Source organism: Grampus griseus (assembly GCF_964374135.1).
Source record: "Grampus griseus genome assembly, chromosome: 3".
In the NCBI taxonomy this organism is placed as follows: Eukaryota; Metazoa; Chordata; class Mammalia; order Artiodactyla; family Delphinidae; genus Grampus; species Grampus griseus.
This window is the reverse complement of record NC_139019.1, coordinates 164,798,372-164,859,319: the sequence shown is the minus strand read 5'-3', so window position 1 is coordinate 164,859,319 and position 60,948 is coordinate 164,798,372. Positions and strand designations below refer to the sequence as shown.

Here is a 60,948-nt window from a genome sequence, read left to right as displayed (position 1 = left end):
GTCGCGCGGCGGGGGCGGGGGTGGAGCTGGGGTGGGTCTAGAATTGGCCAGCCCCGCCCCCGGGATACGCCCGGGCTGCCAGTGGAAATCCGAGGGCTCGGAAGAGGCAGGGCCCCTGGGGCCCCTGGGGCGGGGCTTAGATGGGCGGGGCAGGGGCGTGGTTAGTAAGGGCGTGGCCGGGCGTGGCCGGGCGCTCGGGAGCTGACCAGCTCTGTGGCTGCTGAAAGCCCCGAGCGCGGGGCGAGTGGTGCGGGCGGGCGGGCGCGCTCAAGGTCATCCCGCGGCCCAGAGCTCTGGCGGGGTGGGACGCCTGAACCTGGCCTAAGGGGCCTGTCTGAGCCCCTTACCCCATCCCCCGGAGGCGGGGGCCCAGGAGCGGCGGAGCACCCCCTACGAGCCCTCCTCTCCCCTCCCCCTCCCCGCAGCCTGAGGCGCCCGCGCGAGGCTACGGCCCGCGAAGAAGCGCCGAGAAACAAAGGGACGCGGCGGCGGTGGCGGCGGGCCCGCGGGGCCGCCGGGCGCGCCCCCTCCTCTCCCCTCCCCGCTTGCCGCAAGGTCGACGGGCTTGAGGACGAGACGCCCGGCTCCAGGGCGCGGTCGAGGCCCAGGGCGCGCGATCCGACGCCACCCCTTCCCTGGGGCTCTCGGGGACTCCTTGCCGCCTTGTCCTGGCCCAGCACCAGTGACTGGGGCCCTGCGTTTGCCTGGGAGGCCTGCTGGGTCCGGGCCTGGATGGAGGAGGCATCCTACGCCGCGGCGTCCCCTCCCCCATCAGGCCTGCTGAAGGGGGGGCAATCCCGCCCCCAGGGCGCCGTAGGATGCCCCCCGAATCGCAGCTCGATTCCCTAAGGCCTCTCAAGCCAGACTCTAAGAGCCCCCAGCACTCTGGGCGCGGCTCTGTCCACTCTCAGGCCCCGAGGCTCGGTCCTACCCCCCCCCCCCACCCGGGCCTAGCTAGGCCTGGTCCTACCCCCCCTCCCATCTCTTCGGAGCCTGTGCCTAACCCCTCTCCGACTAGGTTCCCTCTCAGCGACAGGGGAATACCTACAGTGACCATTCTTGTGTGCCCGGCGGGCGCGGTCCGTGTTGAGGGTGGCTCCGGGGGTCGTGCACTCCTTGGGGGGCGCTCGATGCTCACGCCGGGGTCCTGCCCGGGCGGCCTCTGGTGCGGCCGCTGCAGAGGTCTCGGTGAGGGCAGCGACTCCCTCGAGGGCCGGGGACGGGCCCGAGCCCGGGTACGCGCGCGCGGATAACCGGGCCCCGGGGTGGCCTGCGGGCGGCAGGGGATGGAAAGAGGGAGCGGGCGCGGGATTGAGAACGCCCCCTGCGCGGCCCCGCGGGGCCCGAGGAGGTTGCGCTTCCCGACAGAGATCGCTGCGCTCTGCCTTTCGCCGCCGCCCCTCGGCCCGGCCCGTCTGGTCCCCGGTGTTCAGTCCTCTCCCCTCGCCCGCCCTCCCTCCCTCCCTCCGGCCCGCGCTGCGCGCTCCGCGCTCTGGGCCGCGCCGCCGCCGCCCCCAGCCCTTTATAGCAGCAGCTGCCAGCGCCGGCGTCGCTTATTGGCTACGGCAACCGAGCCCCGCCTCCTCGCGGCGCCCGACGGCGCGGCAGGTGGAAGAGAGGGCGCGCTGGCCAGGACTTCGCACGCCCAGAAGGCACATCCTGGGGCCTCGGGTTGCCAGATTCGGGCCCTTTTGCCCTCACGGATCCTACTTCCTGCGTTGGCGCCCTTTCTTGGGCGGGCTTTCTGCCCGGAAGACAGGAAGGGTTCCCCTCTGTCCAGCACCCAGAGCTGGAGGAGCAAAGAGGGCGAGGAGATATTGATGGCTCGATTGTACTACCTTCAGGAGGTGCTGTCCACCAAGAGCACTGCAGAGGAACGAGGAACCTAGACTTCAATGAGCAGAGGCCTGGGTCCCCACGTTTGGGAGGACCATATGTAGTCCCAAGACCAAGGGAGGAAGGTGGGGGTGGCTGGGGACCTAGTCAGCCTGAAGAAGGAATTGGGACCCTGTGGATTTTGAGCAGGCTAGGCGTCTCTAAGGTTTAAAGGGGGTGGGGAATGGGCATCCCACAGTGCAGGGGCACTGCTCCAAAGGGAGTGAAGAAGTTTGGGGCTCAGGGTTCCAGGCAAACCCCTTCGGTGCCCTGAAGACCCAGTAAACCATCGGGCCGTCTCGGACCCCATAAACTTCGGGTGGACGGTTTTGCCATGTAAATGTCCTGGCTTCCCGGGCTCGTGATTGGTCCGCCTGTGAGTCCCACTCCCTCTCTGCTAAGCGGGACCTGGCCTTTCTGTCAGGCGATAGGGGGTGGCGCAGTCTCTTGTGGTGTGCGGGCGCGAGTGCACGTTTTTGTCAGGGCGGCCACCAGGCGCGAGGAGGTGTTCTCACTAGAACACTAGGGGAGCCTTTGAGTGAGGCTTCAGCACCACAGACAGCGGTCCGACGGCCCTGTCCAGGGCGCTGCGGGCTGCGTAGCCCGGGTCCCCGCACCCGAGAGTCGCTATCCAAACTCTATCCTCGTCCGTGCACGCCCTTTTAAGCTCCAGACTGTCCGAGAGTGCCATCAAACCCAGCGAGGAGAGCCTAATTTGACCAATCAGGGATGGCCCCCGAGACGACCAATTGAGGGAAGATGCCTTCGAGATTGAGCCAATGGGAGCGCGAGCAGCAGACAGCGCTGCCACGACGATGGAAAGGGAAGGCCAATCATAATGGCCCGCGCAATCTGGGCGGTGGCGATGCGGATCCCCGGTTGGCCCTTCTTGGATTTGCCAGGGCGACCTGGCTGCCGACCCCGGGGACCCCGAGCGATGGCTTGTTCCCCATCCCGTGTTCATCCTCGCTCCTGTCGGATCGGAAACTGTGCTTGTGCCGGGAAGGAAGCTACTCCTGGGCGCGCAGACCAGGCTGCAGTTCCCATGGAAACTGCTGGCTCCCGGTTGTGCGGGGATAGCGAAAGGGGACTGAGCCTTGCGGGGAGGCTCGCGGGGGCGGCCCCAGTAGCCGGACTCGCTCATCCTCTCCAACTCATCCGTCCCCAGCTGGGGTAGCTCCCAGTCCGAAAAATAAAATGAGGCCTAGCTGCTGCCCCGCCCCCACAAGCTGGTGAGGGGCCGGCGGGGCCATTCTGCGCGTGGCGCCATAGAGCTTCCCCGGGCACGTGCCCTGGCTCGCGGCTGCGGTCCCCGGAGTCACGTGGCTGCGGCCACCAGGGCCCACGAGGTTTGCGCGCCATCTGGCGGCCGCGTGGCCTGGAATCGCTCCCCGTCCCTCTCCCAGAAGGCCCGCATAAGGAGGAGGAGGAGGCGGCCTCAGCATCATCCTCCGGGAAATGGGGCCAGTGCAGTCGCCCCGCCGCTGCCAAATCCCCTCCTCCGGCTTTCTTCTTGTTCCAGGAACACGCCGAGCCCGTTCCACCTCGGGGCTTTGGCACTGGCTGTTCCTTCGACCTGGGATTTGCCTCCCCCGTCTTTCTTCAGGGATGGAACCTCTTTGTCATTCTGGTCTATGCTCAAAGGCCTCCCCAGAGAGGCCCTCCCTGACCACCAACCTGAACAGCACTCCCAGGAACTAGCGTATCACTCTATTTTCTGCACGGCGCTTGTCACAGCTGTAGATGTTTTACTGAGGGGTTTACTGGACATCTCCCCAACTGCTCCCTGAGCTCTCTGAGAACCAGGAATGAGTGTTCTATGAGGGATTAGGAGAGGGAGTCAGGATCCTGAGACCTGGGACATGTTCAGTAGCCTCCAGGGCCCCCAACCTTCCACACCTGACCCTGTCAAAGGAGGGGGTGTTTAGGGTTGCCAGGCCCAGGTAGCCGAGGCAGAGCGGAGGTTGACAGGAAAGGGCAGGAGCGCTGTCTGGTCTGTAGGGGCATCTGCCCCTGCCCCCGTCTTGCTCGGGAAGGAACCAGGTTGGAGACAGAGAGGGGCCCACCTTCCCCCAATCATCCAGGCCTAGGGGAAGAGCAGCTCCTTTCTCGCTCTTTAATCTCGTTCTGCTCTCTTGACACAGTCCCAGCAGTGCAGCCCCAGGTGCCAGCTCCAAAACTCGGGCGGGGTCGGGGGGACCTGCCCTGAGGGCCCAGCCCTGGAGCGGGGCAGAGGCGCCTCCTTCTGGCCCGAGGTCCTGGCGGCTGGCCGCGGCTGTCCCGGCCCCGGCAGACTCGGGCATGGTGTCCGATGGGATGAATAAATAGGGGCGTTTAGTGGTTGGGTGGATCAGGCGGGCTTGTGGTCCGGGTGGCTTTTGAGCGTGTGGAACTTGACGCTGTCCAGCTTCTCGAAGCGCTTCCCGCAGCGCTCGCACGTGAAGTTGTACTGCACCTCGGCCGTGTGTTTCTTCATGTGCCAGTTGAGCGACGCACGCTGTCGGCACTGGTAGCCACAGATCTCGCACCTGCAGGGGAGCACGCGGGAGGCACGGGGGGGGCGGGGTCAGAGAGGGCGGGGCAAAAGGGAGCAGCACCGGGGAGGGGCCGCCTCGGGGGCGGGACACAACCACTAAGGCTGGGCAGACCACTGGAAGGGGCGGGGCACCATCTGGGGTAGGAGCACTCTGAAAACCCCACAGATGCAACACTGGGGACGTCGCCCGCCCTTGGGAGCTGCCCTGTGAGAGTCCAGGCCCGGATGCCCTCCCAGCCCCTCGCGGGAAGCCCGTCACTCACTGCAGAGGCGTCTCGCCTGTGTGCGTGCGCCGGTGCACCTCCAGGTGGTTTTTCCTCTTAAAGGACTTGCCGCAGGTTTCACAGGTGAATTCACGGACACCTGGGGGAGACGCGGGGCTGAGCAGGCCGCCGTCGAGAGAGGGGTTTGTGGGGTCACTGCGGCATTGCCGAGACCCAGTAGTGCGCAAGGCCTCTGGGCGCAGGCAGACGAAAGCCCACATCCTCTGGGCGCGAATACCGACTATAATAGCTAAGGCAGCTAGAACAAAGGACAGCTACGGCCCCGCATGAGGCTCGCAGGCTGCCCAGGAACGCGACTGGGCAGAGCAGGAATGCGTACTCGGATTCCTGAGGTACACAGGGTGCAAACTGCCAAGTTAAAGTGGGGCTCAATTTGACTCTAATGTTTCACATATTGGGGCGATCTCACATAAAAATCCAAAGTTCCAGCCTCTTGAAAAACCTGAAGCCGTGCCCTCCTGCTGGGTATAGGCACCAGTGCTCCCCGTGAGGCCCGCACCCCAGTGTCCTGGGTTAAGGAGGCGCCTGGAGCAGACGGAACAGAAATCCTGGCCCAAGTTCACTTCCCCACCCTGCCCACCTGGGGTGGTTCACTGTCCCCCCTCAGTCCTGGAACTGAGTCCCACGTGAGAATTGCTCATGGAAGTGGGGAGGCCAAGGGCCAAGTTGGGGAAGAGATAGCCAACCCCTGCCCAGCTCCACATGCCTTAGAATAGCAGATGTCCCTGTGACCCGTGTAGTGACAGCTTACTGACTACTTGGGAGGTGCCCAGCGGGCCCTAAGTCAAGCACTTTACTTCCACCGTCTCACACCAGCCCTTGTGGTGGACACAGAGGAGGCTTAGAGAGGGGCAGTCCGTGTCTGGGTTTCAGCCTGCCTGCCCCAGCCCCGGCCCCAGCTCCCAGGCCCAGGCCCCCGTGCCTTTGGCTCAAGCTGCCAGCCCCTCCCCGGCCTGACCTGAGTGGATGATCATGTGCCGCCGAAGGTGGTTGGATAAATAGAACTTCTTGCCGCAGCCGGGGTGAGGGCACACCTTGGTCTTCCCTTTCCGATGCACAAGGTTGACGTGGTTCTGGGGGCAAGAGGGGCAGGAGTGGGGCTGCGGGTGCCATGGGCCCGCCTCTGGAGCTCTCCAGGGTGGGGACAGATGAGGGCCAGCTAGGGCTGGCCTCCCTGGAAGGGGAAGAGGAAGAGGGGTGCCCTTGCCCTTGAGCAGGGACTCCCAGATCCGAGCCGGGGGCCAGGGGCACAACTGGGATCAAAGAGCAGCTTACTGAGCACCTACTCCAGCCAGACTCTGGGCTGGGGCATCAGTCAGCCTTGTCAGAACCATGGGAAGGGGATCAGCCATGAGCCCAGTTTGTGGATGGGGAAACTAAGGCTCTGGAGGCTTAGTGGTTTGGCCCGTGTCTCACAGGTGGGCAGTGGCAGGGCTAGGACCGGAGTCCAGGGCTGTCAGCCCCACAGCGGCACTTTGCATAGTGCTAAGCTGCCCCTAGCGCCTGGAGCAGGCAGCCCCCGAGTCATTCATTCTTTTGTTCTTTCATTCTTTAACTCACTAGCACAACTGCTCCAGCGCCCAGCACCAGGCCTGGCACCCGGTAGGTGCTCAACACGTGCTTAATGAAAACATGACTTGGCAAATCCAAAGTTCTCCTGGTGCCACATCCTGCGCCAGGAGTGGGCATGTGACGGGATCCTGTCTCTGCTCTCAGGGCACCCTGTCCAGACCTCAGAGGGCAAACAGCAGGTATGTCCTGGTAGTGCAGTGACCCGGGGCTGGGGGGACTAGGGTGGGCTTCCTGGCGGAGGGCCGTCCTCAGTTGAGCTTGGAGAGGAAGCATCGTGAGCTGACAGGGTGGCCTGGGCAAAGGCAGGAAGAGTTCAGGCGGCTGGAAGAGGGGTAGTCTGTGGGGAGCCACCAGGACCAGGCAGGCCCCTGGGGTGTGCAGAGAGAGGCTGTGGCTGGTTGAGGAGGCAGGATGGCTGGGGCTGGAGAGCAGGAGGGGAGGGCACAGAGGTGACGGCTGCCTCTCTGTGGCTGAGGCTGAGATCAGCTGGGGCTGGGTGGGTGCACGGCAGGCAGGCCAGTGGCACCTGGAGGGGCCGGGTGGGGCCCTCCACGAGCTGCACTGCCCAGACCCAGCGCGCAGGCAGCCCGACACAGAAGCAGTCCCACCCAGCCCACTTGGATGGCGGCCTCACCTGGAAGCTGCTGAGGGCCACGTAGACCTGGCTGCAGCCCTCGTAAGGGCAGTGGAACATCTCAAGCAGGCCATCGGCGTCCATCACCCGCGATCGCTTGCTTCGCCGCCTCCTGGAGGGGAAGGGCCCATGGCGTCGGGGCTCTGACACCAGGAGGGCTGAGGGCCCGAGGGCCGCTCCTCGTCCCTCCTCTCCCCCGCCTGCCCCAGCACCCACTTCTCGGGCTCCTTGGGGATCTCATAGATGATGGCTGACATGTCGCTGCCGTCCAGCTCCTCCCCGTCCGCCTCTGCCTCGGGCTCTGCGCTCTCAGGCACCGTCGCAGCCAGCTCTGCCAGTTCTGGGGCCACCGGCTCCTCCTTTTCCTTCTTGAGCACGTGCAGGTCCTCCTTCTCTACGGGGGTGGACACAGGGTGAGTGTCCGTGGGGCCTAAGGCTGCTGAGGAGCTTCCTCTGGGGCCATTACTCGCCCTCCCCTTCCCAGGTCCCATCATGGCCCCCCCAACCTCCCAGACTGGCACGGCCCCCCAGACCTTTCTTGGTCTCAATGCCTGTCATGGCGTCAGGTTCCACGGTGCTGGGCTGGCTGCCCTCTGGCTCTGTCTGGGTGTAGGCGGCCACACCCTCCATCATTGCGCAGGGCACCTCATCACCCAGGCCCCCTCCGGGGGCACCGTTGCCTGCTGCCACGTTGAGGTGGATGCCCTCGGCTGTGAGGGCATCGTAGCCAGGGCCGGCAATGATGATCACCTGTGAACCGGGCACCATGCCTGGCATGGGACAGCTGGCCACCACCTCACCCAGTGCCTCCTGGGGCATGTTCTCAAAGAGGGTGCTAGGGCCCGGGCCCACTTGCACGGGCACCGGCACGCACACCACTGTCTCCAGGGCTTCGGGCCCGCTGCTGGCCGGGTTGGGGCACAGTGGGGTGCCCTGCTCAGCCAGGCTCTCCACGTGGTGGACATCGAAGGGGATGTGCATGCCCTCCTGTGTGATGAGCCCGCTGCTGCCCGCTGGGCTGGTGGGGGTAACTGCCGCCATCGCCACTGTCGCCTTGGCCTGCTGGCCCTCAGGGGGCTCCTCGGAGCCGGAGCTGGAGCTGGACGAGTCAGAGCTGCCGGCCACCAGGCCATTGCCCACTGTGGTGACAGAGGAGAGGGGACAGTTACGACAGTGGCGGCAGCAGCTGGTATTGCTTGAAGGCTCCCCGGGGGCTGAGCACTGTGACTCCCCTAGCCCCATAAGAGCGGTCAGCTCGGTCCACATCCTCCACAGCCGGCCCTACTCCTTGAGATGCTCTCCTGACTCAGCCTCCAGACCCACACTCAGGTTCCTGGCTCCTCCCTGGTGGCCCCTGCTCAGCCTCTTCTGTTCTTATGGGCCTGGGAGGCTCTCACTGGGGCCTCTCCTCAGCGCTCCACTCATCCCAGGGTATCCACCAGGCTCATACCACCCTCATCCTTGACACCAGCTGGGTGTCCAACAATTCGATTCAGTTCTGACACTATCTGTCTGGAGACAGCGTCAGACCCTGAGGGTTAAAGAGCTCAGTCCCACAAGGCTGCCCCCACTTCAGATCTCAGTCACAAGTCCCGGGTCGCCCATACTTCCGGCTATAAAGCAGAGGTTCCCACAGCGCCCTCCTCAGCTTTGGTAATTTGCTAGAACAACGCACAGAACTCAAGAAAGTGCTCTACTTCTGATCACAGTTTTATTATAAAGGATACAACTCAGCAATGGCCTGATGAACAGATATACAAGGGAAGGTAATCGGTAGGGGGGCGGGGGGAGGTTGGGGGTTGCCACGGAGCTGCCATGCTCTCTACAGACACGTAAATCTCCCAGCGCCTCAACGTGTCCACCGACCTGGAAGCTCTCGGATCACTGTTTAAGAGTTTTTATAGGGACTTCCCTGGCGGTCCAGTGGTTAAGACTCCATGCTCCCAAAACAGGGGGCACGGGTTCGATCCCTGGTCGGGGAACTAAGATCCTGCATGCCACACGGCGTGGCCAAAAAAATAAAAATAAAAAATAAATAAAAGAGTTTTTATAACCCAGTTTCTAGCCCCCATCTGCTCCTGGGGGTTGGGGGTGGGGCTGAGAGCTGCCACCCTCTAACCCTGGGTTTGGCCTTTCTGGGGACCAGCCCCCATCGTAAAGCTATCTAGGGGCCCCTCCCTGAGTCATTTCATTAGACTCAGGTGTGTTCCCAAGGGGCCTCTTGCGAAAGGGGCTCATTACAAACACTGTTTACAAACTGAAGGTCTGTGGCAACCCTGCCTCGGGCAAGTCTATTGGCGCCATTCTTCCAACAGCATTTGATCACTCTGGGTCACGTTTTGGTAACCGTTGAAACTTTTTCATTATTATTATATTTGTTATGGTGACCTGTGATCAATGATCTTTGATGTTACTATTGCAAAAGGATTGCCACTCACTGAAGGCTCAGATGATGGTGGAATTTTTTTAGCAATAAAGTATTTTTAAAAATTTTATTATCTATCATCTATCTATCTATCTATCTATCTATCTATCTATCATTGGCCGAGCAGCATACTCAGCAGGCAGGATCTTAGTTCCCTGACCAGGGATTGAACCCGTGCCCCCTGCAGTGGGAATGCAGAGTCCTAACCACTGGACAGCCAGGGAAGTCCCCAGCAACAAAGTATTTTTAAATTAAGGAATGTACCTTTTTTTTCCCCACAATGCTATTGCACACTTAATAGACCACAGTATAGTGTAAACATAACTTTTATATGCACTGGGAAACCAAAAAGTTCGTGAGACTCCTTTTATTTCGATATTCACTTTATTGTGGTGGTGTGGAATCAAACCTGCAATATCGCCTAGGTCTGCCTGCATCTATTTTTATTATACCGTCACCACCCATACCCCAGTGTCTCCAGTGGACAGTTCTCGCCTGGACCTCCCGCGGAGCTGCAGCCCATCACGCCCCACTGCTCCCTCTGAGGGGTCTTACAGGCATCTCAGACTCTAGGCTCCGAATCTTCCCTCAGAGAAAGGCTGCATGGCTCACAGACACCCCCGTCTCAGCGGGCGGCAGCTCTGCCCTTCCAGTTGCTCAGGCCAAAGTCCTGGGGCTCTCCTTGACTTCTCCCTTTCTCTCACACCCACTTCCAATCTGTCAGCAAAACCTGTTGGCGCTGCTTCCAAAATACATCCCCAGGCTGACGGCTTCTCCTACCTCCCCCGCACACCCTGGTCACGGCCCCGCCAGCCCTCTGCCAGGACCATGCAGTTCCTTCTTCTGGGTGCCCCCGCTCCCATCCTTGCCCACCCCCAAGTCTGTCCTCCCCTCACTGGCCAGGGGGAGCCTGTGAACACCTGCTCAGGTCACGTCCCTCTTTGACTGAGAATCTGCTCATCACTTCCTGTGGAAGAGATAGGCCAGCTGCTCACCAAACCCGTCTCTTCCTCCTGACACCTGGTGGACTACATGTCCCAGCATCCTTTGCCATTAGGTGTGCAATACAGCTGAGTCTCACCGGAATGCAGGGGGAAGTGAGCTGTGTTGGGTCACAGGAGCTGGGGTGCGTCTATCTCGGCAGCTGGTCTTACCTCAGTTAACGCCCTTCCCAACTCACTTGGCATAGCAGCCAAAGCCCTCACCATGGCCACACAGCCTGAACATGTGCCCCTGTCACCTCCTCTCCAGCCCCACTGACCTCCCTTCTGTGCCCAGGGACACTAGGCAGGTTTCTGCCTCAGGGCCTCTGCACTCGCCACTCTCTCTGCCTGAACCCTCTTTTCTCAGACACCTGCGTGGGCTCCCTCCTTCACCTCCATCAGACCCTTCCTCAAATGGTATTTTTTCAGGGAGGCCTCTGACCACTTGGTCTCAAATAGCACCCTTTTCTCTCCTTTATTTTCCCCCCAATACTTACCGCCTTCCACTGCACTCTAGATTTTACTTGTTTATCTTGTTTACTGTCTGCTTCCCCTTTATACCGTAAACTCCACAAGGATGGGGGTCCCTGTGCACAGGCCCCAGTGCCCAGGTACACAGTGCTGCTTGGTACACATTGAGTGCACGTTTATAAAAATGAATGAACCCATGACCAAGGCTGTGATGAAGGCCAAGAGGGCTGGCATCTTACCCAGGTGTTTGGTGCTAATGTCTGCAAGCAGGGAGAAACTGGGGACAGGAAAAATGAATGCCTGCACCTTAAGTTACACACACTCGTGACACAGTTTGGGTGTGCTGTCTGGGTACTACGTGTTCTACACTCCCAGAAGGTCACATGGAGAGTGCAGGCTGACTGCCGGAGCGGGATCCTGGTGCCCACTCCTCCAGCTGTGTGAAGGGGGGGTGCCTTATAACCTCTCTGGGCCTGGGGATAACTTGGTACCTACTCAGGGGCTGTTTGGGGTATTTAATGAGTAAATAGGACAGCAGAACTTACAGTAAGCACCCTATCAGTGTTTCCCATTATCGTTATTATCCTAACACCCCATCCCTGACTCAGCCCTGGGGCAGCAGCAGGGGCAGGGTAGGGGGATCGCCCCTCCTTCTAACACCCTGTAATCTGCAGGGTGGATTGAGCCCCGTGGCTCCGCTATGAAGGAGGGGCAGTTGCCTAGTGAGTTGGGGGCACGGCCAGGGCCTGTGCCTGGATCCCCAATTACAATGTCCGGCTGTTAAGCCGACGCTGGACTTCTTGCCAGTTGATAACGACATTAATGACAGAATTGGCAGGGCACCCACCGGCCTCCCACAGTCCTGGTGCGAGGTCTTCTTACTGAGTGCGAGGTGGCAGGGCCGCCCTCGGCAGAGAACTGATAAGGGTGCTGCGGAGGGACCAGGCTGGGACAGGGACACAGCCACTCCCTCACAGAAGATCTGGCTAATCGATTCCAGCATTCATTCCTGAGAGCCCAGATCCAGAGGGCACTGGTATCAGAGTTGGGTTGGGCTGTCAGGGGACTCCTCTGGGTGCCACCCCCATCCCAGCCAGACCCAGTGCCAGATGGGCCAGTCACATTACTCCCAGGGCCTCGGTTTCCTCGACTGCTAATGACAGGGCTGTCATTAGGCTGCGGAGGATTCAGGGTGGTTTGGGGCAGGGCCTGGAGTCGGGAGGACAAGACGGCTGAGGGGCTGGCTGCACACTGGGAGCCTGGCTGACACACAACGGGACAGCCGTTGGCTGGGGTGCCCACCTGGAACACCTCTCGCCCACGGCTTCCCCTCGGCCAGCTGGGATGCCACCTGCTCAGAGATGCCTGCCAGCGCGGGCTCAGCCCTGGTAACTGACCCCACCCTCAGCTCCGGCAGGGTGCCTGGCAGAGGGCCCCATGCTCCCCCTGATGCCAAGCCCCCGAGGCAGGCGGGCAGCCCCTCACCACCCATGGCATCTCCTCTGCTCCCCTACCAGGGCCAATTGGACCTTCATAAATGAGTCCCTCCCAGTCCTGAGAAGGACTCCAGCTCACATGTGTGTGTGACCAATGTGGGATGGCAGGGGAGGGGCTGGGCAGTGAGAGATGGGGAGGGTGGGGCCGTGGTGTGGAGGAGAGAGAAAGGGATGAAAATGGGAGTGAGAGAGTGAGATGGAGGAGAGACAGTGGGAAGAAGAGAGAAAACGAAAGGAGATGCGAGAGAGAGAGAGAGAGAGAGAGAGAGAGAGAGAGAGGATGAAACACAGAAAGGTGAAAGGGGAGGATCAGGAACAAGAGAAAGCTCAAGAGCAGAGAACGGGGTGTAGGGAGGAGAACAGGCTGGAGGGCGGGAAATAGGGTGAGGCTGCGAGAGACAGTGCAGAGCCTGAGAGAGAGCCGGAGGATGTAAAGGAGAACAAAGAGGCCAGGAGAGGCCCAGCACCTGCCTGTCCCTCCAGCCGCTGAGCCAGGTTCCTGGACCTCAGCCCTGCCTGCGACTGACCTCAGGCCCAGATGAGCAAACTGCGCCGCACCTTGGCTGTCCCTCCGCAAAATGGGGACCAGCTCTTGGGCTCTGCAAGGACTCAAAGACTGCAAGGCCATCCAGAGCCAGGGCCATGTCAGCTGCTGTGAGGTCCGCGACGCTGGCCTGAGGCTGGCAGGGCCCATGAGGGGCTGTAGAGCCCCAAACACTGGAGGCCACCGTGAGCCCTCCCCTCGCAGACCCACCTTTGTCACTCTCAGGGTCTGAGTCGCTGAGCGGCTTCAGGGGCGAGTGCAGGTCTTGGAAGTAGCGGTGCCCAGCCTCGCACTGCCACACAGCCGTGGTGTACAGGCCAAAGGTGGGGTCCAGCTCGGCGAGGTGTGGCTCGTAGGGGCAGCGGTGCTTGTGGTCCTCGTACCAGATCACCACGTTCTTCAGGCAGTTTACGTTGCGTCGCCGCCCTGCGCACGTGGGGCACGGGCCGGCATGAGGGGCACGGCTCACCCCTACCACCCTCTCTGGGCAGCACGGCCCCCAGAACCACATGGGTCTTATAGCTCTAGGGGTTGAGACACCCTCCTGAGTATTATCCAGGCCTGTCCCCAGTTTACAGATGAGGAAACTGAGGCTCAGAGATGTGAGACCTGCCCCGGAGACAACAGAGACTGGCAGGGAATGTCCTCATTGTTTGAGTCAAGTCATATACATAATAAAGCCTGGTGTATGGCAGGTGCTCACGCAACGACTGTCAGCTGTTAGTTACAGTTATAATCGTCCTCATCAACTCAGCGTCTCCCGCCTGCACCAGCTCAGTCCCTTGGCCCTAGTCTCCCAGCTCTCACCCTTGCCCCCGGCAGCTGACAGAGGGCGTCTCTGAACACTAGAGTCAGGGCCACATCCCTTCTCTACTCAAAATCCACCAGGGCAGACTTCCCTGGTGGTGCAGTGGTTAAGACTCTGCCTGCCAATGCGGGGGACACGGGTTCGAGCCCTGGTCCGGGAAGATCCCACGTGCCGTGGAACACGAGCCACAAATACTGAGCCTGTGCACCACAACTACTGAAGCCGTGCGCCTAGAGCCCGTTGCTCTGCAACAAGAGAAGACACTGCAATGAGAAGCCCGTGCACCGCAAGGAAGAGTAGCCCCCGCTCGCCGCAACTAGAGAAAGCCCGCACGCAGCAATGAAGACCCAATGCAGCCAAAAGAAAAAATCCACCAGGGCTCCCACCTCAATGGGGGTAAGAGCCAAAGTCCTCCCTGAGGTTCACCAGGCCCTGTGTGTTCTGCCCTGTCACCTCCTGCTGCTGCTGTCCTGGATCACTCCACTCGAGCCTCAGGGTCTCCTCCCTGTTCCTAAACTAGGCAAGTATGGCCCTGCCTCAGGACCTCTGCAAGGGCTGTGCCCTCTTCCTCTAGACACCTGCCTTGCCCCTCGCCCTTCACTCAGCTCTGAAGGTGTGCCCCTGACCTTCCGGGCTGGGAGATGACGGGGCCGGGGGGACCAAGGACACACCTCTCGGCCTGGGGGTCTCAGTCTTAGCTCGGCTTCTGCCTCTGAGCACCGTGATAAGTAGAGGGGCTCACTGCCATCAGACGGCCGTCCCTGGACCACCGGCCCTCACCCTGCTGGACATGGCCTGGGACCCACAGCCCAGGGCTCAGGGGCCGTGCTCAGGGGGTGGGAGTACGCACTCCAGCCTCTGCTCCGACTGCCCTCGCCCGGCTCCCCTTGAGCCTGGCACAGCACACGCCCTTTAGGCCTGGGCACAAGCTGCTCCCTCTGCTCTGCCTGGCTCTTCCCCGGCTGACTCCCACGCACCGGGCAGGAGAGCAGAGGAGCAAAGGGGACCCCTCGGGAGACATGTGGTCCTGGGTTTGCAGTTTGGCCCGGCCACTTTCTGGCTGTGCAGCCTGGGGCAGTGACTCAGCCTTTCTGTGTCAGATGGGGATGATGAGAGCACCCCCGGTGGGCACAGCACAGGTTCGGGGCCCCTCCAACCCTTCCTATCCCATCCCCACCCCCGACCCAGGCTGGGTCAGACCCCTCCTCTGGGCCCCCCCGTGCCTCTACTTCCCCACCACAGCCCTGCTCAGCCTGTCCCCTGTCTTTCCTATGAGACTGCGGGCTCTGGGAGGGCAGGGCTGGGTCTGTCCCGGACTGCACGGCTCCTGGCACACGCGGACCCTCCACAAGCGGTCCCTGAGGGAGGGAGGGAACCAACCACAAAGCAACTTACTCCCAACGCCACCTCCACCCTGGTTGCAGCGCCACTTACTTTTCTTCCGCTTTGGCTTTTTGGGGACTTGCTCCCAAGGCTTCCTGTAACAGAGAGAGGGGGCAGCGGGGAGTGAGCTTGGGGCCTGATGGATGATGACATGCCAATCCTGCTGGGGTAGAATGTGGGCTTCCGCTTCCCGGGCCAGGTCTACTTCCCCTGCCCCTTCACTTGGGCTCTCCTGCACCAACAGCAGACCTGGCAGGGGTCTACTGTCATCAACCACCTCACGGAGTGGGAAACTGAGGCCCTGAGGGTAAAGCCGCCTGCCCAGGATCCTGTGGCTGGGGAGTGGATTATCAAGGGAGAGCTTATTCGGGGAGCCTGACCTAATCAGGGGAGCCTTTAAAAGGGCCCTGCTGAAGTCAGAGACTGGGGGCTGAGAGCATGAGGGGGCCTGTGAGGGACCAGGACCTGAGAACGACCTTGTGGAGCTGAGAGCAGTCCCAGCTGATGGTCAACAAGACCGCAGGGACCCCAGCCGTATAGCCCGGAGGAAATGGATTCTGCCAATGCTCTGAACAAGTCTAGAAGCAGATCTTTCCCTGGGCGAGCTGCTAGGGTGACATTGTGGCGTGCTGATAACTTGATTTCAGCCTCCTGAGACCCTGACTTGAGGAGCCAGCTAAAATGTGCCAGATTCCTGACCTGCAGAAATGTGAGATGATAAATCTGTGGGGTTTTAAAGCCACTAAGTCTGTGGTCATTTGTTACCCAGTAGAACAGTCATGGAGTTGACTTTGGACTACCCCCTCCAAGGACCTGCAGATCCTGGTCCTGAGGCTGGCCCAGAGCCCTGGGGAGATGGTTGGGCCCTAACTGCCTGCTCTATGAGGGTCCTGACCCTGCAGCCAGCTCAGGCCCAAAGGCCACGCCATCATGTCCGCCTACCTCTAGGGCCTTCCCCGCTCTGCCTGGGTCCCAATACCCTGACTGTGTGTCCCAGTGAGCCATGGCCTTGGGGAGCCCAGGGCAGGGCCAGACCCTAAGGCCAGGGGCCCCCATGGCCTCCCACACCAGGATGGCCACCAGATCTGCCAAGCAGGTTCCTGACCCTACATGGCACATTCAGCTGTGACCCAGCACAGGCTCCAGGCAGGTGCTTTGGAGCCATCTCTCCTGGACCTGCTAGGGCCTCCCTTTGCCTTCCTGCCACCATGCTTCAGGACCTGCCCACCTGACTCAGACTGCTTCCCTGCTCTTCCTCTTCTAAACCACAGCAGCAGGCTCTGTGACCCTGGGTGAGTAACCCTGCCTCCCTGTGCCTCCGTTTCCCCCTGTGTAGTGTGGGCTCAAAACAGTACCTTCCTCATGGGGTTGGCGTGGGGTCACGCATTGTAAAGAGCCTGGTAATTAAGAATCACTCAGCAAATGGTAACGATGACCATTATGATTCTCAGTATTATCACAGAGCCAGGCACTGGAACACGGGTCTCCTCGCTGTGGTTGGGGCCACGCTCTTGCCACCAACGTCCTGACAACCAGTCCAGGGTCTCTCCTCAGCTCCACCGCCCACCCTAAGTGACTCTTGTCCAGCCTGATAGCAATCCTCAGCCCCAACACCCCATGTCTAGCCCAGGACAGCTCCTTGGGGCTCCTGCCCAGGCTCTGCCCTCTGCCCAGGAATCCATGTCCCCTTGTACCATCCCGGGAGCCTCCCAAGGCTCCACCTCCCCTCCAAGGGGCCAGGCTGGCTGCCTAGATCCTCACCCAAACCCAAATCCAAACACCCATGACCACCTCCACCCATTCATAGCCTCGCCACGGCTGGGGTGCGGGGAATGCCACATCGTGGTGGAGACAGACTTGGCGTCAGTCAGATCCAAGTTCAAGTCTTATCTCTGCTACTGACTGGCTATGTGACCTCAAGCAGGATTGGTCCCCTCTGGGCCTCAGTTTTCCCATCTGTGAAGTGGGGGTAACCACAGTGCCTCCCACACAGAACTGCCATGCAGTTTGAAGGAATAAATATCCCTTAGTGTATTTTCCTGACTACTCATGTGCCCCGGGGTCAGGTTTTGCCACACACTGCCTGGGTTGTCTCAGTGCCCCTGCCCCGGTCCTGCACAGCTCCCACACACCTCCAGCTCAGCCAGACAAGCTTCTGTAAATACCACTTTCAGCTTCGGAACCTCCAGGGGCTCCCTCTGGTCAGTGGTTCTCAACTACAGCTGTACATCAAGTCTCCCTGGAAGCTCTTCAGAAAAAAATACAGGGTCTGCAACTCCACCCAGACTAACTGAATCAGAAACTCCAATAGCTGGGACTCTGGCTTGAAGTTTTATAAGCTCCCAGCATTTCCTGCCCTGCTCTTGGGCATATAAACCAGCCTGCCACCCTGGGGAGGGGGTGGGTACAATTCAACAGGTTCTGGTTGATTCTTGGCCCTCAGAATCTCCCCTGAGAGAAACATGTGAATGTATACAAGTGAAAACCAGGGCAGAACAAGGGTTTTGTTGCAGCACTGTTTGTGACAGGAAACAAACATCATCATGACAGCTAATATCCGGACTGCTCACTATGTGCCTGGCACCGTTTGAGGCCCTCTGCTGTATTTTAACTCATTTAATCATCACATCAACCTATAAGGCAAGAAGAGAAATATTCCTTCCATTACTGCTCATTCTCGAGATTCAGATTATGCAAAGGCCTCTGCCCTCCACCTGAGCAGCTAACTCGGGGTTTCCTCTTCACCTGAGTCTCCCTGGGCAGAGGTGTTCCCCAAGAGCCAAGAGATTTAGGGGAGTGAGATCTGGATTGTGAGGGGTGCTCTGGGAGTGTGGGGCCTCCCCAGTGGCCCCATTCCAGTGTGGGAATGGGGCCACACGCAGTCCCAGGTGGGTCACCGGAACCTCATGAGGGGTAGGGCTGGGTGGCCCGGGGTGTCCAGTCACAGCCCCAGGCTACATTGTGGGAGTTTTAGGGAATGAGGCATGTGACATGCCGGGGACCAGCAGGGACCTCGGGCCCCTCAGGGCTCAGGAGGCGGGGCCGCCCTTCCAGGGACTGGGCCGTTAGAATGCTTGGAGGTGGGGCCCGTACCAGGATTGGGCAGCCAGAGCTCTAGGGGGCAGGGCCAAGCGCCCAGGAGGCGGGTCGAGAGGCTGGGCGTATCCTAGGATTGGGCAGTCGGAGCGAAGGAAGGCGGGGCCGCGAGCCAGGCGCGTCCCAGGACCAGCAGTCAGAGACCCAGGCCGGCAGTCGGGGCGCTGGGCGGGGTTCACAGGTGCCAGGGGCGGGGCCCTGAGGGCGGAGGGGGCGGGACCAGGCTCAGCGGGGGATGGGGGCGTCTCCTCCCTCGCTCCCTCCCTCCGTTGGGCCGGGCCCCCTCACCCGTGGCGGCTGCTACGTTGGCCGCGCTCCAGCGAGATGAGGTAGGCGGCGAGCTTGGCGTCGCTCCAGCCGCTGCGGCGCCGCAGGTCCACCCAGGGCCCGTGCGCCTCGCCCAGGTACACGCGCCGCACGTCGTACTTCTTCCGGGACTCGAGCCGCCGCCGGGCCCGGTCCGACTCCGTGAGCCGCGGGCGGCCCCGCGCCTTGCGGCCCGCCGCGCCCTCCTCGGCGGCCACCTCCCCGCCCGCGCCCGCCTCAGCCTCCGCCTCCGCCTCGGGCTCCGGCGCCCGCTCCGCCATCCCCCCCTCCCTGGTTACTAGCCTCCCCCGTTGTTAGGAGCCCGGCCGGAAGTGGCGCGCATGGTCCGCGCCGACGAGAAATTTCTCATGGACTCTCACTGGCTCGCGGCGCCAAAAGAAGATCGAGAATGGAAGCTGCGCATGCGCGCAATAAGCGCCAGCAACAACCCACTCTCCCTTTACTCCCTTCTCTGTTAAACTTTCTGACAAGGCAGAGACGGAAGGGGTAGCGGAAGGTTTGAGGCTGATCCGGGAAGAGCCAGGAGAGCCCGTAGACCCTGGGGTGATGGCTTCTTCCTCCGCACCTTTATCCTGAATGAATTGTGGGGATGACAAAGGAAGGGTGGGAGCTGTCCAGAAAAGGCGGACGGAAGGCCAGCGGCTCGACCCGTCAGTTCTGGATGATGTTTCCATCACTTGAAAAGACGTAACACCAGGCATTAAAGGGGCAGGGACGCTACACTGCCAGAGAGGAGGCAAGGCAGCCCCAAGCCGGAAAACTTTTATTTGCTGTACACTAAGAGGTCATCTCATGCTTTCACACCAGTCCACCGCCTGTGCTCCTGTGACTGCTTAGGCTCAGCTCTGGCTCTGCTGCTGTCGCTGCTGATTGTTTTCCTCTTCTTCCCGGCCCTCGGGTGGGGTCAGGGGTGTCTCCTCCAGCCCTGAGGAGGATGCCAGGAGCTCCCCGGAGGACGCTGACAAGCGGAAGACCACCGGGATGCGGGCCAGGGTTGGGTTGGTCTCCTGCAGGCCCTGGATCCACTTGGCCAGCGTGGCCTGGTCATGAGCACCCGCCATGCATATGGCGAAGACAGGGCCTTCCTCCACTGTCAGGAGAGACAGGCCCTCAGTTTGTGCAGTAGGGACTGGAGCAGCCCCCTCAAGCCCACATCCCTTCCAGGCCAAGGATGGGGGCTTTAAGCTCCCTTTGTCCTTTTCTGTGTTTCCAAGCCTTTGCACATGCTCTGCCTAGCCTGCCTGTCCCATGCTTCACCTAGGTGACACCTCCTGGCTCAAGTTTCCACCAGGAAATCCTCCTGACTCCCACCTGAGGCTGAGTTGTGTGCTCCTCCCCTAGAATGTAACTTGTCTGATCCACCGCTGGCCTGAGGGAAGGGACTGGGCCTGTCCTGGTCACGCCCAGTAGCCAGCACAGAGGTGCTCCATAAACGTTTGAAGGAGGATGTTTGAGGGCTGACAGGTCTGGAGCCCCTGAGTGGTGAGTTTTGTGCTTTCGTGGGGCGAGGTGGGGGGGGTGGTGGTGGTGGTGTGTGTGTGTGTGTGTGTAACTGGACTAGGTCTCGGGGGTGTGTGTGTGTGTGTGTGTGTGTATGTGTGTGTGTAACTGGACTAGGTCTCGGCCTGGGCCCCATCCCTCGACTCCAGAGGTGGCACCCCATCCCGTGCAGTGTTCAGAATCCTACCCATCCCAGTTTTTACCTTCATCGATGTTAAACTCGTAGTCATCCCAGCTGCTCCTCCCGTAGGCCAGGTCTAGCTGCATCGGGTAGTAGAGGTTCCACTCCTCTGGAATCTCCTCTACTTCCTAACCCGAGGGTGGGGGTGGGGGCCCGCGGAGGTGCAGGCAGAGGCCCAGGATGTTGCAGCCACCTGCCGCCTCTCCCCCGGCCCCTGCCCTCCCATACCCCCACCCCCCTCCCCACCTTTGAGCCAACTCACTCTTACCACCCCCGACTCCCACTTTGGGCCCTCACCCTCTCCTCGGGGGGCAGCAAGTCAGCTCTGAGGATGTGGTAATAGACGCATTTGTCTCGAAGCCACAGGGAGAAGGGACCCTCAACGAAGATCGGGCGGGCTGGGTCGTGGTGGGCCAGGGCGGCCTGCTGATCAGGACTCTGGATTCCTGATGTGGAGACACACATTCCCGGGGCGTCCTGGCTGAGGGGCTATGCCCAGAGGCCCAGGGAGCCCACCCAGCAGGCCTGCTGAGAACCCGGCGCTCGCTCCCTCCCTCCTTCCCTCCGCAGGACCTTACCTACGATGTGGGGCTCCGTGGGATCCGTGGCATCTGTGGAGTCTTTGGACAAAGGCATCTGCAAGGAAAGTCGGAGTGGAAGCTTGCAGCCCCCACAGCCCCTACGGAGGAGCCCGGGAGAGAGAAATGGGGATTCCAGTGAATTCAGGACCCCTCTTGGGTCTGTCTACTGGGCCTCCAACAATCACTCGAGCCCACCCCCTTCTTGCTTCTATCTAATTGGGTAAGAGCCACTGACCCTGGATATACTCACATGGAGGGAACCCTGGAGCTGGCCCACCTGCGTTAAAATCCCGGCTCTGCCACTGTCTGCATGACCTTGGCTAAGTCACCGTGTGCCTCAGTTTCCCCAGTTCAAAATGGGGGCAATAACAGCACTTAGTTGAGATGGTTCTAAAATGCCGAGAACGATGCCTGGTACATGCTAAGTGCTCAGTGCATGTGAAATTTAAAAAAGGAAAAGAATTTCATGCAAACAGAATATGCCAGGAAGGAGACACAAGAAGCAAGTCACAGCATTTGCCTCTGTGGAGGGCAGGGAGGGAAAGAATAGCCTTTTGTAGCTTTCTAATTTTACACTCTGAAATGTGATTTTAAAAACTAAATGAGGGACTTCCTTGGCGGTCCAGTGGTTAAGACTTCACCTTCCAGTGCAGGGGGTGTGGGTCGATACCTGGTTGAGGAGCTAAGATCCCACATGCCTTGCGGCCAAAGAATCAAAACATAAAACAGAAGCAATATTGTAACAAATTTAATAAAGATTAAAAAAAATAATGTTACACATCAAAAAAAAAGCCTTTTAAAACAAAAAACAAAAAACTAAATGAGGGAATTCCCTGGTGGTCCAGTGGTTAGGACTCGACACTTTCACTGCTGTGGCCCAGATTCAATCCCTGGTTGGGGAACCAAGATCCTGCAAGTCAAGCAGCATGGCTAAAAAACAAAAACCAAAACTAAATGAAGTGCATTTTTGAAAAAATGCACATACTCTGACCGAAATACCTGTGAGTGGACAACTGTTGGCACACATATCCTCCACCCTTTCAGGTTAAAAAGAATGGACTCCTTTGGGACTTCCCTGGCGGTCCAGTGGTTCAGACTTTGCCTTCCAATGCAGGGGATGTGGGTTTGATCCCTGGTCAGGGAACTAAAATCCCACATGCCTTGCGGCCAAAACACCAAAACATAAAACAGAAGCGATACTGTAAGAAATTCAATAAAGACTTTAAAAATGGTCCACATCAAGAAAAAAAAGTCCAATACTTAATTTTTCTTTTTTTTTTTTTGCGGTAAGTGGGCCTCTCTCGTTATTTTTAATATTAAAATAACATTTTTTCTAACATTGTATATCTTTTTCTCTCACAGTCAAAATCTTGGCTCCTATTACAAGTAATACACATGCTTATTTGACTTATCCATCAATATACATAAATGATTATGATATTACAGCTGACCATAACGCTAGGGGATTAAGTTCAGGATTCTCAGAATGCAGGCCACTAAGGATGTCAGACAACAGTGACTCAGAATTTTCTTCTCTCACTGGTTATGCTGTCAATTGGATATTTAGCCACATATGTTTGTTTTCAACTTTGGTGGGTTCTTTCCCCTCTTTTTTGATTTTATATATATATATATATATATATATATATATATTTTTTTTTTTTTTTTTTTTTTTTTTTTTTTTTGCGGTACGCGGGCCTCTCACTGTTGTGGCCTCTCCCGTTGCGGAGCATAGGCTCCGGACGCGCAGGCTCAGCGGCCATGGCTCACGGGCCCAGCCGCTCCATGGCACATGGGATCTTCCCAGACCGGGGCACGAACCCATGTCCCCTGCGTTGGCAGGCGGACTCTCAACCACTGCGCCACCAGGGAAGCCCTATATATATTTTTGATAGACTAAACATTTCCATAGTTTAGAAGCCAACCCGTATTAAATAGATGTCTCCCTCCCATTCTTTTCTCTCTATCCCTATCTCCTCTGCCCACCCAGAGATGACCATTTTTATCCATATCTGACTTATCTTTGCATTACTTATTTTTTAAATTTTTTTATTTTTTGGGCATGCCGCCTGGCTTGCGTGATCTTAGTTCCCCGACCAGGGATTGAACCCGGGCCCTTGTCAGTGAGAGCTCTAAGTCCTAACCACTGGACCGCCAGGGAATTCCTTGCATTATTTATTCTTGTGAAAATAAACAAATAGCTATATGCCTTTTTATTTCTCCTCCCTTCTCACACTTTAGGTGGCTTACTACACCACTGTGCATGCCTCACCCTTTCACTTTTTTCACCAGTCTGATTGAGGTGCCACAGTGGACATGGACAAGTCCCTCTTGATAGATACTTGGATTGTTCCCATTCTAAATCTAGGTGGTGTCAAACAACAGGGTCCTACTGTATAGCACAGGGAACTATATTCAAGATCTTGTAATAAAGTATAATGGAAAAGAATCTGAAAAAATATATATGTAAACATATATATATATAACTGAATCACTTTGCTGTACACCAGAAACTAACACAACATTGTAAATCAACTATACTTCAATAAAGTTTTTAAAAAAATCTAGGTGGTGTAGGTGATCATTTTACCATGTTTTCAACCCTTCTGTATGCACTTTTAATAATGAAACAGGGGAAAAAAGGGATATTTAAATACAAAGGATATATATGCAAAAAAAAAAGTATACATCTGCATGCAAATGCATAGATCTCTTGGGAAGGAGACATGGAAGTGGTCACCTCTGGGGAAGTAGCCTGGGGGCTAAAGGGTCAGGGTAGGAGAGGGGAACTCTTCACTGTGTGTTCTTGTGTACCATTTGGCTTTTTTTTTTTCCCCGCTGTGCCGTGTGGGCTTGCAGTATCTTAGTTCCCTGACCAGGGATTGAACCCGTGCAGTTCCCTGTTTGGCTTTTTAATGCATTACTTTTTTTAGGGGGGGTGTGTGTGGTGGCATGCCGCCCGGCTTGTGGAATCTTAGTTCCCTGACCAGGAATGGAACCCAGGCCCTCAGTAGTGAAAGCGCAGAGTCCTAACCACTGGACCACCAGGGAATTCCTTTTAATGCATTACTTTAAAAAACGAAGAAATGAGTTAAAAACTGCACTTCCTCTGCAATATGTTCTCTCACTGGGACACCGCATCACCACTCTCCTAGCCCCTCTGTCCTCTTCGCCTTGCCCCCAATCCAACACCATCCACACGGCCGCCAGGGGGCGCTTTCAAAGGCGCAAATCCTTCCAGAAACTTGACTTGCACCCCAACCCTCCTCTTCTTAAAACCTCCCCGTGGCCCTCTCATTACTAACCCGGTGTCCTACATGCCTCTTCTCTCTCACCCCAACTCCCTGCTCCGGCCAAAGGAAGCCCTTTCAGCATCTCCAGCCACTCCCAGCCACCCTCGAGCCCTGGCCCATGCTGCTCCCTCTGCCTGGAATGCTCTCCTCCCCTCTTCTGTTCTGCCTGCGCCCAGCTCACCCTCACCTCCTCCAGGAAGCCCTCCCTGCTCCCTTTTGGGCTCCCACAGCCCCCAGGATATGGGGAATATTTCATTTAGTCATTCGACAAACAGCTGTGGAACGTCCGCTTTGTGCCAGAACCTGTGCTGGGCCTTGGGAGACACAGGTGAAACTGAGTCACAGGGAACCAGGCTCAGCCAGGGTGGTCAGGAAAGAGGTCCTGACGAAAGGTCGGTGGAACTCAGACCTGAAGGAAGTGCAGTCCCGGAGGAAGGGTGTTCCTGGCAGAGGGAACAGCAAGCACAAAGGCCTCAGGGGGGAGCTGCCACAGACTGCTCAAGGAACGGAAAGCCATGCCCGGAATACAGTGAATGTGGGGAGAGGGGCCGAGGTCAGAGGTCAAGCTGTGCCAAGGGCCCTGGACTCTAGCGGAGGTTCTGCCAGCGAATCACGGCCTGTCTCACCACAATCACTTGGGCTTACTGAAGGGGGCCCTGCCACAGAGGCGGCCGAGGATGTGGACAGGGTGGATACCTGATAGACGGTGACCCTGGCACTGAGGTCGGGCTCCATGTGCCGCAGGGCCAATCTGGCCAGGTCCACTGGGTCCTGGGGCAGGTCCCGGGGCACGGGGAAGGGGTTGATATTCTTGAAGCGGGTGAACCACAGCTTCATGCGCACAAACTTGAGCATGGGGTAGCTTTTGCGCCCAAATATCTGAGTGAGCAGGAACTCCGTCTCCTTGTTGGGCATCACCCCTGTGCCAGGCAGATGGAGGCTGAGCCTCAGGGAGGGGGCAGAAGAGGGAAGGGATGTTGGGAGAGAGAGATGAGCAAGAGATGGGGGTGGGCGCGCAGAGGAGGAAGCCAGACAGAGAGACAGAGAGGAGACGAGTCAGAGCCAAGGAGCCATGGAGGGCCCCGAGACCCTGGAGAGGGAGGTGGCCCCCGCCCCTGCCTGAGCTGGCCTGCTGGCCTCACCGTGGTTCTCCATCTGCTCCAGGACAGCGATCCCGCACTCCTGCTGCCGTGGGTAGTGGAGGAAGATGCTGTGGAAGATGTTGCGAGGCCGGAAGACCTCCTTGGGGAAGATGTCAAGCAGCAGGTTGTAGATAGCCAGGTCCCGCTCGACGCCGTACTCCCGCATCTTGCGCAGGGCCAGGTAGATGAAGTCGACGTGGCCCCGCTTGTGCACGTTGTACTGCGTAAAGTTCTGCACCGCCTGCACGAAGCTCGCCTTGTCCCGCACCCCATCTGGCGCCTGCCTAAACAGCTCCTCATGGGGTGCCAGGGCCTTGACCAGCCCCCTCTGGGGTTCGGGTGGGCGTGGGACCAGCGGCGAGTCAGGGTTGTGGGTGGCTGTGCTGCAGTGGAGGCCCCGCGGGGCCTGGGGCGTCACCTGCGGATAGAGAACCACTGCTGGAATGTGGGTCTCCCAGTGCCCCTGGGGGACTGCCGCACTGGCTCTTTGCTGAGAAAGGTGCCAGCAGGCCTCCCTAAGGGCCACTGAAGAAGTGTGCTGCGCGCGTTACAGACCCATGATCAGGCACCATCACAAAGTGTGAGAGAGCAATGGTAACGCCCCGACGGAGGCAATGTTCACCACGATGACAGACACACACCCTCTGACGCAGCAATCCTGCATCTGGTATTTAAATTGGATAGCTCTAAAAGCACCTGCACCAAATGACTTTTGTTCGTCTGCTGCGTCAGTGGAAATGGCCCAAATGTGCATCGGCAAGGAAATAATTTAGCAAATGGCCAAGCACCTGGACAAGGAGCACCTACCGCTGTAAGGCGCACTGAGGAGGTCTTGTGTGACCTGGAGTGAGCTCCAGGGTATACCATTAAATGAAAAAAAAACAAGGTGTGAAACGGTGTGTACAGTAGCTTCCCATTTGTGTAAAAAAAAGAAAACAACAACAGCTTATATATAGTTGGTCCTCATTATTTGCGAATTCCATGTTTGCAAAGTTGCCTACTTGCTAAAATTCATTTATACTCCCAAAGCCAATACTCTTGGCACTTTCTGGCCATTTGCAGACACGTGCAGGGGGGTGGAAAGTTGAGTTGCCCAGCGCCTATATTCCCAGCTGAGATGGAACAAGGCAATGCTTGGCCTTCTTGTATCAGCCCCCATGCTGTCAACAAGTGTCCTTTTATTTTATATTACTTTGTTTTATTTTTTTGTCTGTGCTGCATGTCTTGCAGGAACTAGTTCCCCAACGAGGGATCAAACTTGGGTTCCCGGCGGTGAAAGCACTGAGTCCTAACCGCTCGACCGCCAGGGAATTCCCAACGAGTGTCCTTTTAGAGGTTTATTTATTATTATTTTAAAATTTTTATTTATTTATTTTTGGCTGTGTTGGGTCTTCGTTGCTGTGCGCGGGCTTTCTCTAGTTGTGGTGAGCGGGTGCTACCCTTCGTTGAGGTGCGCCGGCTTCTCATTGCGGTGGCTTCTCTTGTTGCAGAGCACAGGCGCTAGGCATGTGGGCTTCAGTAGTTGTGGCTCACAGGCTCTAGAATGCAGGCTCAGTAGTTGTGGCACACGGGCTTAGTTGCTCCGCAGCATGTGGGATCTTCCCAGACCAGGGCTTGAACCCGTGTCCCCTGCGTTGGCAGGTGGATTCTCAACCACTGTGCCACCAGGAAAGTCCCTAGAGGTTTATTTAGTGTATGTTTTCTGCATCTTTTTTGTTGATTTGTGGTTGAAAAGGACCCCTAAGCGTGCCTAGTGTTCCTACGTGCAAGAAGGCCCTGCTGTTCCTTAGAGAAGATACATGTGGTAGGTAAGCTCAGGCATGAGTTATAGTGCTGTTGGCCGCGGGTTCAATGTTAATGAATCAAAAAGCTATATTAAATAGGATGTCTTTAAACAGAAACACACATACAACAATGTTATGACTGATTGGTTGATGAAAATGTTATGACCTGAGGCTCACAGGAACCTTATCCCGTATCTCCCCTGGCAGCAATGGTTTGATATTCGCTAATTCAGCGTATGCAGTGACTTTCTAGAATGTTACTGTGAATAATGAGAATCGACTGTATGGATACATATTTTTTGCTTTTGTGAAAAACATCTCTGGAAGGAAATACAATAAGCAGGCAACATCTTGTCTCTAGAGAAGGGAGCTAAGCGGTGGCCAGGCAAGAGAGAGAGAGACCCTTGTCACGGTACAGCCTCAGAACTTTTTGAATTTTGAACTATATTGTCTGCTGTAATTACTTATTTAAAAGATAGATTTCAAAAACTGAGTTGAGGGAATTCCCTTGTAATTCAGTGGTTAGGACTCCATGCTTTCAATGCTGAGGGCCTGGGTTCAATCCCAGGTCAGGGAACTAAGATCCCACAAGCCACGTGGCATGGCCAAAAAAAACCAAAAAAAAAATTGAGTTGAAAAAAGAAAATGCAGATTCTGGAGTCAGCAGGAGCCTCAGCGTGACTGTCCTCCACCTGGTGATACCCACAACCCACTCTACTGCTCAGGCCTCTCTCCCCATCTATTATGATGGTACCTCCTTTGGGTCAAGGAGATCTTGTTCCCCAGAGTGGGGAGTGTATGCTGCTGGGAGCAGGTCAGATCCCTCTAGAACAGAAGTTGGCAAACTACAGTCTGTGGGGCAAATCCAGTCAGCTGCCTGCTTTTGTCAATAAAGTTTTATTGGAACACAGCCATATGCCTTCATTATGTCTGGTCTGGGGCTGCTTTGTGCTGCAGTGGCAGAGTTGAGTAGTTGTGACAGAGACCACATGGCCTACAAAGCCAAAAGCATTTACTGTCTTACCCTTTACGAAAAAGTTTGCCAACCCCTGCTCTAGATGGTACCCTAATAGATTTACTTTCATTTAAATTGAATGTTTAAATTAGAATGGTTATACATAAGACATCTTTTCAAATATATGGCTAATAAGAGCTAACATTTACAGAATTTTTTTTTTTTTTTGGCCGGGCTGTGTGGCTTGAGGGATCTCAGTTCCCCGACCAGGGATCGAACCTGGGCCCCCTGCAGTGGGAGCACAGAGTCCTAACCACTGGACCACCAGGGAAGTCCCTTATGGAATATTCTTATGTTCCAGGCATTGTTGAGCACTTTCTGAGAGTGAGGCTCATTTACTCTTCTCAACTGTCCATTGAAGGAGTGCCTCTTCATGTACCCATTTTACAGATGAGGAAACTGAGGCCCTGGGAGATGAAACAAGATGGCTGGCGCCACACAGCAGCAAAGCAGCACAGCTGAGATTGAAGCCCTCTGTTCTGCTGCACCCAATAGCCATCCCAATATCCTGCTTAGGTAAGGAGATGTTTTTTTTAAAAAAAGGCATTCATTTAAAGTGGCGCAGTGGTAAAGAATCCGCCTCCCAGGGCTTCCCTGGTGGCGCAGTGGTTGAGAATCTGCCTGCTAATGCAGGGGACACGGGTTCGAGGCTGGGTCTGGGAAGATCCCACATGCCGTGGATCAACTAGGCCTGTGAGCCACAACTACTGAGCCTGCGCGTCTGGAGCCTGTGCTCCGCAACGAGAGAGGCCGTGATAGTGAGAGGCCCGCACACCGCGATGAAGAGTGGCCCCCGCTTGCTACAACTAGAGAAAGCCCTTGGGCAGAAAGGAAGACCCAACACAGCCAAAAATAAAAATAAATAAATTTAAAAATAAATAAATACTCCTGTTCTCTATTTAAAAAAAAAAAAAAAAGAATCCGCCTGCCAATGCAGGGGACACGGGTTCGAGCCCTGGTCCGGGAAGATCCCACATGCCACAGAGCAACTAAGCCCATGTGACACAACTACTGAGCCTGTGTGCCACAACTACTGAAGCCCACGCACCTAGAGCTAGTGCTCCGCAACAGAGAAGCCACCGCAATGAGAAGCTTGTGCACCGCAATGAAGAGCAGCCCCCACTTGCTGCAACTAGAGAAAGCCTGTGCGCAGCAACGAAGACCCAACGCAGCCAAAAATAAATAAATAAATTTATATTTTAAAAAAATAAACAAAGTGAAAGTGTAGGAAACTAATACTACAGGTGGTATGTGCATAGGGCAGAAAGCAGAAAAGAAGCTCTAGAATGCTCCAAAGAAGGGGAGACACCACAAATGAGATAATGCAAATGAAATGCATAGCACAGGGCCTGGCCCAGAGGAAGTGCTCAGTAAGGGAGCTATTAATATTGTCACCATCATCACCATCCTTGTTATAATTTATGGCCGTTGATCAGCCTGGTCACTTAGGGTAAGGGAACGAAATTCAATTCACATCTTTACAAGTGAATACAGGAGTCACCCAGAGTCACCACCCAAATCTACTTAGCTCAGACCTTCTTGATTTCAAATTCAAGCCCCTCACTCGTGGGCGCACCAACACTTCTTAAAATGAGAAGAGACATTCAACTGGCCCTCAGAGCAGACAGGCCAGCCCAGACCCCCCCACCCCCACCCCCGCCACCCCGAGCTGGCTTCACTGGGAGGGCTTGTGAGCGAATCCCAGGCCTGCCTGCCTCTCTCCACCCCATGACTGGCAGTTACCTGAGAGAAGGGGGCTCCGGTGAGGGCAGTGCTGCAGATACCTCCCCAGCCCCGAGAGAGGCCCCGGGCCAGCAGGATGGCTTGGGCCCAGCTCATGCCTTTGCCTGTCGGACAACCACCTAGAAAGAGAGAAGAAAGAGCATCAGCCTGGTACCCCACCCGCTAAAGGCAATGAGACCCCTCTCTTGGGCAGAGGTCACGTCCCAGACTGCATGCACAAGATGGAGCAGAAGTGACTGTTACAATCAAAGGTCCCTGTTCTTCTGGGCCAAACCCTTCACTATCTTGAGGAATTTGCTCCTGCATTCGTCCCCCTCCCTACCAGATCATTCTGTTTTGTTTAACAGCTTTATTTGTGTACCATACAGTTGAACCTAAGTATAAAATCCAATGTGTTTTCAGTAGTTGACCCTTGAACAACACTGCTTTGAACTGCATGGGTCCACTTACACGCTGATTTTTTTTTCAGTAAATACGTACTACAGTACTACACGACCTGTGGTTGGTTGAATCTTAGGATGTGGAACCGTGGATATGAAGGGCGGACTATAAAGTTATATTTGGATTTTTAACTGTGAGGAGGGTCGGCACCCCTAACCCCTACATTGTTCAAGGGTCAACTGTATATTCACAGAATTGTGCAACCATCACTAAATCTAATTTTAGAACACTTTTGTCACACACCCCCCCAAAAAAACCCCACCTATACCCATTAGCAGTCCCTCTATTTCCCCTCACCCTCAACCCTAGGCAACCCCTAATCTAGTGTCTATAAATTTGCCTACTCTGGGAATTTCATATAAATGGAATCATATAATACGGGCTCTTTTGTGACTGCCTTCTTTCACTTAACATGTTTTCAAGGTTTATCCATGTTGTAATATGTATCAGACTTCATTCCTTTTAATTGCCCAAATTTTTTCATTATATGGATTTAACCATATTTTATTTACCCATTCCATTGATGAACACTTGCAGTTCTTCCCACTTTTTGACTATATGACTATTGCTGCTATGAACACTTGTGTAGCTTTTGTATGAACACATGTTTACACTTCCCTTGGGTATATACTTAGAAATCAAATTGCTGGGACATATAGTAACTCTATGTCTAATCATTTGAGAAACTGCCAAAGTGTTTTCCAAAGTGGCTGCACAACTTTACATCCCCACCAGCAATGTATAAGAGTTCCAATTTCTCTGCATTCTTGCCAATACTTGCTGTTGTCTTTCTTTTTGATTACAGACATCCTAATGGGTGTGAAGTGGTATCTCATTGTGGTTCCGATTTGCATTTCCCTAAAAGGTAATGACGATGAGCATCTTTTCATGGGTTTATTGGCCATTGTGTATCTTCTTCAGAGAAATGTCTATTTAGATCCTTTGTCCATTTAAAAATTAGGTTATTTATCTTTTTATTATTGAGTTGTTTATATATTCTGCATACTTCAAGCTTATGATTTACAAATACTTTCTCCCATTCTTTGAATTGTCTTTCACTTTCCTGATGTTATTGTTTGCAGCACAAATGTTTAATTCCAATGAAATCCAATTTCTGTTTTACTTTTGTAGCTTTGCTTTCGATTTTTTTTTTTTTATGTTTTATCTAAAAAACCATTGCCTGGCCCAAGGTCATGAAGATTTACTCCTATGTTTTCTTCTAGAAGTTTTGTTTGTTTGTTTTGGCCACACCTTGTGGCTTGTGGGGATCTTAGTTGCCCCACCAGGGATGGAATCCATGCCCCCTGCAGTGGAAGCTCAGAGTCCTAACCACTGGACCACCAGGGAATTCCCCTCTGATCCATTTTGAATTAATCTTTGTGAATGGTGTGAGGAAGGGGTTCATTTCATGTAGATATCCAGTTGTCCTAGTACTATTTGTTGAAGAGACTATTTTTTCTCATTGTCACTCTTGTTGAAAATCAATTGACCATAAATGTAAGAGTTTACTTTTGGGCTCTCAATTTAATTCTGTTGATCTATATGTTGAGCCTTATGCCAATACCACACTGTTGTGATTATTGTAGCTTGTAGGTTCTGAAATTGGGAAGTGTTAAGTCCTCCTATTTTGTTCTTCTTTTACAATAATATTTGGCTATTCTAGATCTCTCACTATTACATATAAATTTTAGAACCAGCTGTCAATTTCTGGAAAAAATCCAGCTGGGATTCTGGTAGGGATTGTGTTGAATCTGTAGAACAGTTTGGGAAATACTGGTATCTTAATAATATTATCTTCTGATCCATGAACATGGGATACCTCTCCATTAATTTAGATCTTCTTTAATTTCTCTCAACGATGTTTTACAATTTACCGTGTAGAAGTCCTTTACTTCTTTTGTTAAATTTATTTGTATCTTATTCTTTATGAAGCTACTGTATAATTTCATTTTCACATTGTTCATTGCTAGCGTACAGAAACACAATTTATTTTTATGTGTTGATCTTGTATCTTGCAACCCTGCTGAACTTGCATTAGTCCTAATAGTTTTTTTTAAAAAATTGGATTCCCTGAGATTTTCTACATACAAGATCATGTCATCTGCAAACATAGACAGTTTTACCTCTTCCTGACTAATCTGGATGCCTTTTATTTCTTTTTTTTGCCCAAGTGTCCTTGCTGGACCTCCAGTACAGTGTTGAATAGAAGTGGCCAGGGTGCACATCCTTGTCTTGTTCCTGATCTTAGAGGGGAAAGCATCCAGTCTTTCATCATTAAATACGATGTCAGCTGTGGGTTTTTCACAGATGACCTATCAGGTTGAGGAAATTCCTTTCCATTGCTAGATGCTGAGTATTTTTATAAGAAAGGGCATCAGATTTTGTCAAATGCTTTTTTTTTTGCTTCTACCAAACTAATCATGTGTTTTTTGTCCTTTAGTCTATTAATATGGTGTATTACATTAACTGATTTTCAAATGTTAAACTCATATTGCATTCCTCGGGCAAATTCCACTTGGTCATGGTGTATAATTCTTTTTATATGTTGCTAAAATTGGTTTGCTAACATTTTGTTGAGGATTTTTGTATCCATGTTCATAAGAGATATTGGTCTGTAGTTTTCGTTTCTTGTCGTGTCTGTTTGGTTTAGTTTCAGGGTAATGCTGGCCTCATAAAATGAGTTGGGAAGTATTTGGATCACTTTTATCACTGTTTAAACTTTCTCTAGCATCTTCTTCCGCCTCTGCTCCACATCTCTGCTCCATTTATAGCACAGCTTCTCCCAAGAGATGTCTGCACGCTGTGTTCCCTCCTCACTCTCTCCAACTTGGCTGCTGCCCCAACCACTCCACTGACACCACTCCTATAAAGACCCCTTGTGTCTTCTACATTTAACAAAGCCAGTGAGCCATTTCTTTGGCTCATTTTGCTCAATTTCTCAGAAGGATGTGGCATAGGTGAGGTCCTCCTCCCACCTTGACACTCTTGATTTTCTTCCTAGTACCCAGGTCTATTTCTCAACCATTCAGTAAGACCTGCTTCCTTCTCTAAAGTTTGCAATGTTTACAAACTTGAATTTGCAGATGAATCACCAAAGATCTTGTTAAAATGCAGATTCTGATTCAGTGGGTCTGGGGTGGAGCCAAAGACCATACCTCTAACAAACTTCCAAGTGATGCTGATGTTGCTAGTCTGGAGACCACATTTTGAGTAATAAGGCTGCAAAGAGTCCCACGTTCTGAATTTATCTGTCTGCTACTCTAAGGCATCATTCAGCTTCCAAGAGAGGTTCCTCTCCTCTCTGTATTCCTGTAGGCAGCTCTAATGGTTCTTAAACTTTGTTCATATTAGAATAATCTAGGGAGCTTTAAAAATCCCCTTGTCCAGGCCATACCCCAGATATACTGAATCCAACTATCTAGAGGCATGGCCCAGGTATCAGCATTTTAAAGCACTCAAATGACTGTAACATGCAGCTGAGATTAAGACTTTAATCTAAACCTTTGCTATTCAAAGTGTGTCCCAGGGACCAGCTGCATTGGTTATTATCATCTGGGAGCTTATTAGAAATGCAAAATCTCAGCCCTAACCCAGACCTGCTGAATCAGAATCTGCATTTTTTTTTTTTTTTTTTTTTTTGCGGTACGCGGGCCTCTCACTGTTGTGGCCTCTCCCGTTGTGGAGCACAGGCTCCGGACGCGCAGGCTTAGCAGCCATGGCTCACGGGTCCAGCCGCTCTGCGGCATGTGGGATCTTCCCAGACCGGGGCACGAACCCGCGTCCCCTGCATCGGCAGGCGGACTCTCAACCACTGCGCCACCAGGGAAGCCCCAGAATCTGCATTTTAACAAAAGTCCAGGTTTCTCCTCTGTGTGCTAAAGTCTGAGAAATGATGATATATGCCATGAGCTCCAGCCTCCATACCTAACTGCCACTTTGGTGTATTCCCCAGCCATCTCAAACTTATGTTGTTCCAAATTATATCCCTGCTGAAACTTGTTCTTCCTCATTCTAGCCAATGACATCACCATTCCCAGTCATTCAGACCACAAACCTGGGAATTCTGAGTCCACTGTGTCCCTCACTCCCCCATCCAATCCATCAGCTACTCCTGTTGACTGCTTCCAAATCCACCTCAGATGCATCTATTTCTCTCCATCTGCAGGCCACCACTCCAGTCCATGACCTCTTTCCACCTACCCAGCCTCACACTTCTTTCCTTACCTGCCTCCACTCAGTTCTCCCCCCAGTGGTCAGAGGGAGCTTTTTAAATGTAAAGTAAATTCAGTGTTCTCTGCCTAAAATCACTAATGTTATATCACACAAGATAAAATCAGGTAGGGTCCGCCCCTCCAAACTCAACTCTTAGTACTGGCAGCTCCAGCTACACCGTTTCTTAAACAAGCTGACTTTATTCTAGCCTCAGAGCCTTTGAACTTGCTTCTCTTTCTGTAAATTTCTCGCACCCCCCCCCCCCCCCCGCCACACCCGCTCCCATCAGTCCAGAGCTGTCTCTGGTCATTCAGGTCTATAGTCAAATAAGAAGCCTTCCCTGACCAACGCCCCACTCCCAATCTAAAGTCCCGTCACCCTGATGAATGTATTTTTAGCAATTATTAGCATCTGAAATCACATGTTTCATTTACTTCTGATTTGTTCAATGTCTGGCTTCCCGGGGAGATTTCCCGGGGAGCTCGGGGATTTTTGTGTGCCTTATTGCTGCGTCTCCAGGACCTGGGACAGTGCCTGGCATATGGTGGGTACCCAGCAAATATCAGTTAATGGGAAGAGCTAAATTTCTACAAAACTTCTAAAAATCTTAATCCCTAGGCAGGGTGTACCTACAACAGCTGAGGCTGGCTGCCAGGATTTTGAGTCCCTTCGGAGAAAGGGACAGACGCGGGATCCAATTCCAGCCTAGCTGATGACTTGCGGCGTGACCTTGGAAGAAGGCTTTAACCTCTCTGAACCTCAGCAGTCTCATCTGCAAAATTAGAGATTAGGGATGTGGGGAGGCGGGTACAGAGAGGGCGGCTTTTTCCAGCACATCCCCGCCCCGTACCCGGAAAGGTCACGGTGCCCTGGCCCTGCAGCCGCGGCCCTCCGGGGCCACCCTTCCGCAGTGCCAGCACAGAACTGGCCGCCCCGGGGCCCAGATATTCGCGCTTGCCTCCCCATGTGCGACCTACCTACTCACGCGGCCGGCCGCGGAATCCCTGCCGGTTCTACCTTACCGCTGGGCGCCGCCATGTTGCACTATCCGGGTCACGGGCCGCCAAGGCTACAGCAAATCAAGAACACCGGTTTCGAGAGGTCCCTCCCCCAAGAGAGGAGCACCAATAGGAAAGTAGAAAGGCCTTGGTCCCGCCTCGTAATGTGCCAGGCCCCGCCCTCAATGAGGCAAGCGGCGTCTCTTACCTAGGAATTAAGGAGTTTTGGTTCGGGAAGGAGTGACTGCCCCATTTCCGGGCTGGGAGGCTGGACTTGGGGTGGGGGTGGGGGTGGGGCCTGTGAATCCTACTGGCAGCCCCAGTTTTCCCACCTGAAATGTGGGAATGAAATATTAAAGGTGGAAGTGATGTGGATTCCTTCATTTGTTCAACAAACATTTGAGCCAGGCACTGAGGATTGGACACTAACACTAGGGAAGGTGGCAGGCTCTGCTAATCTAGCTTCATGGGTCTGGGCTAGTGCTTAACCCATCTGTGCATCGATTGTCTCAACCCTGAAATGGGCCAATTATAATAACCTCATGGGTTTTTTTGTTTTTTGTTTTTGAGATTTAATTGAGTTTATGCAGAACAGCCATATAAGTGTATGCTGGGGATTTTTTGTTTGTTTTGTTTGTTTTTGTTTGTTTGTTTTGTGGTACACGGGCCTCTCACTGCTGTGGCCTCTCCCGTTGCGGAGCACAGGCTCCGGACGCGCAGGCTCAGCGGCCATGGCTCACGGGCCCAGCTGCTCCGCGGCATGTGGAATCCTCCCGGACCGGGGCACGAACCCGTGTCGCCTGCATCAGCAGGCGGACTCTCAACCACTGCGCCACCAGGGAAGCCCTGTTTGTTTTTTGTTTTGGCCTCACCACACGGCTTGTGCTATCTAAGTTCCACACGCCCCCCCCGCCCCTCCCCACCCCAACCCGGGATGGAACCTGTGTACCCTGCAGTGGAAGTGAGGAATCCTAACCACTGGACCACCAGGGAATTCCCTATGCTATTGTTATTATGGGGGACTCACCCTAACACCTCCCTCCACCTCCCTCACTGGAAGGGCATGGAGGCTGGTTTGACACCTTGGGCCACCCTCATGGAGAGCTGAGGGTCCTGTAGTGTTGTCATGATTTTGTGTGTGTGTGTGTGTGTGACTGTGGTGTTGGGGTGATAGAGTGTGGAGGTTTTCATGTGTCTTTGTAGTGTCTTAGAACTCAAGCAAAGGTGTGTAGGTTTGTGTGTGGCTGTGTGAGCGTAGGTCAGGTGTGGCCCCCATGTGTGTGTCAGTGTGAGCCAGGCCAGTTGGGACGTTGGTGTGTGGGTGTCTTTGTGTGTTCACGTGCTATTAGCTGCATGTGCATCTGTGATCGTACCAGCTTCTGGGCGTTTGTGTGTGTGTAAGGCTGTGGAATTTGTCCCACAATTCTGAGGGTTGGGAGTAGGTGTGTCAACATTTCTTTGATGTTCCATGCAATAATGCAAGTGTGATTGCATGTCTGAACACCAGTGGATTGATGACTGTGTTTGTGACACCTCATGTGTTCCCATCTTGTGGATAAATGATTGTGTCCCACTGTGAAAACGCATGCGACTGTTACACCCCATATCGGTCTGTGTGTGATTGTGTCTACCAGTGTGTGTCTGTGACCGTATGAATCTCTGATTTCATGTGTGCATGGCTGTGCTCATGGCACCCTGTGTGTCTCTGACTGTGTGTGACTCTGTGTTCCAGCAATGGTATAAAGGTCTGACCATGCCAGGGATGGTCTCTGACGTTGTGGGACTCCATTGTGTAGTTGTGTCCAACCATTGGTATGTGTTTGTAACACTGTGTGTCTCTGACTTGTATGGGTGTGACTTGTATAGGTGCCCCCCACCATCGATGTGTGACAGTATATGACACTGTGTGTCTATGACCGTGCCTCAATATTGGTCGATTATGACTGTGTTGATCTGTCTGTGTGTGTTACAATGGTGTGTCCCTATGCCTCTGTGTATGACTGTCCACCCAACCATAGTGGGGGCTGTCGCTGTATTTGTAGCTCCCCGAGTGTATCTGTGTGTGGCTGTGTGTCTGATTCCCAGGTCTACTCACGCTGGTTGTACCCAGGAGTGTGTGTGAGAGACGCAGCGTCTGGGTCCCCAGATTTTACTTCTTCTCCCCTGTGTGCGGCAGACCTGTGATCCCCGGATAATTCCCTTGCCTCAGGGTATGGCAACACTGGAGGTGGTGCAGCAGGCACCTGCCCCGCTGGTTGTAGGAGCTGGGCCTCCGGGCAGAGGAGGTGCCCGAGGCGTGGACGTGGCCACAGCCACAGCTCAATAACCACCCCTACCCGTCTCTATGGCGGCCCTCCCCCTCCACCCACCGTGGTTCAGCCTCCTGGCTTCGTCTTGCACGAAAGGAGCTCCTAGGCGCTCAGCCAGCGCTCGTTCAGCAGCCTCCCGCCAGCCTGGGAGCAAGTTTGGACTCACGCAAACTCCTCCAGTGGGACTCCAGGTGGTGAGGGGGCGGGGCCACGCGGAAGAGAGGGGCGGGGCCTAATTTGCCTTGCCCCCTCCCCAGGTGTGTCGCCATCCTCCTCTCCCTGGCCATCAGTACCCTTTGCTGGTACAACCTGCTCTCTGTGGAGACAATCAACATCAACCTCACTCTGTAAGGGTCAGCTGGGCCCAAGTGGACATTCTCCACTTCACCCCTATTCTATGCTCCTGTAGGGGTGGGGAGTCGGCAGCATGGGGAAAGGGGTTGGACACTGCTGAGGATGTCCAGAGGAGGGAGATATCCCTCCGGGAAGGTTCTCTGAGTGAGGCTGGCCCAGCTAAGGAGCCTCATGGGCCAGCCCACTGTCTGTCTCTACCTCAGCCCAGGCAGAGCCCAGACCTGGGCCTTGACCCCTCCATACCAGACCCCCAGCTGTCCTGTCCAGAGATGTCCAGGGTGGGGGTCCAGTGGTGCCCCCACTCCTCCCATCCCATGGACTGTGGCTGATGACTCTGTTGACCTGCTCTGTGGTAGATGGGATCCAGCTGCGTGCGACTGGGGGTCACATTCCCTCAATCCCCTGTCCACTTCTGAACCCTGCTCCCTTCAGACCTGGTGGTGATTCTCCACAACAGGGATCAGTTGTTCCCGTGTTACCATGCAGTTTCTCTCTTCGGCTTCTCCTGCTTCTATAAAGACCCTTGGAGACACCACCTCTCCCACCACCCTGCCCGCATGCTTTGAACATCTCCTGTGGGCTTGGTTACCATGAGCTCCAAGAGGACAGGGAGATTTTGGTTGTTTGTTTGGTGTGGTGTCCCCAGCATTAGAGACGGAGCCTGGAACATGGGAAGTGCTTAATAGATGTTAGCTACAAAAATGAGTAAACGAATGGGTGAATGTTCCTGAAACTCACCCGAACCTTTAAAGCCTGCAAACGGTCCCTTGTGACAGCCCCATGTGACTGCCTTCGGCATGCCCGACTAATTACCCTGCCACTGCCTTCGCCCCTCTTTCTCCAGCCCCGGGACAGGCTGCATTACCTTGTAGAATTCTATGCCCATCTGTGTCTGTCACAGCCTTTTGTCAATTTGGGGCACTTGGGTCTGGGGGGCATGTGAGGGCCTTCCTGCTGCTCTCTTGCATTCACCTTCCTCTCCTTCACTCCTGATCGCTCCCCTCCTGTCCACAGTTGGTTCCTGAGTATGGTGAGCTGCCCCCAAAGCTCACCAGTGGCCTTGCTGGTGTGGCCATGGCTGGAGTCTATATAGCTGGCAGCACTGTGATACGGTTCTAAAATTCGAGGGGTGATGACCTTGTCTATTGCTGGTCCTGGACATCCTTAACATTCTATGGATATACCGCATCCTGTCCGGGGCCTGAGGCTGGGGAGCCATCTCAGAGTACACCAGAGCAGAGTGTGGGCAGGGATTGAGGCAATCTGGAAGAGCTTCCCTCAATTCTGCTGCAGCCTCAGACCCAGGGCCAAAAAAAGGGAAGCTGTGCAAAGGATCTTGAGGCTGTGCCCACCCCTTCACGAGAAGGCTCAGAGTCACTCAACAAGCACCTATTGAGGGAATTCCCTGGCGGTCCAGTGGTTAGGCCTCCACGCTTTCACTGCCAAGGGGCCAGGCTCAATCCTTGGTCGGGGAACTTAGATTCCGCAAGCTGGGTGGTGCGGCAAAACACAAAACAAAACAAGCAAACAAACAAAAAAACCACACACATACACAAAACACAAGCATTTATTGAGAGCCTCCTTTGTAGCAGGCACCGTTCTAAGTGTTGAGGAAAAGCAGTGAGCAAAAAAAAAAGATTCCTGACCTGGAGGAGCGGCATGCTCGTGGAGGAGATGGAAAAAAGACCCATGTTCTTTTCTTTTCTATTTTTAAAATAAATATTTATTTGTTTGTTTTTATTTTTGGCTGTGTTGGGTCTTTGTTGCTGCACGTGGGCTTTTGGCGAGCGGCGGCTACTCTTCGTTGCAGTGCGCGGGCTTCTCATTGTGGTGGCTTCTCTTGTTGCAGAGCACGGGCTCTAGGCGCGTGGGCTTCAGTAGTTGCAGCACATAGTCGCGGGCTTTAGAGCACAGGCTCAGTAGTTGTGGCTGATGGGCTGTAGAGTGCAGGTTCAGTAGTTGTGTGTGGCGCACGGGCTTCGTTGCTCCGTGGCGTGTGGGATCTTCCTGGACCAGGGCTCGAACCCTTGTCCCCTGCATTGGCAGGCGGATTGTTAACCACTGCGCCACCAGGGAAGTCCGAAAGACCCATGTTCTATAGAAATATTTTCATAACTATATGCAGCTTGAAAAAATATTAAGTGCAACTTCAGAACTGTTTAGGATATGATTTTGTCTATCATCTTGTGAATCTTCAGTGATTTTGAACATAGAACATGTAACCTTTTGTAATTAACAGCAATTTTTAGTCCCTGTTTTGCTTGTGTGTAGAGCTTGATTCTTTGTGTTCTGTGTATTAATTTAGGTATTTAGATTTATGCCTTCTGTCATTCTGCCATCTCAAACAAAGCATCAGAATACTTTCATTAATTCAAAAAATTAATTACTTAAAACAAATACGTGTTTTGTGCTAGATCCAGAAGGAAATATGAAATTAATTTGAAAAAGGAAAAGAAATTTAAGTTCTCCAAGTACTTAGAATCTGTTTCCAAGAAAGGGTATATTTTCATGAAGTAAAAATGTAAAATGCTACATGTAATTAACAAAAGGGCTGATATTAATAAACAGATTAAGAATTGTTCAAAAAGAAATATTTTATAGCTTGAGGTGTGCATGGTGATTACATGGGTGTGTATGAGAATTCACTGAGCTCTCGATTAAGATGTGTGCATTTTACTTTAAGTAATATCTCAATTAAAAATATTTTTAAAGTGATAATTGATTCATTGAGCTATAATTGTACACTTTTCTATATGTGTGATATACTTGTAAAGTCTATGTAAACACTTCACAACCATTAGGTGGCCATTATCAAAAAAATAGAATCTAACAAGTGAAGAAAGTGAAACTCTTGTACACTCCTGGTGGGAATGTAAACTGGTTCAACCACCATGGAAAACAGTATGGCAGTGCCTTAAAAAAATTAAAAATGGAATTACCATATGATTCAGTAATTCCACTTCTGGGTATATACCCCAAAGGACTGAAAGCAGGGACTTGAACAGATGGTCACACACCCATGTTCATAGCAGCATGATTCACAATAGCCAAAGCAACTCAAGTGTCCATCAGCAGATGAATGGATAAACAAAATGTAGTATGTACATACAATGGAATATTATTCAGCCTTAAGAAGGAAAGAAATTCTGACACATACTACAAATAGCTAAACCTTAAGGACTTTATGCTAAATGAAATAAACCAATCACAAAGGGACAAATACTGTATGATTCCACTTATGTGAGGTACCTAGAGAGTAATCAAATTATCATAGAGACAGAAAGTAGATTGATGGTTGCCAGGAGGTGGGGGAGGGGGAGAGTGGGGAATTACTGTTTAATGGGGGCAGAGTTTCAGTCTTGGAAGATGAAAAAAGTTCTGGAGATGGATGGTGGTGATGGCTGCACAAAACCATCAATGTACTTAATATCACAGAACTGTACACTTAAAAATAGGACATTTTATGTTCTATATTTTACCACAATTTTGAAAAAGTCTACTTAAAAATGATAAGTGATACAGAGAACAGTGAAGTAGAAAAAGGAAGGAGGTGCAAGAGGGGTTTGCAGTTTGAAACTGGCTGGTTAGGAGAAGGTGTCACTGAGCAGGTGATCTTTGAGTAAAGACCTGAAGGAGGTGAGTGAACCATCTGGAGATTTGGGGAACACTTGGGGCATAAGGAGCAACTGCAAAGGCCTTTGGAGTGGAGTGAACTGAGGGAAATACGAGGAGGTCAGAGTGGAGTGGTGGTGGTGGGGCTCCTGGGCTCCCCCAGAAAGCCCTGGTTTTAGGCTATTAATTACCCCAACAGATTAGCACATAAATGGGGGGTTGGCAGTGGCAGAGGCTCCAGGCGATGATGTTTCTCCGCTCCCATAAAGCCACTTCTGCAATCCCTTGGCCTCCATGACACAGGGTGCTGGCAGGGGGACAGAAAGATGCTCACAGCCACCCTTAGGATGCCTCCACGACTCTGCGCAGCCGCAGCACATCTGCCATCGAGATTCCTGTGATTGGCAGATCTAAGAGGCGCTACAGCCAATCAACTGCCGGTCCAGGAGGGCTTGCGCACCCTCCCCAGCACGTTGACAGCCACGTGGGCAGCTGCTGGGAGTGCTACTGCCCTCTGCTGGGCGTGCCCAGCTATAAGTAGGCGCAGTTCGATCTGCTCAGCTGGGTCTGGGTGAAGGCACGCGTGGGTGGTGGTGGGCTCACCAACCTGGCCGCAGCCGTTAGAGCTCCCGTTGTTCCTCTTCCTAGTGAGGCATTTGCAGCTCTCATTTTCTAATTTATCCTTCCAGAAGTAGTTGATTCAAACACAGACATGTACTTTTTTTGGGGGGGGTATTTTTTTTTTTAAACACAGAGCACAATAGTATGTGTGAAGCCCTCATGTAAACCCTTTAACACGCAGTCCTCAAAACAACTCAAAGAAAATAGCAGCTTCACAGTGGAGGGTCCTGGCAGACATCACTTTAACCAAGGGACCAAGATTAACATCACCAGCAATAAGTCATAGTGACATCATAAGCCCTTGGTATGGGAAGGGAACATCACCTTTCCGGTATCCTTCTCACTAACGCAAAATCCCCACTCTAATCAAGACAAACCAAATTGAGAGACAGGCTATAAAATTACTAACCAGTACTCTTCAAAAGTGTCAAGGTCGTGAAAGACTAAGGGACTGTCACAGACCAAGGAGTCTAAGAAAACATGACAACTAAATGCCATGAGGGATCTTGGATTGGGTCCTGGAACAGAAAAAGGACATGAGTTAAAAAACTGGAGTCTGTAGTTTATTAATAGTATTGTGCCAAAATTAATTTCTTAGTTTTGATAAGCGTACTATGGTTATGTAAGATGTCAACAGTAGGGGCAGCAGGGTGAAGAGTATTTGGGAACTCTCTGTGCTATTTTTTTCGCAACTTTTCTGTAAGCTTAAAATTATCTCCAAACAAAAAGTTAAAAAGAAACAAGCCTACGGAAGCGGACACTATTAATGTGCTCATTTTCCAGAGGAGGAAACTCAACCACAGAGACATTAAGACACCTGCCTGAGATCACACAGCCAGGAAGCACCAGGGTATGCCCCAAACCCATGGAATATGGATCCAGAGCCCCCCCCCCAGTCTTAACCACAGCACCACAGTGCCTTTATTTAATTGAAACAAAGTGCTGCATATTCTGCTGTCATCTTTGTCTATCTCACGTGTTCCCTGTTGATAGATCTACAGGGTGACTTGTTATTAAAGGGCCACTGCAATAAATGTGATTCTTCATACCTACACTTGTACTTCTTAGGAATATTCTAAAAAAGAGATTTGCTGGTTCAGAAGGTGTATTACATAGATAGGGTTCTCCAGAAAAACAAAAAAAAATGTATGTACACATACATATATATATTGATATATATGAGAGAGACGATTTATTATAAGGAATTGACTTATGTGATTATGGAGGCTGAGAAGTCCAAGTCCAAGATCTGCAGTTGGCAAGCTGGGGACCCAGGAGCGTAGATGATGTACTTCCAGTCCAAGAACAAAGGTGTGAGAACCAGGTGCATCAATGGTATAAGTTCCAGTCCAAGAGCTGGCAGGCTTGAGACCAGAGAAAAGCTAGTGTTTCAGTTCCAGTCTGAAGGCAGGAAACGACCCATGTCCCAGCTCAAGGCAGTCAGGCAGGAGGAGTTCCTTCTTAGTGGACGGGGGAATCGGCCTTTTTGTTCTATTCAAGCCTCCAACTGATCTGATGAAGCCCATCCATATTGGGGAGGGCAATCTGTTTTACTCAGACTGCAAATTCAAATATTAATCTCATCCAAAAACACCCTTGAAGACATACCCAGAATAATGTTTGACCAAGTATCTGGGCACCCCCTGGCCCAGTTGACTTGACACGTAAAAGTAACCACCAGAAAAAGTAAGGACACTTATCATTTTGAAAGCTATCAGCAAACTGCCCATGTCCATCAAAGATATCCCCTAAGCCTCCCCAGCATTTGTTGTTATGAGTTTTTGCCAATCCGGGCCATTCTTTTATTTTTATTTTTTTCATTTTTTTTGGCCACACCATGCAGCATGCAGGATCTTAGTTCCCCGACCAGGGATCAAACCCGTGCCCCCTGCAGTGGAAGCGCGGACTTTTAACCACTGGACCACCAGGGAAGTCCTCTGGAGGGGGCTTTTTATTTTTTAAATTTTATTATTATTTTTAAAATTTTATTTATTTTTGGCTGCGTTGGGTCTTCCTTGCTGCATGTGGGCTTTCTCTGGTTGCAGCGAGCAGGGGCTACTCTTCGTTGTGGTGCACGGGCTTCTCATTGCAGTCGCTTCTCTTGTTGCAGAGCACGGGCTCTAGAGCACGCAGGCTTCAGTAGTTGTGGCATGCGGGCTCAGTAGTTGTGGCTCGCAGGCTCTAGAGCACAGGCTCAGTTGTTGTGGTGCGCGGGCTTAGTTACTCCGTGGCATGTGGGATCTTCCCGGACCGGGGCACGAACTCGTGTCCCCTGTATCGGCAGGCAGACTCTCAACCACTGCACCACCAGGGAAGCCCCAAGGGGGCTTTTTAAAATCACTGATTCAAATGGAAGTTTTTAGGGAAGCAGGCGTACATATCCACTGTCAGGTGCAAACACTTAAGTGAATAGCTCCCTCCTGCCCATCCTTTCACAGTCTGGGGGTGTGGGATACATTATTTTAGAGCAGGTGGTCAGGGAGGGCCTCTCTGAAGAGGGAACATCTGAGCAAAGGAAATGAGGGAGAGGGTTCACAGGCATCTTGTGGAAATGTGTCGAGGCAGAAGGGACTACAAAGATGAGAGTGTGCTTGGGCACTCAAGAAATACATGTGGAAGGATGTGGGAGCAGCAGAAGCAGCGTGACCCTGGGAGAGTGACTTGGTTTCTCTGAACCTTTTCTTTATCTATAAAAGGGTCTAAGGGACTTCCCTGGCAGTCCAGTGGTTAAGACTCTGTGCTTCCACAGCAAGGGGCTCCGGTTGATCCCTGGGGAGGCAACTAAGATCCCACATGCCCCACCATCCCGCCCCCCCCAAATAAAAAGGGGTCTAAGACTTCCCCTCTCAAGAGGGTGGTGGTGAGGATTAAGTGAGATTGTGCCTGGCACAGTGTCTGGCATGGAGTGAGCCCTCCAGAAACAGAAGCCATCTGGGGAAAGGAGAGCTAGGTAGGGGGTGGGTTTGGGGGTGCTGGCAGACACGGTCTGCCAAGATAGGCAAGTGAAGGGGGTGAGACTCTCCCGGACACAGGCACAGAGGGGTGTGTGTGTGTGTGTGTGTGTGTGTGTGTGTGTGTGTGTGTGTGTGTGTTAGTTCTGAGAGTCAGAAAGTTTCTGGGGGATCTCCTAAGATTGAGGAAAGGCAGAGCTTTTCTTTCATGACTGTCCTGGACTCTTCGAGAAAAGAAACTGTTCCTTACTAAAGCCCATCCTTCTCATTTAGATGGCAAACTGAGGCACAGAGGGGCTGCGGCCTGGGAAGCGCCAAACAGGAGCTGAGTGGGGGGTCTGCACACCGAGCAGCCAGTGATGGGGGAGTCCCCTGGGGCTGGGGCCTCGGGATGGGATCAGTCCCCTCTCTCCGCCTCTACCCCCATCCATCAGACAGAAACAGAGACGATACAGAGACACAGTGAAAAACGGTGACCAAGAGGCGCGGAACAGAAACTGAGACGCAGAGACGGCGAGATAAAGAGAGAGGAGACACGGGGACAGAGAGAAAGACGGAGACAGTGAGATGGGCAGATTCATAGAGACGCAGAGAGAGACAAAGCCTGAGACAGAAAAAGGCTAGGCGACGCTGAGAGACGGGCACAGAACGACCAAAAGACATTGCAAGAGATACAGAGACACCGACCCAGAACTGGAGGGACAAATGGACCCAAAAAGGGCTGCTCCCTAGGGAGACCCCGGGTTGCCCTGTCTGGGGGCAAGCCAAGTGCTCCCCCACCCCGCCCCCGTCGTGCCTGGGCAGTGACTTCAGAGCCGGCGCGGATTCTATAAATGGCCAAGCGACCGCGGGCCGGGGGGCGGGGCCGAATGAGTCAGCGCGTTGCGTCATCGCCGCCTGTATGCCGCCAGGCCCCGCCCCCGTCCTCCTGGGCCGCCAGGGGGCGCCGGCCGAGAGCTAGCGGAGGCGCGGGTCCTCTCATGCGCAGTAGCGACCTGTGGCCCGCTGAGTGTGGGCAGGATCCAAGAACCTACGCGTTTGAATCCTGGCTCCGCCACCCTGGAGCTGTGTGACTCCGGGCAGTCAGCTTCACCTCTCTGTACAACATTTAGACCCCACATCATAAGGCTGCTGTGAGGAATGAGTTGACAGATCCAAAGCACTCAGTACGTAGTAGGAGCTAATTGTTTGCTCATTTTATGTATTTTAGCATATCTTCAATATACCATTACACGCTATCAACTTGTCGGTAGTTGCCTTAGCCCAGTCGTTCTCAAATGGGAGCGATCTGCTGCCGACCCCTCACCCCCATAGCTTTCCCAGGGACATTTGGCAACCTCTGGAGACATTCCTGTTTGTCAAGGCTAAGGTGGGGTGGGGGGAAGGGAGGAACGACTTCCCTGGCGGTCCAGTGGTTAAGACCCCCCATGGGGAACTAAGATCCCGCATGCCATGTAGTGCGGCCAAAACAAAACAAAAAAGACTAAAGTGAGGGGGGGTGTTGCTTCTGGCACTGAGTAGGTAGAGGCTGGGGATGCTGCTTCAAGTTCTGCAATGCCCAGGACAGACCCCCGCCCCCACGATGAATTATCCAGCCGGGGTGTCAACAGTAGCAAGATTGAGAAACGCTGCCTTAGCCTCATAGCATTAGGGGCAGAGGCCCGGGTTCAAATTCTGCTCTGTCACTAGTGAGCTGTGTGACACTGGGACAGGGATTCCACACCCCGGTGCCTCAGTTTCCGCATCTGTAAAGGGCATAGAATAGCAGCACCCACTTCTGAGGGTGTTGTGAGGTATGTATGAGTGGATACATGTACAGCATTTGGACCAGGGCCTAACATAAGGGCTGTTGTCATTATTAGTACATCACAGCTGTGCCCTTAGCATGTGGCCAGCAAATCGCATGTCCTTGATGTATCATTAGTGTGTGATATGGTTGCTGACATGGTATCCAAGTGTCACTAACATGGCCTAAACATACGTGGCATGACGTGGGCATGTCATCCACCCTTATGGTACAGGGGTGAGATCTGGACAGGCAGGGCTGCTTGCAGGTGTTCCCTCCAGGCCAGCCTGGCTGGGACAGGAATATATGGGGGTGTCCATGGCCTGGAACCCACTAACACAGCCACTCTGTGGTTCAGGCAACCCACAGGTGGATGGGGAGGGTGAGATCCAGGATGTCTGCTCCCCCAGGTCCTTATGAGGGGATGGAGGGGACAGAAGTGGGGTGCCAGATTCTCAGCAGAAATACTGCTATTCCCTGTCCTTCCCTGTGCCAGGCACTGCCCTGGGCATATTGGAGGCATTATTTTTTGGCTGCGTCACCCGGCTTGTGGAATCTTAGTTCCCTGACCAGGGACCAAACCCGTGCCTCCTGCAGTGGAAGCACAGAGTCTTAACCATTGGACCACCAGGGAGGTCCCAGGCATTATTTCTTCTGATCCTCACAACACCCTCATGAGCAGGCATTATCATTCGTCTATTTTACAGGTGAGGCAACAGAGGCTCAGAGAGGGGAAGGGGCTGGCCTACACTTATAGACTATTGGTGTCTGGACTTAAAACCAAGGTGGTGCTCCATAAACTACCACAGGTGGTAGTCCTGCCTCAAGACAGGAGAGAAATGAAGAAAGATGACCTCAGAGATGTGGGGAGATGGCCTCAGAGACAGACACAAAGAGACTAGGAGACCCAGCCAGAGGCCTAATGAACAGTGGGGAGTGGGGAAAGGTTGGTGGTCTCTGTCTGGCCAAGCTGCCCGCCGCCCCAAAAATGAATAACCCAGGCCGCCCCCCTAGGTGGAAACAATGACACAATCAGCTCCCAATACCAAGGCCCTGACATCACGAAGGGGGGCTGGCCAAGGTGGGGGGCGCCCCGCCCCTTGGCAGGCCTCTATGGCCAATGGGACGGGCCTTGGAAGAGGCCCGGGCCGCCTCCCGAGCTTCAAAAACATGTGAGGAGGGAAGAGGGTGCAGACGGATCTTCAGCTGCTGCCGCCTTCTTCAGCGCTGCTGCCACCGCTGTCCACCATCAGCCGGCATGTCCTCTGCTCACTTCAACCGAGGCCCCGCCTACGGGCTGTCAGCTGAGGTCAAGAACAAGGTAGGGCTGGAGGGCCTCCCCGCGACCTGGCCCACTTGCCCTGCCAGGCCAGAGGCCCCACACTTGGGGTTCCCTGGACCCCCTTCCTGCCTATCCCATATGACTTGGAACCTGAGAGAGAAAAAGGACGAGTATATGGGGAAGGGGCTGCCTTCCTCCCTGGCCTGAGCATCCCAGAGCCCTCAGCTCCTGTTGGGGTGTGAAATGGGGGGGCATGCAGGCAGTCACAGGTAAACTGAGGCGGTTGGCCCATTGTGAGACCCCACTTGATTAGAGTCCCCCGTTAACCCTTTTTGTTTCTGGGGGTCTGGGGAAGGACTTGATTTTGCCCACACCCCCTAGCCCGACTAAGAATTTGCGGAGTGCTCCAGAGCTGGGGTTCCTGGGGGGTGAGGCCCCAAGGTGTTGGAGATTGTGAAGGAAACGGCGACAGCTGGGGATAGGCAGAGAGTGGGCATTCGGGACAAAGCAGGGGTCTCCTAATTCTGGGGGTGGGAGGACATGGGGACATCGCCTTCATGCTATGGATGGGTAAACTGAGGGTCAGAAAGAAGAGACAAGTAGCTCAGGTCCTATATAAGAGAGATTCAGAACTGGGCCCCTGAACTTGCGGCCCGCGTCCCCCATGGCATCAGCTTCTCCAGGGCAGCGAGCTTGAAGTCCCCAACCCACTGGAACAATCCCCTGAGCATTGCCCAGGGAGGAGTCCCAGCCCCATTTGACAGAGGGCAACACCGAGGCTCAGGGTGGCTTTTCCCAGGGTTCCACAGGCAGGAAATGGGGAGCTGGAATTGGGAACCTGGGTCGGGGGGATCCTTGGGGCTGGAGGAGGGGGCGGGTAGGGGACGGGTGCTCGGGCAGGAGACAGATCCCAGCGTCGCCCCCCCTCCCCCCAGCGCCGGCCCAGGAGCCGAGCGGAGCCGCCGCGCCATATAAGGCGGCCTCGGGAGCCCGGCCCGCGGGGCCGCGCTATATAAGGGCCGGTTTGCTTTATAAAGCCGGGCTGATGGGGAGGGGGGCGGCAAGGCCGGGGCCAGGTGAGGGGGCCTTCCCCTCCTCTTTCCCCTCCCCCAGAAGAAGGGGCGACCGGGTCTCCCAGGGGCCCGGAGCCTGTCTGGGCTGGGGTAGAGAGTTCTGGGGAAACGGAGCGGGGGCAAAGCGGGAGAGGAGAGGTGGGGGAGAGACGCAGAGATACTGGAAGCCTGAGACTTGAGAGGGACGGATGGGGGAAGGCGAGCCTGGAGCAAGATAAGACTGAGACAGGGATGGAGAGGTGGAGAGAACGCTGAGCCCCATCCTCGCCCGAGGCAGGGAACCTGAAGTCGGAGAGATGGAGAGAGACCTATGAAAGCAGAGATGGACGAGCTATGAGGCCCACCCCCAGCCGGACACGAAGAGATGGGGACAGGATGACAGTGCCTAGGAAAGACAGACAGAGCTGGGAGAGAGACTGAGGACATCGTGCCATGGGGAGAGAGACAGAGAAATACAGACATGCACGGGGCCAGGAGTAAGGCAAAGACAGGCCCTCACCCCGAGCCAGAGAGGGGGCCCCAGGGATGAGGACCTAGAGAGACACTGAGACAGAGATATAAGACAGAGCTGTCCCCTGCAAGGCGGCATCCGGGGGCACCTCCTTAGGGCTCCTCCTCCCCTGCCTGAAACTCCCAGGGGGGGCAGGGCCAGGGGAAGTTAAACCCCAAGTTTGGTCTGCAGGGGGAACCAAGAGGCCAGGCGCCGCCCCCCAGCTCTGAGTATCTCGTTCTCCACCCCTTAATCCACATTCGGTGGTGCCAAACCTCAGAATGCCTGGAATGGCCCCTGGGCAGGTGCCGCCTCAACACTGGCCCTCAGCACATCCCCCCCCACCCCCCTCAGCTGGACGTTGGGACAGAATTGCCTTAGTTGGGAAGGGACGAGGGAAGAGAGCAGACCTAGGGAAGCTTGGATTGGGCCTGGGAGCCAACCCTGCTCCCCACTGCGTCCTCACCACCTTCTCTGTGTCCCCCACCGCCAGCTGGCCCAGAAGTACGACCACCAGCGGGAACAGGAGCTGCGAGAGTGGATCGAGGGGGTGACAGGGCGCCGCATTGGCAACAACTTCATGGACGGCCTCAAAGACGGCATCATTCTTTGCGAGTGAGTGCGGCACTCATGGCTCAGACTCTGCCTTGGGCTGCCCCCAACCGCTCATCTCTACTACCTGAGCTCCTCAAATGACCGAGAGCTCAGAGCTGGATTGGGCACGTTCTATCTGATACCTTTGTTGTGAGGTATCAGATATAAAGGTAACCACTGTGCCCATTTAACAGGAAAGAAAACTGAGCCTCGGGTAAAGCCTCGGGTAAAGCCCAAAGTCCCACGCTGCTCCAACAGAAATGACTTCCGAATCTAGAGTCTGAACCGCCAACGCATACGGGGCAGCCACATGTATGGTCTCTAGAGTCCCAAGGAAGGGAGGTCACAGCGAAAAGGCACTGGGCCACATCAGCTGTCCGCTGCTGGCTTGGTGACCTGAGCGATGTGCCACAGTAATTTAAGTGGGCCCTGATTTTCTCCCCCTCTCAGAACCTAATCACTGAGGGAGAGGAAAACCCTCGACAGCTCCCAAGCCCCGATTCCAGATTCCACCTCCTAGATTTCACTGCAACCCTATTTCTGGGTAGGGCCCTGAGCCCAGCTGGGGTCCTGTCTTTTTCTCTGAGTCTGACCCAGGGCAGGGTGACCCTAAGAGCCAGAGCTTGTGCTAGGGAAGCTTCCCAAAGGCACAGCGTTACCAAGCCCTAGCTGCTGGAAAGAGAGGGGCTGGGGGATGATGTTCTACCATATCCAAGGAATCGGGGGATGGTCTGCTGTCCCAGGCCTTAAAGAGTGCAGGGCCACCCACCCGTTTATGGAGGAGGTGCATTTAGGGAGCACCTGTTGTGTGCCAGCCAGGTCTAGGCGCTGGGGATAGTGAACAAAACACACTTGACTTGGGGCGCTTACAGAGCTTTAGTCCTGGTGGGGGTGATTGAACAAATAATTGATGAAATAATCACATACTTGCCTGTGGTGGGAAATGCCATGAAGAAGAGTCGAGCTGGGAAGGATGGGGGGCGGGGGGCATGGGGTGAAGGGTTGTTGCTTTGTACAGAATGGTCTGGGAGGTCTTTCTGAAGAGGTAATATTGAAGCAGAATCTTGGATGAAGTGAGGGAAGTTGCCGGCAGGACATCTTAGGGAAGAGTGGGCCAGGCAGCAGGGACAGCCAGTGCAAAGGCCCTGGGGTGGGAGCATGCCTCAGTGATCAGGGAAAGTGGAGGGAGTTAGCTGGGGGCCAGATGGTACAGGGCCTCTTCATCCTTCATACTATGGAGTTAGGCTTTTATTCTCAAGGCAATAGGAAACCATGGGAGTGCTCTGAACTGGGGAGTAACTGGAAATTTTTTTTTTTAATTGAAATATAGTTGATTTACAGCTGTGTTAACTTCTGCTGTACAGCAAAGTTATACAAGGTCCTACTGTATAGCACAGAGAACTATATTTAATATCCTATGATAAACCATATGGAATTGTTTTAAGAAGGCCATTTTAGCCATGGGATGACAAGCATCTGGAGGGGATGAGGTGGAAGCTGGGAGCCCAAGGGGAGGTCAAGGCAAGAGCCCAGGAAAGAGACACTGGTGGCTCAGAGCAGGGCGGAGGTGGGCTTCTGGAAGTCTTCAGGAGGCAGAGTAAAAGCAATTGCTGAGGGATGGAATGTGGGGGTGAGAGAGAGGGAGAGGAGAGTCAAGGGCGGCGGAGGGCTTTGTCTGAGACCTGGAGGGCTGGGTTTACTGAGCCGGGGAGGATGGAGGGAGTTCTGTGGGGGAAAGTGGGTGTCAGGAATCCAGGTAGGGTGAATTTGATTTGAGACACCCATGTGGGGCGCTGGAATGGAGAGTAAGAGGTGGGCTGCAGGAAGATGTTGGGGAGTTGTTGGCATGTGAATGGCATTTAAAGTCAAGAGAGGACTTCCCTGGCTGTCCAGTGGTTCAGACTCTGCGCTTCCACTGCAGGGGGCACGGGTTCGATCCCTAGTCGGGGAACTAAGATCCCACATGTCGCGCAGTGTGGCCAAAAAATAAAATAAAATGCCAAGGGACTGGATGAGATCAAGGGGGTGAGTGTAGCCAGAGAAGAGGTCCCAGTTCTGAGCTGCGGGCTCTCCGAGGTGTAGCGGTTCGCAAAAGGAGATTGAAACATGGTCACGAGCGAGGCAGGTGCACCCAGGAGACTCCCCTACACCCTCCATCGGGAGACATTCTGACCTGAACGAGTCTAGCTCCCTGGGGTTGGTTTCCCATCTGGGTCCTGCCTGTGTGTGCGGACGGTCTGTGGTGGGGCTGCAGCTGGGGGCTGGCTGCAGTGGGAAACAGAAAAAAGGAAAGCTCCCACTGACCATCATCCTGACCCCTTGTCCCGCTGGACTGGGCTTGGGTGGGGGCAGTAGGGGTCCCCTTCCTCAGTGCCCTCCCCTGCGCCTTGCAGGTTCATCAACAAGCTCCAGCCAGGCTCTGTGAAGAAGGTCAATGAGTCCACCCAGAATTGGCACCAGGTGAGCCCAGACTCTCTTAACTCTTTCGACCCCTGGCCCATAGCCCCTCAGAGCTCCACCCAGACCCCCACTCCCCTCCCACCCCTGACCGCCACCGGCTCCCCTCCAGCTGGAGAACATCGGCAACTTCATCAAGGCCATCACCAAGTACGGGGTGAGGCCCCATGACATCTTCGAGGCCAACGACCTGTTCGAGAACACCAACCACACCCAAGTGCAGTCCACCCTCCTGGCCCTGGCCAGCATGGTGAGTGTGGCTGAAGGGTGGGCATGGGGCCGGGAGGCTGCGGGCGCTCGGGGCTGGGATGCGGGTGGGGCCACTTGTGCCCTCTGAGCCCCGCGTGGGTGGGAGGGGGAAAGCAGGTGCTGCTTAGGGTCTCCGAGGGGACAGTGTGGCCCAGGGCTTCCTTGTCAGTCCCTGCCTCCCTCACCCTCCCCAGGCCAAGACGAAAGGGAACAAGGTGAACGTGGGAGTGAAATATGCAGAGAAGCAGGAACGGAAATTTGAGCCAAGGAAGCTAAGAGAAGGGCGGAACATCATCGGGCTGCAGGTACCGCCCCTTCTACATCCGGGTCTCACTGCTGAGCTGAGCAGAGGGTCAGGGAGTGGAGGAGGCTGGGAGGGCGCCCTGGTCCCTGCAGGCTTTGGCAGGGGGGTGGCAGGATATTTGGCCTTTACTAGACTATACGCTTGGCATTTTTCCATACCCTAACTCACTCCTCCGACAGCTCTAGGGGGTGGGTACTGTTACCAGCATACCCTTTATACAGACGGGAAAACTGAGGCCTGGAGAAGATAGCTTACTTGCCAGGATTGCCCATGTGATGAGTGGCCGGGCTGGAACTTGAACCCTGGAAGTCAGGCCACCTATCAGTCAAGTGACCCACCTTCTCTGGGCCTCAGTTTCCAGTCTGTAGCCTGAGGGTGGAAACAGTGCCTCCTTAGAGGGCCATGTAAGTGTCTGCTGACATGAGTTACATCTTGTGGCCCACCGTGAGATTTGTAAGGGGTGATTCTCCTTCTGGCTCCCTAGATGGGCACCAACAAGTTTGCCAGCCAGCAGGGCATGACAGCCTACGGCACCCGGCGCCACCTCTACGACCCCAAGCTGGGCACAGACCAGCCCCTGGATCAGGCCACCATCAGCCTGCAGATGGGCACCAACAAGGGAGCCAGCCAGGTGTGTGGGGGGCCATGGGGCGGGCTGGTGGGGCTGTGCCCCTCGCCGTCCCCTCGGCCTGACTGCACTGCCCTCCGCAGGCCGGCATGACTGCTCCCGGGACCAAGCGGCAGATCTTCGAGCCGGGGCTGGGCATGGAGCACTGTGACACGCTCAATGTCAGCCTGCAGATGGGCAGCAACAAGGGGGCCTCGCAGCGGGGCATGACAGTGTATGGGCTGCCCCGCCAGGTCTACGACCCCAAGTACTGCCTGACGCCCGAGTACCCGGAGCTGGGCGAGCCTGCCCACGACCACCACCCGCACAACTATTACAACTCCGCCTAGGGCCCTGGGCCTCCCGCCTTCCCCCGGGGAGGCCGGTGCTGCTCTTGGCAGGGCCCAGCCCGGCCCGCCGACCCCCTCCCCCTGCATGGCTCCTCCAGCCCCCTGGCACCTGCCTACAGGGTTAGCGTTTGGGGGGAGCAGACTGGGGGGGGCCTGGGGGAGGAAAGGGGGCTCCTCCCTGGGTCCAGCATAGAGCCGGGTGTTCCCAACAGCACCCAAAGGACGCACTGAGCAAAGCTACCCCGCTGTCCCCCACTCCCCACAGGTGGGTCCCCCAGGACAAGAAGCCCCCCCAAGCGAAGCCCCCAGAGCCCAGGCTCGCCCCCCTCCCCCATTCCCACAGTGGGAGCAAACTGCATGCCCAGACCCCCAGCGGACACACGCGGTTTGGTTTGCAGCTGGCGTTAAGGGATGTGACAGCGGTGTTTGTAACGCGAGCACTTTCTTTTTCTACTTCACTGGAGCACAATAAATGGCTGTAAAGTCACCTGAGGACTCAGGGCTGCTGTCACAGAGGCTGGGTGGCTCCAGCACACGCATAAGTGGCCTCGCTCAGATACACCCCATCTCCCACACACACACTCACATGCACCCTAAGATACACACACAGAGCTCACAGAGCTCGCTGGACCCAGGATGGGCTCCCCCCCACCCCGACTCACACACGAAATCCACATGCACGCACACTTCGTGTGTATGGTGTACACACGCTCTGTACAGCCTTACTGCACATACCCTTTCACGCACAGATACACATGCAGTACACACTCCTACGTCAAGGCACATAAAAACATAAACCCTCACACAGGTACACAATACACACACACACACACACACACACACACACACACACACATGTACCTTCCCTGGGAGCCTGTGGGTTGCGTTGAGGCCAAGCGCCGGAACGGGCTAGATGGGATGTAAATCACAGTTCTGCAGCTTGCCAGCTAGGTGACCTTGGGCAAGTCACTTCCCTTCCCTAGGCCTGTTTTCGCATTAGGAAAATGAGGACATGGAACCTTGTGGGGTCACAGGGAGCTTAAATGAAATGACGCCTCCGGACAGGGGATGACATTTGGTACTGACCATGAGAATGGACAACCAGCCAGGTCCTGGAGGCCCCTGTGGGCAGAGAGAACCCTTTAGTCCTGAAGTAGACTGTGGGAAGGTGGGAGGGGACAGGGCAGTGGGGAAAGATGGGCACTTTGGAAAGATGTGCCCACTTTGGATGGGCACAGTGGAGGCACTTTGGCAATAGCCCTTTACCAACTGGCACAGAGCAGTTAAGTAGCTGACTGCAGGGTGCAGCTGGCCCAGGCGCCTGGCCTGCCAGCCCAGGATCCCAGAAGTCTGGACAAGGTCCCAACCTCCCCACATTTCAGAGGAGACCCTGCTCTCCCGGTGATGTGGGCCCCAGCTAACCTGCCCAGAAGTTATCAAATGCCAGGGTTCCAACGAGAGGATGCGGCCATGCTGGGGGCACAGCGGTCTTCTCCCCTTCCCTCCCCAGGGCAGGGGGCGAGGCTGCAATGTGGGGACCTGCAGAGACAGACATCGGAAGACCCGCTCGCACAGACGCACACGGCCCCTGGGGCCTCGTAAACTGGATTCCAGGCGCTCTTGGCCTGGCTACCCTAAGTCCTGCTACCCAAAGTCCTGCTACCATGGGGCCAGCTCGGGGAAGCTATGCTGAGGAGGATCCATGCCTGGCCTAGGGCCCTGCCTTCTTGGGAAAACAGCACCATATTAGCACTTGGTCTGTAAGACTGGGGTGGGCGGGCCCTGGTTGGCAGGAGCCCCCTTTCCCTGCACCCCAGAGGGCATCCCCCCCCGCCCCGGCACCTGTCCACCACTCTGCCTGTGTCCGCTGGGTCCTGCCTCAGCCAGGGGACCCCACCTAGGGCCTTGGAGGGGGAGGTGGGAGCACCAAGGAGGGGTATGTCAGGGTAGAGAGGGCCCTGGGGGACACATGCCGGACCCAGTGGCTGGGCCTGGTGGCCAGGGCTTCTGGCCTGGTCAGCATCTTCTCGGCCATTCACATCCCCCACTGCCCTGGTGGGTCCGAGTCTGTTGGAACTGTGCCAGGAATCATGACAGGTGCCTCCATCCTCAGCGTGGCCCTGGGAGGAAGGTTCCATCATCCTTCCCACTGTACCAACGAGGAAGCCAAAGCACAAGTCACTTGCTGCCCAGGCTCACGAGGCCAGGTGGAGGAGATGGACCCGCCCCACACTGCCGAAGCGTCAGGCCCTCCGCACCACGAGACCATCTGGGGTCTCACCATCAGCCTTGTTAAGGTGTGTTTTTTCCAATACCACCAAGCAATTAACTCAGTTCTGACACTCTCTACCTGGAGGAAGCGTCAGATCCCATGGGATAAGCGTTCTGTCCAAGACTGCCCCTCCCCCACTTACGCTGCCAATCACAAGTGCAGGTGGTTTACCTGTGCTTTTGAGCCACCAGCTGGAGATCGGGCCCCCACCACCCCCTCCTCAGATCTGGTTAATTTACTAGAGTGGCTCACAGAACTCGGAGAAACATTTTACTCATTACATCACTGGTTTATTATAAAAGGATATAACTCGGGAGGAGCCAGATGGAAGAAATGCCTAGGGCAAGGTATGAGGAAGGAGGGTGGAGCTTCCATGCCCTCTCCCAGTGTCCCAGCACCTCCCTGTGTTCACCAAGGGCGGAAGCTCACCAAATCTTGTCCTCATCTCGTGCTTCATCTGTAGGTCCCTTCCCCTTCCCGAAGGTTGGTGGGTGTGGCTGACTGAGTTCCTCCTCTGCGTCCTGCCCCTTCCTGAGACTACCTAGGGCCCCACTCTAAGTCACTTCATTAGCATAATCTCACCTGTGATCAAAAGGGGCTCTTTATGGATGACAAAAAGTACTCCAGTTGCTCAGGAAATTCCAAGGGTTTTAGAAGCTTCCTGCCAGGAGCCAGGGACAAAGCCCAGGCATTTCTTCTTACACCCTACACGTGCATCTGGCTCCACCTCCAGCCTTCCGGAGAGACTCCTCTCGACCCTAGGACAAGGGTCCCTTACTCTTCTCCAGTGCTCCCCACCGCCCCCCCCCCCCAGGAAGCCAGGAGCTGTTCCCTTAGCCTGGACCCTGGACTCAGGAGGAAGTAAGATGCTGGGCTGTGAAGCCAGGCCTCCTGGGTTCAAGGCCCGGCAGCCGTGCAGTCTTCTGGCTGTGGGACCTTTGGCCGGTGACCTCCTGTCTCGGGCCTGTTTCCTCATCCGTGAGCATCTTCCTTCCTCAGGGCGGCTGTCGCGACATGGGGGCAAGGCAGGCAAACCTGACATTGGCCTCTGGCCCAGTGTGGCCCCTGAGCCTTAGCTCCTTCAGGCTGTCCCCCAGGAAGCCTTCTCTGACTCCCCCAATCCCCACCCTGGGCTCTGCTGGCCCCGGCTTCTGCTGTGACTGTAAACATCGGACATAAACATGTAAACGCCTGGCCAGATGTCTGTGGGTTTATCCCTGTCCCCTGAGCCCAACACTGCCCTGGTTTCACCTTGAATGCTTGTAGAGTGGATAAAACGTTGTACGGTTTGAAGGGCTGACCCTTCCAGTGGCCCGCCAGGCCACCTCTGAATGCCTCAGTCTCCCCCGTTCCCTCGTTGAGCCCCTGGGTCTGACCCAGAGCCCAGGAAAGCAGAGAGCTGGGAGTTTCGCGTTGGCTGCTTTATTTAAGGGCTGGTGATCGACAGCTATCCCCAACCCAGCCCCTCCCTCCTCTACAAAAGTGGCCAAACGTGAAAACAGGCCGCCCTGCCAGGGGGCCTGTGGGGCTGTGGCTTGAGTCCCAGGCCACACACCTTGGAAGGCAGGGAAGGAGGATGAGCAGTTGGTCCAGTTCAAATGGACAAGTGCTGGTGAGGTGGGGTAAGACGCTGGAGAGTCCCGAGGCAGCCTCTGCTGGGCTTGCCCTCACCTATGATGTCAGGACACAGGTCCCTGGAGGAGCCAGGGCCCCAAAGCCAGGTAGCCAGGTGCCAGAGGAGGGAGTAAGTCAAAGGCTTTCGGAGCCAAGGGAGGCAGTTCAGGCCCCTGGGGCCCAGCAACCCTTCAACTCTACCCCATGCCCACGAGGACACCCCCACAGTCACACCTGCAGCCACACCCACTCACACCCATGCCCACACTCACTCCACACACACACACACACACAGGGCTGCAGAGGCCCTGGACCCACACCCTGGACCCTGGAATGTCTCTGGATTGGTACCCAGCGGGTGAGGCTGCCAAGGGAGTGGGTCCTCTGCGTTGCTACTGATTGGCTGCCTCGCAGGCATCTATCCAATCGCTGTACACGTCCACTGGTTCCGACAGATCTGAGCCGCTGAGGTCAAGGGCAACTGGTAGCACTGGACCCCTTTCCTATACATACTTCTGTTGTTCACGCTACTGTTAGCCAGACCCCGCCCTGAAGCCTGTCACCCCATGTAAGTCAGCACGTGGCACTGGTTCCTCTCGGTGGCCACACCACCAGGGCACGCAGCAGGGCTGGGTGCCCTTGAGCAGCCTACTCTGGGCAGAGCAGCCCTGGCGCCTCGCCCCCGTCCCCTGGGGAAAGCCCGGGTTCCCAAGGATACAAGTGATGGGCGTCTGGAATTCTTCCAGGCACACGGTACAAGAGATGACTCCGGTGTTGCGGGCCCGGTCCCTGGAACGGGAGGAGATGCGGGAACTTAGTGAACGAAAGGGCCTGTGTCTGTGGGTGACGATCCCCCTAACCAGGAGGGCTGGGGACAGAATGGAAGACAGTGGGGGTGGGGGGAAGCCACCCCCCGACCGAGGAAGGAGAGGGCCGGCCCCATGAGGCAGGATCCTGGGCCCCGCTCACATTTTCACGTCACAAGACTTCTCGTGGTTGCAAAAGGGGCAGGTGAACTGGGTCTCTAGGGTGCCTGTCATCTTCTTCTTGGGGGGTGGCTTCCGTTTTGACTTTCTGCGCCCCATGTCTGCAGGAGGGCAAACCTGTGGGAGGATGGGGGCAGAAGTCAGCGACTCGTGGGACCCACGCGTCCCTCTGGCTCGACGCTGTAGGAAGCGGTCATCCCCACCCCACCCCCGCCTCCCCATTCTGGCATCATTCTTCCGTGACAGTGGAGGTCAGCAGCCTGCCAGATAAAGACCAGAGTTCCACTTATACTTAAGACCACTCTCTATGCAATATCCTTGTTCTTAACTAAGGGTGCTTCCAATTCACTGAGTAGACAGAAGCAGTCAGACCACATCCACAATCCACAAGTCCCCAGGACCACCCACTCGACCTTCTCTCCTTTGCTATGGAAGAACGTCCACGCGCCCCACGAAAACAATTTGCTACCTTGTGCCTTGGATCCCAACGTCACATCTTCTCTCTCTACTGGATCATTAACAAACACACTTGTTATGACCTCTCCCATCATTAAAAACCACCCCTTCGTTCTCTGTGAGCTTTTCTAGCAGAGCTGTCTGCGTTCCCTCCTACCCTCTCTCCACAGCCCCTTCCATGCTGTCCACCCCAAGGGGCAGCCCTCACTCCTCAGGCTACTGGACACACCGGTTCCTCCTCCCACCATTCTCACAGGGCTCTCCCACCCTCCTCAGTGGCAGCTTCTTGCAGTCTCTGCTGCTGCTGCAACCCCATCCTCACCCCGTCAATTCGCTAATGATGGTGAGTCCACAAGCTCAGTCTTTGGACCCCTCCCCTCTCCATCTCCATCATTTCCATGGAGATCTCACCCAGCGTCAGGGCTTCAAATGCCTCCTCTACACCGACGTCTTCTCTGAACTGCAGGCTCCCCTGGCCACCTGCCTCAGCCACACTCCTACCCGGTGCTACCAAACGTTTAAACAGAACCTGTCCAAAACCGAGCTCCGAACACCTCAATGTGTTGTCCCACAGGCAGCAAGTCCATCTTTCCAAAAACCTTAGACTCATCCTCAATTCCTTTCGCCCTCTCTCACACCCCTTATCCCATCCTGACCCTACTGTTCTACCTTTAAAAGACATCCAGCATCTGACCACTTCTCACCACTCCCAGGGCCAGCTCCGTGGTCTGAGTCTTGAGTTCCAGTCATCTCTGGCCTGTATTATCACAACAGCATCCTCACTGGTCTCCCTGCATCTCTAACTCTGCCCAGCACCCTCCAAATGTGAATTCCTTGAAGGCAGGGATTTCTGTCTTTTCTTTGTATCCCCAGCGCCTAGAACAGCTCGTGGCACAGAGCTGGCTCCCAACAGAGATTTACTGAATGAATGAATGACCAATGCCAAGCCTACAGTAAACCACAGCACTGCTGCAGTCCAGGCAGGCAAGGTATCTGCTCTTGTGCAACTGATATTCTAGCGGAGGAAGACAGACCCTTCAGCTAACTAATAAGGGAGATAATTTCCAATATTGCTAAGTGCTATGAGGTTAATGAAACAGGCTGAGTGAACGCTTCTGGGACGGGGCTACCTAAGGGTGGAGCTGGAAGAATCCTTGGGTAAGAGTCATTTAAGCTGAGGCCTGAATAAGAGAAGGCTACCATGCATGGTAGTCCAGGCAGAGGGAATAACAACTGCAAGGGCTCCAAGGCAGAAGA

The 60,948-nt window shown here is 54.6% G+C and overlaps 4 protein-coding genes across 9 annotated transcripts in view; 1 reads left to right on the top strand and 3 right to left on the bottom strand.

Annotated features, from left to right (window-relative positions):
* Window positions 1–3,984: 3,984 nt before the first annotated feature.
* ZNF653 (zinc finger protein 653) lies at window positions 3,985–18,694 on the bottom strand (the record flags this gene model as incomplete). Its single annotated transcript, XM_082652510.1, has 9 exons — window positions 3,985–4,403; window positions 4,675–4,774; window positions 5,654–5,768; window positions 6,902–7,013; window positions 7,118–7,295; window positions 7,435–8,040; window positions 13,031–13,246; window positions 15,063–15,106; window positions 18,396–18,694. 9 exons carry the CDS (start codon window positions 18,692–18,694, stop codon window positions 4,226–4,228), a joined length of 1,848 nt encoding a protein of 615 aa, XP_082508636.1. The 3' UTR covers window positions 3,985–4,225.
* Window positions 18,695–19,138: 444 nt separating this feature from the next.
* Window positions 19,139–35,410, bottom strand: ECSIT (ECSIT signaling integrator). 5 transcript variants are annotated; one of them, XM_082649897.1, is made up of 9 exons: window positions 35,304–35,389; window positions 34,960–35,098; window positions 29,674–29,792; window positions 25,132–25,549; window positions 24,686–24,909; window positions 20,694–20,751; window positions 20,413–20,561; window positions 20,138–20,243; window positions 19,139–19,524 (listed from the first exon to the last, which is right to left on the bottom strand). In XM_082649897.1, exons 2-9 carry the CDS (start codon window positions 35,096–35,098, stop codon window positions 19,274–19,276), a joined length of 1,464 nt encoding a protein of 487 aa, XP_082506023.1. In that variant the 5' UTR covers window positions 35,304–35,389; the 3' UTR covers window positions 19,139–19,273. The 5 variants fall into 5 exon arrangements, with proteins under 5 accessions (XP_082506023.1, XP_082506024.1, XP_082506025.1 ...); XM_082649898.1 differs by having other exon boundaries at window positions 20,138–20,195; XM_082649899.1 differs by lacking the exon at window positions 34,960–35,098 and having other exon boundaries at window positions 35,304–35,410.
* A 12,711-nt stretch (window positions 35,411–48,121) lies between these two features.
* CNN1 (calponin 1) lies at window positions 48,122–54,822 on the top strand. Its single transcript, XM_082651033.1, has 7 exons — window positions 48,122–48,278; window positions 50,296–50,417; window positions 52,790–52,856; window positions 52,966–53,103; window positions 53,297–53,407; window positions 53,891–54,037; window positions 54,118–54,822. Exons 1-7 carry the CDS (start codon window positions 48,216–48,218, stop codon window positions 54,361–54,363), a joined length of 894 nt encoding a protein of 297 aa, XP_082507159.1. The 5' UTR covers window positions 48,122–48,215; the 3' UTR covers window positions 54,364–54,822.
* Window positions 54,823–56,909: 2,087 nt separating this feature from the next.
* Window positions 56,910–60,948, bottom strand: part of ELOF1 (elongation factor 1) — a 5,020-nt gene continuing 981 nt past the window's right edge. Inside the window, exons 2-5 of one of the 2 annotated variants that reach the window (XM_082652208.1) lie at window positions 59,219–59,352; window positions 58,968–59,038; window positions 58,601–58,706; window positions 56,910–57,639 (exon numbers count right to left, since the gene is read on the bottom strand). In XM_082652208.1, the coding sequence (XP_082508334.1) occupies window positions 58,642–58,706; window positions 58,968–59,038; window positions 59,219–59,334 (252 nt within the window). In that variant the 5' untranslated portion in view covers window positions 59,335–59,352 and the 3' untranslated portion in view covers window positions 56,910–57,639; window positions 58,601–58,641. Of the gene's footprint in view, window positions 57,640–58,038; window positions 58,707–58,967; window positions 59,039–59,218; window positions 59,353–60,948 lie in introns of those variants that run through there. The other variant, XM_082652207.1, reaches the window with a different exon arrangement.

What these genes read in the sequence shown, in the direction of transcription:
- ECSIT (XM_082649897.1), bottom strand. Translation starts at nt 35,098, where the DNA reads ATGAGACTGCTGAGGTTCAGAGAGGTTAAAGCCTTCTTCCAAGGTCAC. An exon ending in GGCAGCCAGCCTCAGCTGTT is followed by an intron (nt 29,793 to 34,959) that starts GTAGGTACACCC and finishes CTCTCTTTCTAG; the next exon opens with GTGGTTGTCCGACAGGCAAA. An exon ending in CCGGAGCCCCCTTCTCTCAG is followed by an intron (nt 25,550 to 29,673) that starts GTAACTGCCAGT and finishes CTCTATCCGCAG; the next exon opens with GTGACGCCCCAGGCCCCGCG.
- CNN1 (XM_082651033.1), top strand. Translation starts at nt 48,216, where the DNA reads ATGTCCTCTGCTCACTTCAACCGAGGCCCCGCCTACGGGCTGTCAGCT. An exon ending in CAGCTGAGGTCAAGAACAAG is followed by an intron (nt 48,279 to 50,295) that starts GTAGGGCTGGAG and finishes CCCCACCGCCAG; the next exon opens with CTGGCCCAGAAGTACGACCA. An exon ending in CCAACAAGGGAGCCAGCCAG is followed by an intron (nt 54,038 to 54,117) that starts GTGTGTGGGGGG and finishes TGCCCTCCGCAG; the next exon opens with GCCGGCATGACTGCTCCCGG.